Source organism: Myotis nattereri (genome assembly GCF_964212035.1).
Source record: "Myotis nattereri genome assembly, chromosome: 10".
Lineage (NCBI taxonomy): Eukaryota > Metazoa > Chordata > Mammalia > Chiroptera > Vespertilionidae > Myotis > Myotis nattereri.
This window is the reverse complement of record NC_138085.1, coordinates 28,423,069-28,494,793: the sequence shown is the minus strand read 5'-3', so window position 1 is coordinate 28,494,793 and position 71,725 is coordinate 28,423,069. Positions and strand designations below refer to the sequence as shown.

Sequence of the window (71,725 nt, the reverse complement as noted above, 5' to 3'; positions counted from 1 at the left end):
AATGCTCTGAAGATACCAATTAAATCCATTTGATCTACTGTCTTATTTCTGTCCACTCTTTTTTTTTTTTTTAAAGACTAGGTGTGAGGCCGCCCTGTGCAAGGGTGAGGCAGCGCCCTAGTCTCCCCCCCCCCCGCCTTCTCCCTCCCCCCCCAGCCCCCGCCCATCTCCCTCCCCCCCCAGCCTCTGCCCATCTCCCTCCGCCCCCACCCACAGGGGCCCCAGCCCAGGAGGAGGTCAGGGCTCAAGTCTCCCCCCCCCCCGCCTTCTCCCTCCCCCCCCAGCCCCCGCCCGTCTCCCTCCCCCCACAGCCACCGCCCATCTCCCTCTACCCCCACCCTCAGGGGCCCCAGCCCAGGGGAGCCAGGGGAGCATGTCACACGCTAGGGTGAAGGGAACACTTCACTGATTTCACTGTCACCCTTGCGCAGGGGCCACCCTAATCTCCTCTGTATCATTCCGGCTTTAATATATGTGCTGCTGCTGCTGCTGCTGCAGAGTCCAGCACCAGGCCACTCTTTGCTTCTTGATTTTCTGTGCGGAAGATCCAGCCATTGATGCCAGTGGGATGTTCAAATCCCCTACTACATCTGTATTATTGTTGAACTCTCCATTTATGTACATCAGGATTTGATTTACACATTTACTTGCTCTTATGTTGAAGAAATACATGTTTGCAAGGGTTATATCCTCTTGTTGGATTGCTCTCTTTATCATTCTGTGGTGTCCATTCTTATCACTCAATACAGCCTTTGTTTTAAAGTCTTATTTTGTCAGCTATAGGTTTACCTCCCCGGCTTATTTTTCATTTGTATTTGCATGAAATACCTTTTGCCATCCCCTTGCTTTTTGTCTGTATATCTTTCATTCTGAGGTAGGTCTCTTGTTGACTGCATATATATGGTTCTTGATTTCTTATCGATTCAGCTACCATGTCTTTTAATTGCAGCAGTCAAGCCACTTACATTTAAAGTGATTGTTTGTAGATATGTTTTATTCTTTTAACTCTGTTTCCCTTTTATTCCTTCTTGATAGTTCTTATACTACTGGTTTGGTGGTAACACACTTCTTTGCTGTTTCTTGTCTGGGAAGCTCTTTATTTCTCCATCAGTTTTAAATGACAGCCTTGCTGGGTAAAGTAGTCTTGGTTGAAGGTCCTAGCTTGTCATTATTTTGAATAGTTTGTGCCAATCCCTACTGGCCTGGTATGTTTTTGTAGAGAAATAAGCTGACAATCTTATGGGAGCTCCCTTGTAGGTAACTGACCGTCTTTCTTTGGTTGCTTTTAAGATGTCCTGTCTTTAATCTTTGTCATTTTCATGATGATGTGTCCTGGTGTCAAGCCTTTTTGGGTTCATCTTGTTTGGGACTCTGTGCTTCCTGGACGTGTGTCTCTTCCTTCACCAGGTTAGGGAAGTGTTCGGTCATTATTTCTTTTAATATGGTGTAGTCCCTTAACCTTTCTTTTGTCCTTGTACTCCTATAATGTGGATGTTGTTAATGTTTCATGTTGTCCCAAAAGTCCCCTAAACAGTCCTCATTTTTAAAAGTTCTTTTTTTCCTTTTTGCTGCTTTTGTCTTCTGTGACCCTGTCATCCAAATCACTAATTTGATTCTCTCCTTAATCAAATTATTTATTTTCTCTAGTGTGTTCTTTTTTTCAAAGATTTTACTCTTTATTTCTGACTGGATCTTTTATATGGCTTAAATGTTCTTTTTCATGCCTACTATCAGTTTTCAAGTTCTCACTGATTTCATCCATTCTTCACCTAACTTCAATTAACTATCTGGAATATTGCTTGCCTCACTTTGTTTAGCACTTTTTCTGGATGTGTCCCCTGTTCTTAAATTTGGGGCATGTTTCTTTGCATTTTGGCTGCCTCTGTGTGTTTGTTTCTTTGTGTAAGAATCCAGGTCTTGGTAGTGTGGCTTCGTGTAGTAGGAGTCCTGTGGAACCCAGTGGCAATTTCTTCTTGATCATCTGAGTTGAGTGCTCCAGGGATGTCCCGTGTGTGTTGTGAACCTTCCTGTGGCTGTTGATTCTTGATGGCTGTTGGCCCATTCATGTACTGATTCGATGCTCAGGCTAGTTGGCTGTGACCACAGTGTACCCTGCCTACAGTGTAGTGTATGAGCTGCTGACAGGTGTTGACCACGTGGGATGCAATTTATCTAGGCGGGGTCTGGTGCCTGCCTAGATCTCTCTTTGGATATGCAGCTTCTGAGGCTAATTGTATCCTTCTCTGATGTGCTCTGAAGCTGGCTATCGGCTTGTTGGTCCTGGGGCTTCCTGGGAGGGACTCTGGTGCCGAACAATGTCAGATGCTTGATGTGACTCTCCCAGGGCAATCTATTTGCATCTACAAAGCAATTCACAATTTGTGACAGCCTCTGCTGAGGCCCAGTGAGCACAGGAAGGTCCAAGCAGGGCACCAAAGATGGCTTTGACTAGCACTGAGCCTGGGGACAGGTCAGCAAAAGTCCCAGAGCACACCATGTTCTGCCTCCCTGTCTGCCTCCATCTGCCGGGTGCCTGTTTCTCTCAGTTACAGAAAGAGTCTCTGGAAGCACTCAAGTTGCATGAGGTAGGTTCTCAGGGAGTCCCCAGATAGAGGTGAGTGGTGTTCACCAGATGGATGCAGGTTCAAGCTCAGTGTCAGTGTTGGGTCTGAGGCCACTCAGCAAATGTCCCAGGGTATACCACGTCCAGCTGCCACCCGCTGGGTCCTCACACATCTTTGAGCAGTGTACAGAAGACACAGACCTGGCATTGTTTGTAGGAGGAGAATGAAAAATCAAAAGAGGCTGCTTCCCAGGATTGAAGATGTCTGGAATCTGTAGTCTGAGATCAGCCATGTGAGCTTAAGGGCTTTGCAGAGGGTCTGTGGATTCTCAAAGGCCAGAGAGCTGCTTCCTGTTGTAGATGATCCATGGATCCCCTGGGATGCCACAGGGGAGCGAGAGCATGGTGGGATCATGCAGGTGTAATCCAGTCATCATGTAGTGAAAAGTAGAGTCCCCTCATGGGTGGCTGATTTCAGCAGATTCATCCCTCCATTTCTGTCCTAAGAGAACTGGAGCTCTCTCCAGACTTCCGACCACATGCATGCTCACTGGCTTCCTGGGCAGGACTGTCCCTGCCTTATTTCCTCAAGGCTGGGCGAGCCAGGCTGGCTGGAGTGTAGGGAAGGGAGGATAGAGGTCCGTTTGGAGGGTTGAAATGCTGTGAGAACTTTTAAGGTTTAAATTGATTTTCTCTGTGTCTGCTCCCACACTACAACTAAGCAGCCAAAGTGATGCTTAGCTCACTCTCAAGGAAGCACAGTTCTGCCCTGCACCAGTGCCACACATCACCAGAGCAGTGAAGGGGGAGCTACTGGAGGAAGAAGACAGGGCATTCCTCTCCCAGCAGTGTAACACCCTCACAGGCATGATTCTGTCTGGAGAGCTGACCCCTGCTGGAGCGCTTAAGGCTTTTAGGCACAGAGTGTAATGATCTGATTTATATTTTTTAAAGATCACTCTGATTTGCATTTGCATTTTTATTAAAAATTACTTCTTTAATTTTTTTTCAATTAGGAATGACTTTCAATATTAGTTTCAAGTGTACAAAATAGTGGTTAGACATTTATATAACATATAAAAGCATCTCCTGATAAGTCTAGCATGGGATATCTTTGAAAAGGGTGTTAATCCTATTCACGAGGGCTCCACCCTCATAACCTAATCAAACTCAAAAGACCCACCTTTTATTTATTTTTAATCAACCTTATTTGGGTGACATTCATTAATAAAATTGCATAGGTCAGGTGTGCAATTCTATAATGCATCATTTGTATATCGCATTGTGTGCTCACTGGCTTCAGGTCAAGTCTCCTTCCATCACCATTTATCCCCCCTATGCCCTCTTCTCCCTCCCCTACCTGTCACCCACCAACCTTAGCCCCTACTCCCCACACGCCACCCCCACCCGCCACCCCACACCCCAAACCTCCAGCCCCGACCTGCCTCACCACATCCCCAACGCACAGCCCCCATCTGCCACCCCCAACTCCCCTCCCGCCAGCTCTCATCCCCCAACACTACCCCTCACCCCCACCTCCCACTCTTACCCCCAACCCTACTCCCCACCGCCCCCCCCCATCACGCACCCCACACCCCACACCTCCCATCCTCCACCCCCAACTTCCCAGCCCCCACCCCCCACCCCCCTTCCCCTGCTTGTGATTTGACATTTGAAATGATATTTGAGATGTGTCTTGAGAGCACGGGTAGGATTTAGACAGATGAAGAAGGTGAGAATATGCTTCAGGTACAGAGTGGACATTCGGCCTGGAGGCAGGAGAGATGAACACTGGACAGACCAGAGCATATGCCCCTCAGATGCCTGTGAGTGAGGGGTCAGGGCAGGGAAACAGAAGACCCTGCATGGAGGGAAAGGGCAGAGGGATAAGGGGACCAACCACAGAGTGGTCAGAGCAGGAGAGACAGCAGCCCCTCCATGGGAAGGCAGGGCAGCAGGGTCAGGGGACCGGGGGAGGGGCCGATGGACAGGTATGAGAGGGAATGCTGCCAAGGGGCAGGGCTGGGGGCAAGGGCTCCACCATGGGGAACAGGGAACTCTCCATGGAGGGGTCTGTTTCCCCTGTTACCTATCTCTACTCCCATGTCCCCCATTCCCTGGCCCCTCCATGGATGGTGCCCTAACCCCCCTATCTTGCTCGGACTATGTGGGGTCCTTTGTCCTCCCTGCCCTGCTACCTCCCTGGAGGATGCCCTCTCCCCCCTGCCCTGCCATCTATTTCAGGACCTGTGCTAAAATCCTTGCTGTCTCAAAGTAGGCCTCCCTAGCCCCCCAGCCTCTCCTCTCCAAGGAGGCTTCCCTATTCCCTCTCATGCATGCCCTGTCCCTCCATGTAGGATTCTGTCCTCTCCCTGCCCTTCTCCCTCAAACTGGGGCTCCCTTTCTCCACTGCTTGCCCCCTCAAAGTGAGGTTCTCTGTCCCCCTGCCGTGCCCCCTCCATGAAGGAAACCTTCCTCCCTGACCCTCCCCCTCAAAGTGGGGTTCTCTACACCCCTGCCATGCCCCATCCATGGAGGGTACCTTCTCCTCCCTGCCCCTCCCCCTAAAGTTGGGATCCCTGTCCCCCTGCCCTGCTCCCTCAATGGATAGTTCTGTCTCCTCTGTGCCCTGCTCTCTCAAAGTGAGGTTCCCTTTCCTCCTGCCCTACCCTCTGCATGGGGATTACCTGTCCAACTGCCCTGCCCCCTCCCCATAGAGGGTTCCTGGTCTCCCCTCTCCTCCCTGCCCTGCCCCCTATAATTGGGGTTCCCTTCCTTCCTGTCCTCCCCACTGCATGGAGGGTTTCCTGTACCCACTATTCCATCCCTGCAAGTGCAGTTCCTTGTCCCCCAGCTCTAACTCCTTTCTGAAGGTTTCCCTGGCCCCCTGCCCTGCCCCCTCCATGAAGGTTTCCCTGTCTCCTGCCCTCCACCCTCTATGGAGAGTCCCCTCTCCTACCTGCCCTGTCCCCTCCATGGAGTGTGCCCTTGCCCCCCTGCCCTGTCCCATCCATGGAGGGTTTCCTGTTCCTCTGCACTGCCCCCTCCAAGGAGTGTCCCCTCTCCTCCCTGTCTGGCCCGTCCCTGTTGGGTTCCCTGGCAAGCCCCCCCCCCTCGAGTCCTGCCCCCTCCATGGAGGGTTCCCTGCCCCACCTGTTCTGTACCCTCCATGGAGGTTTCCCTGTCACCACTGTCCTGCCCCCTCCCTGGAGGGTCCCCTCTCCTCCGTGCCCAGTCTACTCTAAGGAGTATGCCCTCTCCCCCCAGCCCTGTCCCATCCACGGAGGGTTCCCTTATCCTCTGCTCTGCCCTCTCCATGGAGGGTCCCTTCTCCTCCCTGCCTTGTCCTCTCCAAGGAGAGTCCCCTCTCCTCTCTGCCCAGTCCACTCCATGAAAGTCCCCACTTTCCCTGCCCTCCCTCCTCCATGGAGAGTCCCCTCTCCTCTCTGACCGGCCAATCCTTGGAGGGTCCCATGTTGCCAGTCCCCACTGCCCTGCCCCATCAATGGAGAGTTCCCTGTTCCCCAAACCCCCTGCACTTCCCCCTCCATATAGAGCACCCATTACCACTATCCTTCCCTTCCTTGGAGGGTCCCTGCTCCTCCCTACCCTGTTACCTCCACGGAGGGTCCCATCTCCTCTTTAGCTATAACATCCATGGAGGGTCTCCTCACTCTCTGTCCTCTTCCCTCCATGGAGGGTCCCCTGCTCCACTTCTCTGTCTCCTGCATGAAGGGTCCCCACTTCCCCTGCCCTCCCTTCTTCATGCAGTGTCCCCTCTCCTCCCTGCCCAGCCCATCCTTAGAGGGTTCCCTGTATCCCTTCCCCATAGCCCTGCCCCCTCCATGGAGGGTCCCCTATTCTCCCTTCCCTGTCCCCTATGCTCCCCCCTCCATGGAGGGTACCTTCTCCTCCTTGACCCATCTCCTCCATGGAGGGTCCCATCTCCTCCCTGCCCTTCCTCTCCCTGGAAGGATCCTTCTCCTCCCTGTTCTGTCCCCTTTATTGAGGGTCCCTTCTCCTCCATGGCATGTCCCCTCCATGGAGTGTCCCCTCTCCTCCCTGCCCTGTCCCCTCCATGGAGGGGTCCACCCTCCTCCCTGTCTGGCCCATGACTGTAGGTTTCCCTTTCCCCTTCTCTGCCCTCTCCTCCCTGCCCTGTACCCTCCATGGAGGGATCCTTCTCCTCCCTGACCCATGCCCTCCGTGGAGGGTCCCTACTCCTCCCTACCTGTCCCCTACATGGAGGGTTCCCAAAACCCTACTGTCCCCCTGCATGGAGAGTACCTTCTCCTCCGTGACCCGTCCCCTCCATGGAGGTTCCCATCTCCTCCCTGTCTTGTCCCCTCTATGGAGGGTCCTCTCTCCTCCCTGCCTGTCGCCTTCATGGAGAGTTCCCATCACCCTACAGTCCCCCCTGCATGGAGGGTCCCAATTCCTCCCTGCCCTTATCCATCATGGAGGGTCCCCTGTCCTCCCTGCCCTTCCCCTCCATGGAGGTATCCTTCTCCTCCCTGACCCATCCCCTCTATTGAGGGTCCCCACCCCTCCTTGCCTGTTCCCTCCATGGAGGGACCCCTCTACTGCCTACGTGTCCCTGAAAGGAGGGTCCCCCCTTCTCCTGGCCCATCACCTCCATGGAGTTTCCCCTCGCACCCATGCCTGTCTCCTCCATGGAAGGTTCCCTGTCCCCACTGCCCGGCACCCTCCATGGAAGGTCCCATCTTCTCCCTACCCTTGCCGCCTCCATGGAGGGTCCCATCTCTTCCCTGCACTCTCCCCTCCATGGAGGGTCCCCTCTCCTCCCTACCTGTCCCCTCCATGGAAGGTTCCCCACTGCCCTGCACTCTCCATGGAGGGTCCCATTTCGTCCCTGCCCTTTACCCTCCATGGAGGATCCCCACTCCTCCCTGCCTGACACCTCCATGGAGGGTCCTCTCTCCTCCCTGCCTGTCCCGTCCATGGAGGTTCCCCCTCCTCCCTGCCTGTCCCCTCAATGGAGGGTTCCCATTCCCCATGGCCCTGCACCCTCCATGGAGGGTCGCCTTTTGTCCCTGCCCTGTACCCTCCATGGAGGATTCCCTTTGCTCCTGGCCCTGTCCCCTCCATGGAGGGTCCCCTCTCCTCTCTCCTGTCCCTCCATGGAGGGTTCCTAGTCCCCACTGCCCTGCATCCTCCATGGAAGGTCCCCTCTCCTCCCTACCCTCTCCCCTCCATGGAGGGTCCCCTCTCCTCCCTGCCCTCTCCTGTCCATTGAGGGTCTCCTCTCCTTCTGGCCTGTCCCCTCCATGGAGGGTCCCCTTTCCTCCATGCCCTCTCCCCTCCATGGAGGGTCCCTTCTCCTCCCTTCCTTTCCCCTCCATGTAGGGTCCTCTCTCCTCCCTGCCCTGCCCCCTCCATGGAGGTTTCACTGCCTCCCCTACCCTGCCCCCTCCATGGAAGGACCCCTTCCCCCTGCCCTGCCCCATCCATGCAGGGTCTTCTGTTTCCCTGCCTAGTCCCATCACTCACAGGCTCTGTGAGGCATGTGCTCTGGTCCCCAATGTTCATCTGTCCTGCCTCCAGGCTGTGTCCACTGTCTGCACCTGAAGCACATCTCACCGTCTTCATCTGCCCAAATCCTCCCAGGCTCTCAGGACACATGTCAAATATCATTTCAAATGTCAAATCACCGAGTGATCTTTAAAAAATATAAATCAGATCCCCCTATTCTCGTGCCTAAAAGCCTTCCTGCTGTGACAGCAATTTCAACCCACACTAGGGCCCTCTATGTCCCCGCCCCCGCCCCCCGCTCTCTGCTGTTCCCATCCAGCCTGGCTGTCCTTGCCCTGGGGCACTGCCTCTCCTTTTGGGGTGGCTTCCCCAGGTCTCCATGGGGACAGCTCTGTCTCAACAGCCATGTCTCAGTTTAAACATGTTGGGGAGCCCTTTCCTGAGCCTGCTAGGGAGTCACTCTGCTCTGAAGCCCCCATGTAGCCCTATGGTATATCACCTGGCAGTAGGTCACAATGCTAACAGAGGTCAGAATGGTAAGACAGGTCATAGTGGTAACCTAGCCACCATGCCAGGTCAGCCATGTGGGCCAACCTCTCAAATTTTCTGGTGGTGTTGTTGTTAAAAATCAGTGAATAAACATTTATTGACCCCAACATACCAAAGGCCCTCTACAGAAACCACAGGAGGTGTGGCTCTCCTGGGTCCTGGCCCTCAGTAACCAGGTGTTCTTCAAAGTGAAAACTGGGTGGGAGGGTGGGTCAGAGAAGCCAGGGAGGGACTCCACTTGAGTTGCTGGCTTTGAGGCTGGAGGAAGGGATCAAAGGCCAAGCATTTTGGGAGCCCCAGGAAGCTGGGAGTGGCTTTGGCAGGGAATGGATTCTGTCACCTCCCCATGTGCAGGCCCCGGAGACCTCCTGGGAGGAGGGCAACCCAATGAACCACCTCAGGTTTCTGACCCACAGCACCTGGGACCCCACACTTTGTCCTGTGAACCACTGCGTTTAAGGTCATAGGTCAGGGCACCAATAGAAATCTTTTGTGTCCCTGTGGCTCCCTAGTCATATAAGCTAAGTCAATTTTCTTCATGGCTCTTCCTATCTTCAGAAATAAAGTGTGGCCTTGGTTCTTGTTCACCTGTCTGGCTCTCAGGCCCTCTCAGCACCTGAAAGGTGACCTGTGAAGGCCCCTCCCCCAAGACCCAGGTAGACAGCACACACTTGCTTAATGATTTCCTGAGCAAAGAGCTCTTTTCGATTTCATAAATTTTTTATTTGTAATAAACCTGATTCATTAACATGTACATACATATGATATCTTCATCCTCTTTAGGACATCCCACATAGATTCATGAATTTTTAAAATATCTTAATTTTTTGGTCAAAACCCGCGTCTCAATTTCATGTTCAGAAATGCAGTAGCTGCTTTGTGACCTGCCTCGGGGAGGAGAGGGTTCTGACTGCAGACCAGGTTCACGCCAGGATGTTGCTCCTGTTCCTGGTCCTTCACAGGCCAGTACTTTGGCCTCTGGTGGCCAGTTGACCCATGATGCGCCCTTACACCTCATCTCCTATTCACCAGCCTGGTGTTGCTTCCTGTGTTGGTCACAAGGTGCAATGTACAGATCCTGTAACATAGAACCCACACCTGAAACCTATATGTTTTTGTTGACCAATGTCACCCCAATGGATTTAATATATTAAAATATTTAAAAAAACAAAAAAAAAACAACAACACACACATTAGTTATTTTGCAGCTTGAAACTGGTTCAGGGAGATGAAGTGACTGGTCTGAGGTTCCCCAATATTCCCACTGCCCATGATTCTGAATGCCCAACACTTTCTTGTCTTTCTCCCATTAGACTTCAAAGGTCCTGCCTTTTAAAAATCCAAAGGAGCTGAAAAAACAGTAGGAAGCTTCAAACCTCCTTTGGAAAGCAAACTTTAAGTCAGCAGAGTGGAACATCTTCTCTATGAGTGTTTCTTTGCTTCTTTGTTCATTCATTTGCCAAATGTATGTTTTACAGACATTTCTAGAACTGACCTTTTCAGTACTGGATCTCCCTCTCAGAAGGTGCCTAGGCCTGTGCTAGGACCAAAGAGTTCCCAGTGCTGAATGGGAATTCAGCAATGACTTTTGAAGGTTTCTTTTTAAGAAATATATACAAATTCTGAATTACTTTTATCACTAGATACAAGGAAGGGTTCTCCCCTCACAAGAGCCTTTATGCTATTTTCACAAGACCCCTGCTCAGTATCTGGTGAAAGAAGCTCAGCTTACTTTACAGAAACACAACAGCTGAAACCACAGCACGATTTTTATAATAAGAAATTTCCTGCCAAAACCGGTTTGGCTCAGTGGATAGAGCGTCGGCCTGCGGACTGAAAGGTCCCAGGTTCCATTCCGGTGAAGGGCATATACCTGGGTTGCAGGCACATCCCCAGTAGGAGATGTGCTGGAGGCAGCTGATCGGTGTTTCTCTCTCATCGATGTTTCTAACTCTCTATCTCTCTCCCTTCCTCTCTGTAAAAAAATCAATAAAATATATTTTAAAAAAAAGGAAGAAAGAAATTTCCTTTGCACATTGTAGCGAGGAAGAAAAACCTTTAAGAAGAAATGTCAGATAGAGTTACAGTTTTGTATGAATAAAGATAAGTACGGATCAAAGTTGCAAATATATTCAGTATGTTTAATGTGCAGAAAAAAATATAGCTTATTTATTTATTTCTAAACGGATTTTCTCTTGAGTCCCCCACCAGGGGATAGAGGGGATAAGAGCAAAAGAAAATATTTAGCTCAATTTAATATCTGAGTTCAGCCTCATGAACTGAATCCTGTCTTTAAATGAACCCAGTGCCTTTCCCATTGATGTTATATGGGATGGGAGGCGGAGCTATTCTGTTTTTCTGGCAACAGGGGCAGAGTCTTTGTATCTCCTATTGTAGCTCAGGGAGTAGCTAGCCTCGGTCCTCCTGTGGGGTCCTACTCCAAGTTTCCCTCTGGAGTTCTACTCACCCAGAGAGTGAGGACATGCAGCATCCCTGCTGGGGGCTCCCAGTCTGCCCAGATAATCCCAGGGGAGCAGTCCTCAGCCCTCCACTTCTAACCCCAGTGTCTGTGTCCCCCCTTTCCCCTCTGAGAGTCCTGGCTGCAGAGGAGGGGACAGGAGGCATCTGCAGTTCCCTGTCCTCAATCTCTTCATTTGTTCCCACAGTTACCAGAGCTCAGAAGGCTTTGCTTCTCCTTCCTATCCATACAGACCTTCCCTGATGGAAAATTTGAGAACACTGGAAAACAGGGCACATGAAGACTTTTCAAGAGTATGTAAGTGTTTACAAAGTATTTGAGAAAATTAATTTCTAAATTCTGTTCCTTCTAGGTGCTCTTTTCAAATTTGATCTGCCTGAGGAGTCATCTGTGATTATTTTTTTTTCCATCTCACCTTTCACAGTTTCTCCTCTCATTTTAGTAAAGAAAACTATGCCTTCCCCACCTCCTCCCAGAAATCTTACCATTGCCCCTGGGGGTGACACTCTCCAGCCCTCTGAACTATGAGTGCATGCCAACTAATGGCACTGCATGAAGCAAACTCTATCTGAGAAGGAATTCTTAGGGTAATCTGAAGGCAGCAGGAAAAACAAAAGCAGAGACTTCAGAGGTAGTTGGAACCTTTGTCACCTCCAGCTACACAAATGTTAAACACAGCCTGACACCTGGCCAGACAGTGTAAAATCTCACAGTGCTCAAAATGGTTGATAAAAGGGAAAAATGGATAATTTTTTGTTAAATAAACATCTGCATAATAAGAACTAAAAAAAACCTAGTTGTCTTCCATAATTCAGGCACTTTACATGTATTGTTCTAATCCCACAATGGTCCCCATGTGCCTCCCATTTTAGAAAGCAGAGAACTGAAGTCAGAGAACTGAAGACAGGAGTCCAGAATTGGTGGGGCTCCAAATCCAGCCAAGTCGGCTCCCCCAGAGCAAGCTGCCTCCTGTGTCCAGGGTTTCTTGTCCTCCTGATGGAAAGTCTGACCTTCCGTTCCTAAGACACATGCTCGTGTCTTCATGAATTTCAACCAATTTCCAAAAGCACCAGTGGGAAAAGAATTTTTACGGTTAAGGACAGCAATAGGGACACAGAAGAGACTCTCATTCAGAACAATTCGAGCATAGACAATGTTTACAGATCTGCTTCCGAATAAATGAATGAATGTCACACTGGGCTCAACGTTTAGACAGGTGCAGCTACAGAGAGAATCCAGAGACCACTCAGCTGCTCTGTAGACATGGGAGCATCCTACGAATGACACTTGCCATGACACCTGTCTTGTTGACAAGAATTATGCAGACGGCTTCAGCGGATATACAAAACTTTATATAAATAAAAAAAATCTTTAGCCAGTACCACTTTGGCTCAGTGGATAGAGTGTCAGCCTGCAGACTCAAGGGTCCCAGGTTCGATTCCGGTCAAGGGCATGTACCTTGGTTGTGGGCACATCCCCAGTGGGGGGCGTGCAGGAGGCCGCTGGTCGATGTTTCTCTCTCATGGATGTTTCTAACTCTCTATCCCTCTCCCTTCCTCTCTGTAGAAAATCAATGAAACCTATTTTAAAAGAAATTCTTTAGAAAAAAATCTTTAGTTGTTGTTTTTTTAAAGTGAATTACTGAATCTTCTGAAACATATTTTGGCTTTTGAAAAAGTTCAAAAAATTCCACATTCTTTTTATAGTTTCTTCCTTCGTTGATTTTTTTTTCTCTCCAATACTGGAAAAAGATAAAAAATAAAGGCATGTTGAAAGAAGAACATAAACTTCTCCATAATTTCACATCCCACAGTTAGATAATAGTATGATCTTTTCCCTTTATTTCTTTGTGTGTGTGTTTTTTTTTTCCTTTTTATATAGGTATGTATATGTATGCACAGTATAAAGTTGCCAAATTTGGAATTATATATCGAAATGTGTATGCACATATATTTATAAAAATATATGTACACATACTTTTTGCTTCCTCTTGTTCTTAAAATTATACCATAAACCTTCCTGCATATTCTAAGAGAGTCCTATCTTAATGGCTTTGTAATATTCCAGCGTATGTTTAAATCACAATTCAGATAACCAAAATTCTATCACTGGTCATTACAGTTTTTCCCACTTGTTCAGTGTTACGAATAATAAAAAGAATCAGCACTTTCTAAAACTTTTTCTGTTTTTTGAATTAAAGAAAACTAATTTTAAAATCACTAAAATCCTTTGAGAATAGAAATGTTTTATTTTGCACTTTTCAGTAGAGTAGCCAGTAGCCACATATGGCTATTGAGCTCTTGAGAGGTGGTTAGTGCAACTTAGGAGCGTGATTTCACCTTTGACTTCATTTTAAATTAGCCACATGTGGGTAATGACTACCTTATTGGTCAAAGCAGAACGTGAGAGCGCCGAACCCTAACCACTAGACCTCCAGGGACTGTGGTACATATAATGAACACCATAAACTGATGAACAAAAACAGATCCAGAGACAGAGAAACATCTATCAGACCATCAAACCCCAAAGGGAAGGTAGAGGAGGGTGGGGGTAAGAGGGAGAGATCAACCAAAGGACTTATTTTTGTTTGTTTTTATTGCTTAAAGTAATACAAAGGGTATTACATATGTGTCCATTTTTCCCCCACGCCCTAGACTGTCCCCTAGCCTCCCCTATTTCCCAGTGTCTTATGTCCATTGGTTATGCTTATATGCATGCATACATGTCCTTTGGTTGATCTCTTACACCCCCTACCTCCTTTGCATGCATATAGGCCTAACCACTGGACACAGACAACAGGGGCGGGAGGGCATGAGTGGGGAGGGTAATGTGGGGATAAGGACACATATGCAATAACTTAATCAATAAAGAAATTTTAGAAAAACAAACAAACAAACAACAAAGCAGAACTTGAAACTTGGGAGCTCAGTGCACTGCTTTGAGAATTTGCTTGTATGCAGGAATACACCCATCTTGTGGTCTTTTAGAATATTGCTTCTGAAATATTGGGAACTAAGGTGTATTAGCAAGTGTGAGCAAGTATTTTTTCTTATAACTTCAGAATGTTCATAAACCATAAGAGTCACCTGGTAGATTATATAAATTATCTGGAAGTTTTAAGACTGGCATGGCTAAAAGACAGTCCGCACACAGGGCAAATGAATTGCAGGGGACAGTAAATATTTAGAAAAACACTAAGAATAGACTCACTCTTTTGATTGGGACACACGGAGGATTTTAAACAGAGGGACCTTGTTATCTCCCAAGTCCAACAACATTACTATTTGCAGATAAGGCTTCGTGTGGTTATTCCTAGAATTAGGACAATTGGGACATGATCACTTTTAGGCATCAAGGATATCTTTTTCCAAGAATGGCGAAATGTGAAGAGTTCCTGGAAGTTATTGCATCCTTGAAATAGCCTTAAAACATATTGTATTGGAGATTTATCCCTAAAGCACACCCCTTTGGGGTATGTTAACCAAATATCCAGGATGCTACTTTAGTCTTCCTTTTTTTTTTTTTGGAACTTTGAAAGATCAGATTTAATGCTGGGGTCCAACCCCAGCAGGTCCAGGGGTCCCCAAAGGTGTGTACGGAGTGGGCGAAGAAGGAATGACACATAGGCAGCATTCAGGTGATCATCATAGCCAGGTTCTGTAGCTAGGTTCTCTTGCCATGTTCTCTCTTTAGGTTCTCCAGCCAGGTTCAGTCACCAGGTTCTGTCCAGGTTCTCTAGCCATGTTCTCTCGCTAGGTTCTCCAGCCAGGTTCAGTCGCCAGGTTCTGTCCAGGTTCTCTAGCCATGTTCTCTTGCTAGGTTCTTCAGCCAGGTTCTGTAGCCAGCATCTGCAGCCAAGTTCTGTCTAGGATCTCCAGCCAATTCCTGTAGCCGGGTTCTGTCCAGGATCTTTTGCCATGTTCTCTCACTAGGTTCTGTCTCTAGGTTCTGTCTACTTTAGTCTTTAGGGCTCATTCTAAGTTTAGCAGAAGAAATGGGAAAAGGGCAATAAAATGAGGTCCAATGTGCTTTGTGAAACAAGGCAGAATGGCCAAACCTCAAATCCCCTGCAACAAATGAGGTAAATTATCAAGCATTGGAAAGCTGATCCCATAGCTAGTTACTGGAATTTATTTAGCCATACGTAAGTAATGAGCAGCAACTATCTTGTCATCTGTAATTATTGGGAACAATCAAGTTTTTGTAAGGAAGCTCAGTTTTTGTTTGGTTTCAACGTCTCACATTGGCCTTGGAACAGTTTCCTGTTGCATTAGAACAACTAGTACATCTATTGTGTTTCAATAAAAGCTATTGGCTGTTATTTATTTTTCTTTTAGGATAAGTTAGTCATAAATGACTATGGTGGGCGCGCTGGGGCTGTGGTCTCTTCTCCACATCCCGCAGGGAGGGGGAGACTTGAACCGGTTCGAGCAAGTTAGGAGGCTCTTTGGAGTTTAAAGAATAATGAAAGACAGACATAAACTAGATTAAAAGCTTGGGCTGGGTGTGGTGTCTGCCCTTTGACTCCAGGGACAGACAGAGAGAGTCTGCCCTCTGGAGGGACAGGCACAGAGAGAGCCAGCTCTGAAAGCTGTTTATTATACACTCCAATTACAGGAAGTTACATCACATCTGGGTGGGCCTGAGACATCATGAGATCCATCCCCTTAACACTGGGCCAGAGAGTCAGACTGAGTGACATCCAATCTTTTGACTGGTCCCGCCCTCAGGGCATGGCTCTGACCTTGCCCTGAGTCCCAGCTGATGTCTATTAAGCCAAGTGTATTCTAAGGGCCCTTAACAAATTAGTGATTCTCTGATAAGTCATCAGAACCCAATGATTAACATCAATTTTATTTATTTTTGGGGGGGTATGTGCAGATTTGGTCTGCATTTACACCATTCACATTTCTCTTGTCAACAAATAAAAATAAATACTTCCATAGCCATGTTGCCGTCCTTTTTTATGAAAAGTTATATTTATGGTACAGAAAACATTTAATAGATGTAGAATAAACAGTGTACAATAAACAGTGATCATATCTTGCCCTCTTTCTTTATATTTTCATTTTTTAAGAAATAAGGAAACACTCGGGCTGGGTAGCTCAGTTGGTTGTAGGATCGTCCCATACACCAAAAGTTTCAGGTTTGATTCCCAGTCAGGGCACATACCTAGGTTTCTGGTTCAATCCCCAGTCATGGTACATACAGAAGGTAGCATTCAATGATTCTCTCTCGCACAGATGTTTCTCTCTCTCCCTCTGACCCTCTTTCTCTTTCTCTCACTCTTAAATCAATAAAATTATCAGGTGAGGATTAAAAGAAAAAGAAAAAACACAATACAATAATAAAGAAATAATACAATACAGTAATAGTCTATATCATGTTCAGTCCAATTTCTCTTTATATTTACATTATAAATTTTCTAATCATTTTTCTAATTTAGGTCTTTAATCATTTGTTACCTATACTAGAGGCCTGATACATGAAATTCATGCACGAGTAGGCCTTCCTTCCCCCAGCTGCCAGCACCAGCTTCCCTCTGGGACCCGGGACCGGGCTGCTCCGCAACCCTCCCCCCCCAACCCTCCCAACCCCCTGGCCACCCTTTGCAGCCCTGGCTTTGTCTGGAAGGTCTTCCAGAAGGATGTTTGCTCTAATTAGCTCTTATTATTATGAATATATATCAATCAACCTTATGCAGTATTAGTTCATCTTTCTGGATTTATATACAGGTATATTTTATGTAACATTCTGGAACTTTTGTTTATATTATCATAAATTTCAAAATCTATCTACTTTGAGACAAATAGTTCTTTATTGATTTTAACTTCCCTGTAATATTTATTCATATGAGTATTTCAGAACTCAGGCCTGGGCGTGGAGCTGGAAGTCCACAGCCCTGTGAGGACAGGTGTCGGTCACCCCTCCCCCTTACACGTTCTCAGTGCAGTGCTGGTCCCATACGTCCAGGATGCTCTGGTTCAGCTCTTTCAAGGTGTCTATCTCCCTCCTCAGGCGACGTTTCTCCTCTTGCCAGTCCTCCTTCGCACGGGTGAGTGACTGAAACACAGATCAACAATGTCCTCAACACCACGGGCCCCTGTGACTCCACTGCTGGGAAACTGCTCCCAAAAGGAGAAAAGGGCCACGTGCATGAACATGGCCATTTCGACATGAGCTTCACCAGTCGCAAGGACCAACACAGCCAATGACATGGGGATGGCCGAGTGCACCGGCCAGTCGCGCAGCCCTGCCCTCGTGTGGCCACTGAGCACTGAAAACACAGCCAGTCTGAGCAGAGAGGCGCCATCAGTGCAAAATGTACAAGAGGCTCTGAGGACTTGACAGCCATTTTTAAAAAGAATGTAAAGTATCTCATTAGGAAGCAGCCCAAAGGGTGTGGCTCAGGTGGTGGAGCGGCCCCCCATGCACCAGGAGTTCACAAAAGAGATGCCTGGTCAAGGAACACGCCCAGGATGAGGGGTTGATCCTCAGTAGGGGGCGTGCAGGAGGCAGCCCATCAGAGGTTCTCTCTCCTCATTGAAGTTCCCATCCCTCTCTCCCTCTCCCTTCCTCTCTCTGACATCAGAAAAATAAATGCCAGGCTGGATAGGAATTCGGGGCTGAGGTTGCTCAATTCTCCACCCAGAACATCATCGGGCTGGAGTGGCGGGAAAGCCCAAGCATTGGCTTCAAACAAACTGAGTTCAGACCCAACCTCAGAGGATGAGGATGGGCGCCAGCTCACAAAAGCATTGTGAGAATTCAGTGAGATGACACGGGGAGCACAGAGCAAAGAGCTCAGCCGCGAGGACAGAATGAAAACAGCACTTAGCTGCTCCCATGCACGCCCCCCCCCCCCCCCGGCCCTGCGAAAAGGAAAGGTCAGGCCCTAACCAGTTTAGCACAGTGGAGAGAGCATCGGACTGCGAACTAAAGGTCCCAGGTTCGAATCCGGTCAAGGACACATGCCCAAGTTGTGGGCTGGCACCCCGCGGGGGTGGTGCAGGAGGCAGCGCAACCACGATTCTTTGTCCTCATAGATGTTTCCATCTCTCTCTCCGTCTCCCTTCTTCTCTCAAATCAAGAAAAATAGCTTTAAAAAATACAAAAGCAAAGGTTGGTGAGAGGTCTTTTCTAACACATCCCCTCCAGCCAAGGTGCTTGTCCCCGTTAAATGCCTCTGGCTTCCCCTCGGCCTCTGGGTGACATTCCCACACAGTCTTTGGGCACAGATGCCAATGAGGACCCACTCGGACCTGGCTGAGCCCCAGGCTGTCAGCCCCGGGTTCAGGCCCGGTCCTGAGGCCCACCAGCCCCTGGCCTCACCTCACACTGCATGCTCAGCTTGGTGAGCAAGATTTCCTTCTTCAGTTGCTCCGCCTTCAGGTGTTGGTACTCGGCCTGCCAGATCCACATCTTCTGCTCCACCTCCTCTATGGAGGCCTGCAGCTCCTGCCTGTGGGAGCGTAGCTCCTCCTGCTCTGCCTGAAGCAGCTCAGTCCAGGAAGTGAGCCTGCGGGTGGAGAGCCACATGGCCCAGGGCTCAGGATCACTCCCAGCCTCTGTCCCATGTACACCTCAATCACACCCCCATCCTCTCTGGGCCTCAGGTTTTCCCCTGTGGAAATGAGGGCTGAGCACATTCAGAGGTTCTTAAACTGTGTCCGTTGGGGTTCTATGCGGCCACCCCGGCTGCCACACTCTGGGCTGGGACACAGGACAGGCAGGCTCGGACACAATTCAACAGAGCAGCCTGTGAAAAATCCTTCCCATGGAAGGCTTTGCATGTCTGCCTCCTTGGAAAAAGGGTTCTTCGACTGAAACACTTTTGAAAAACTTGGAATCAGATCATCTTTGCTCTGAAACTCTGCCTTTGCCCAGCTCTTCTCCCCAATTCCAAGTCCCTTTCTGATCCCAACTCCTGACACAAATAAGAGATTCTGGAGCATTATGTAAAGCCACTGACATCATCATCATCATTATCATCGGCATAATTACCCGACTGGCTTTCCAGGAGTAAGGGTTCTACCTGAAATCTCAATGACCAGAGGCTCATGGACTCCATGTGAACACAGATGGGCCCTGTGAGGCCCACACAGTCTCCGTGATTTAATTTAAAGTAATTAGTTATTCAATATTTCTAAAAATGTTCCGTTTCACATCAACATTCAGCTACCAAGATTCTGGGATGGTGGGTGAAAGCATCAAGCAAAGGCCCTGGCAGGGGCAGCTCAGCAGTGATAGCATCAGCCTGTGTCCGGAATGGTCACGGGTTGGATTCCCAGTGGCATGTCCCTGGGCTGTGGGATTGCTCCCTGGCATAGAGGGGTGTGTGCTGTAGGCATCCAATAGATGTGTCTCTCCCATCGCTGTTTCTCTCTCCCCCTCCCTCCCTCTCTTCCTCCCTCCCTCCCTCCCTCCCTACCTCTCTCTCAGAAGGTCAATGGAAAAAGTATCCTGGGATGAGGATTAAATAATAAGAAGAATAAAAAATAGAAACAAAAGGATGGCCTGGCAGCCCGGGTCCGCCCCGCAGCTGACCGCCTTCAGAGGGTGTGTATTCTCCACGAGGGCCTGCCCTGCCGCTCACACTCCCTCCCCACCTGCTGGACCTGACTGGCCCCGCAGGCACCTGACTTTGTAGCCCCAAACATATTAAAACAAGGCTGTGCGAAGGAAGGCTTCACGTGGTCAGGCCACTGGTCTGAGACAAGACCTGGATTTGAGTCCTGACTGGGCCACTACACTCAGGACTGGCCCGAACAAGTTATTGAATCTCTCTGAGCCTCTTTCCTCATCTGTTTGAAAAGAAGGATAAAAACGCAGTCAATTCTCAGGATTCGCGGTATAATGTCCTATGGAGCCCCCGCGAGCACTGAGCAGTGTAGACTGCAACTGTCCCCACCAGTTCCTGTGAGTCTCTGGCCACATTTCTCTCAACCAATCAGGACATAAGGACGCTTTGTGCCATATGCTCCCTGGGACAGCCAACAGCACCAGACCTCGGGCCTGAACGACCCTCATGTGCCACTCGGATATTTTCCCTGAGGCCCAGCGCAGCGTGCACTTGGGACACTAGACAGCACTGCAGCACTCCATCTGGGGGCCGTTTCAAACAGCGAAATCGCCACCAAAAAGCAAGAGAAGAGGACTCCATGGGACTCCGTGGACCACAGAAGGGACGCTCGTGTGGAGTGTGAGAGCTGAAACAGGCAGGAGTCAGAGGACTTGTTCAACCGCAGCTGCAAATGTGCACATCAGGTGATTCCAGGATCTTGCCCTATGGACAGGCCCCTGACAGGCCATGGGGACCAAAGGGGGGTGACAAGTGCATCTCAGCGAGGAGGTGAGTTCGCCAACAGGGAACCCGGGAATGACGGGGAGCAAGCATATGTCCTTCTGGAATGGCTGGTGAGAGAGGATGAACAAAGTCATCCCCATCATCCATGTGGGAGGGGCGGTCACCCACACCTGGACGATGCTCCATCCCAGCCACCAGCTGGAGGCCCTTCCCTCCTGACCATCAGCTGTGACCGTGACAGGGCAGGTGAAAGGGCACCATTTCCAGGGGACTCCCCTGAGCTGAGCGCAGCGGGAGCTGAGGGAGCTGGTGTGACTGAAGGCGGAGATGCTGCTGCAGGGGCGGGCGGTACCTGTTGTTCTCCTGCCGCAGCCTCTCCTCCTCTCCGTGGTTCTCTCTGGCGGCGGCCAGGGCCTTGGCCTCCTGCTCCTTCTTCAGGGCCTCCTGGGCTTCGGGCCCCTGCTTCTCCTGCTGCCCCGGCTCCTCCAGCTCCCTCTCCTCGGCCCCCTGTTGGTTCTGGGGGCCCAGACTAGAAGGATCCTCCTGCCCAGAGGGAAAAGGTGAGGATGCCTCACTGGGTGCCGGCCCCGGGGAGTAACAGACCCCGTATCCCTGCACCCCCACACGCACTGAGGGGCCAAGAGCAGGGCAAGTGCAGACCCCAGAAGAGCAGGGACCCTCAGGACAGGCAGCACCCGCTGTGCTGAGTGCGGTTCTCCCAGCACTGAAGGAACTGCGCTGGCCGGGCCCACATGGTGCTACGGGAGCCCTGCGCCCTCTCCACACTCGGGACCTTTAGGGGCACAGGATGCCCGCTCTCTGGATCAGCTCCTTGGCTGCCCTCTGTGACCACATGTAAAAGCCTATTTTTTTAAAAGGACATAGAGATCAACCAAAGGACTTCTATGCCAGCATATAGGCCTAACCAATGGACACGGACAACACGGGGCTGAGAGCATGAGTTCCCTCCCACCACCAATAGGGGGCAATGTGGGGATATGGACACATATGTAATAACTTAATCGACTGTGGTGGCTGGTAAGCAAGGAGGCATGGAGGAGTGCGCTTGCCTCTGCGGCTTGGACTCTTCGCGGGGATGTGGGTGTCCTCAGGAGCGCCAGGGTCTGGCTGAGATGGCAAAGGCCGAGGGCAAGCGGTGTCCTCAGAAGAGCCAGGGCCCGGCTGAGAAGGCAGCGGCCGAGGGCAAGCGGGCCCCAGCAGAAAAGCACCTGGAGGCGGACGCAGCAGCGGGGTGCTGGGTGGGGAGTGGAAGAATCGCGAGCCCCAGGCCGCCCCCGCACTGCTCGCTGCAGGACCTGCGGATGGAAATGCTGGTGGTTATCTGTGCCTCGCTCCCCGTCACCGACCTGGCCAGCCTGGCCCAGGTCTGCACCAAATTCCGCTGCACCCTGCACATCAACAACATCTGGAGACGGCGCTGCCGGGAGGAGGTTGGCGTTTGTGAAACCTTGCAGAATCTGGAGGCAGTAGGCACGTCTTACCGAGAAGTCTATGCGAAGCTGTTCCACCCAGACAGACACATTTTGGGTTTGTGGGGGCGAGATATTGAGCTCTATAAAACACTGCTGTATGTAGCGGTGGACGGCTTAGGCATTACTGGTTGGACCTACAGGCCTGGTCTTAACACCCATGTGGACGGCCCAATGCAATTCAAGCCCGCGTTCCGAATCCGCCTGACTGAGCGGAAATCAGCCACGGTGGAGTGCATGGAAGGCCGCCACCGCAGGCCCCACAGCCGCCACCTGCAGATTCGGAAGGACAGGCTCACCAGCCAGTGCCAGAAGAGAGACCACCGAAGGGATTCACCCACGCGGCTTAGGGAGGAATTCGGGACTGCGGGCGCTGATATGGAATGTCACAGTGCGGCATCACTGCCGGACCTACCGCCGCCTCTACCTCCCGCCCAGCCACCCGGACCACCTCATCAGGCCAGGCCTCTTCCAAGGCAAATGCGATCGGATCCCTTGGGCCTCATGATTTTCATGCTCAGCTTCCACGGGAAGTGTGCCAGGCTCACGCACAGCACGGGAATCGCATTCCACATATTAGAGATCCACCTTACGCGCAGCATCCAGCTGCGAGGTGGCGAGATCTTCCGCGACTTCCACGAGCTCTCCCGCGTGGTCCGGGAGATGGAGGAGCAGGTGCTCCGGAAGCAGCAGCAGCAACAAGAAGATGGGACCAAGGAAAGCGAGGGCCATGGCTGGCAGAGCCCTGCCCAGCCCAGCGTCAGGGAGTCCGGGGCTGCAGCTGCAGAGGAACAGCCTGTCCCGTTTGTTCTGCCTGTGGGCGTGAGCCCAAGGGACCAGAACTACCCCCGGACCTGCAGGATGTGTTTCTATGGCATGGAAACTGTTCCCGTATGTCCCTCACACTGGCACTACCCTGGAGTCGTCATCCTGTTCGATGAGAACCACTTGGGGTTCATCGATCTGGAGGAGAAATCCTTCATCCTGTTTGGCAGAGTCCAGAACACCTTCCAGAATGTGGAGGCTGCATCCCTGCAGGCCTTCCTGGAGATGCTCAAGAACATTCACCCCCTACCACGTTTACCACCCGAGAGGATATTTGATGTTTAGAGAGAGTGGGGCAGAGAGGGAAAGAAAGAAAGAATCGATGTGAGAGAAACACATCAGTTGGTTGCCTCCTGCCCAAGCCCGGAACAGGGCCAGGCTAGGTAGGGGCCAGCAATTGAGGTCGAAATAAACCTTAAACCAGTGGTTCTCAACCTTCCTAATGCTGCGACCCTTTAATACAGTGTCTCATGTTGCGGTGACCCCCAATTTCATTGTTACAAATTGAACATAATAAAAGCATAGTGATTAATCACACACAAAAATAATAACTTAATCAATAAAAATATTTTAAAAATAAAAGAAAAAGAAAAAGTACATAGCACAGCAGTCAGGATACAGAATATCTGAACAACACTAGCAGCCAACTGACCCTGATATTTACGGAACAACCATCGAATGGGCACAGCCAGCAGCACCGCCCTCCTCCTCCCCTCAGTCCTGTCAACCACCACCAAGATGGCCAGTGTCCCTGGGAGGCAACACCTGCCCCCGCGGCCGGCAGCGGCTGAGAATTGCTGGTCTGAGCTGCAGCTGAGCGAGGGAACTGGTCACCCAGGAATCACTGATCAATGACCAGGACACGGCTGTGATCCCGGAGGCTCCCTCGGGCAGGCGGGGGCGCCAGGGGGACATGCGCTCTGGAGGGCCTACCTGCGTGGCCCTGGAGGGCCTCACGGTGTTGGCGATGTTAGACTGGAGTTCTCCCTCCAGCTCTTCCTTTTGGCTGTTGGCCTTGTCCTGGGTGAGTTGGGTCCCCAACTCTTCCAGCTGCAGAGCCAAAGACCCAGCCCGTGCCACAGTCAGGTCACAGAGTGAACTTGGCTTGAGAGCAAACCCCAAACCTGTCACCCCACGGGACACCTGGCCACCGGCTTGCCCGTCTATTCCAGACACCGCCCACCGTTACCTCTTTCCGCAGCTGCTGGTTCTCCTCCTGCAGCGTCTTTACTGTGCCCCGGAGGGCATGGGTATTCTCCTCCAAATCAGCGATCCGCGTGCAGGCTGAAGAGCAAAGTGGAGTCAGAGCCCAGCTTCCAGGGCCTCCACTTCCCCTCTCTGACTCTGGCCCCGAGAGGACCATCCCCCCAGACGGCCACCCCCCCACCCCGAGGCCAAGGTTTGAGGGCCGGGGATGGTCAGCTGGGTGTCGTACACAAGGTGCTGCCACTGTTGGTTGTGGCCCCTGTGCTGGCTCAGCTGGGGGCCGGTAGGGGAGCCATCCAGACCTTAAGAAGAAGGCAGGTGACCGTGGAGAGGCCAAAGCAGAAGTTCCAGACGGTGGAACTGCTGGAACCACTTTTTACCGAGTTCTAACCTGACTGTCTGTCTAGTCAAGGATTTCAGAGACTCACAGAGACAGCAAAGACATGGCATGGTCCGGGCCAGCCGTCAGAGTGGGGGGGTCTGGGTGGCTCAGCTGGGGAGTGGGAGGCACGGTAATTGACCAGTATGCCTGCGGGGGGTAGCGGATCTGGGGCGCGTGTGTCGAGGACTTGCCACCCGTGGGTGAGGTCCTTCGGGAGGAGAGGTCACTGAGCAGCCCCTGGCCAGGGAGACAGAGAGCAGACTGCACCCATCTGCCAGAGGAGGACATGAACGGAGGAAATCAGCCCAGGCCTCTGTTATAATGCAGGTGAGTGAGCACTGGGGAAGCTCCTGCCATCCAGAGCTTTCAATCCCCCACGGACAGATCTAAGACAGCCTCTGGGGTCAGCGTGCTGTCATCTGGAAGCTCCCGGGACTGTCCACACGGGCGCTGAGAAATCTGAATCTACTTACTTGTAGTTCATGTCCTGACTTTGAGGCTGCCAGGCCCCTCATGTTCCTCTTGGGGAGAATGGCAATGAAACGGTCCCAAATGGCCCCTGAATCACACCCTACTGACTTGGGCTGAGGGTGGGCTGACCCAGGAGATTCAGAGCCAAGGGCTCAGCTCCCTGGGTGAGGGAGAAGCCACAGCCAGGCTGGCTCCCCAGCGCCAGGGGCTGCTGCCTACCTTCTTTCAGCAGCTCCAGCTCCCAGCTCAGGTGGGCGGGCTGGTTCCTCCTCTGGACCTGTTCAGCCTCGAGGGCCATGATGTCCCCCAGCAGCTCCTCAAGGAACTGCTGGGGGATGTGTCCACGATCCTAGTGCAGAAAGAGGGGTGGGGTGAGGATGCGCACCATGGAACCCGCTGGCCTGCCCTGCCCCAGGGCAGCTACCCTCATTCCCCAGGATGAAGGGCCTCCATGCACCTGCTCACTTCCTAGAGCACCGCTGCACACAAGGGACTCCAGCACAGGGTCCTGCTGGGAGACCTACAGCCACTAAAAGACATGCTGACCCCGTGGTAGGTGATGAAGACCCATGAGGCCTCTGTGGTGTCTGAGCAAAGTGACGCACAGCACAGGGCTGTAAAGCAGGTGACAGGAGGACGGGCGGCTCTCAGGCCCCTTAGCTGGTTTACCATGTCTTGGAAAGGCCGTAGGGACTCCCAAATCACAGCTCGGCCCACATCCTAGTTGCCAGCAGAAACCCTTATTGCCAGTCACCCACCTACATCCATCCTTACAGAAAGCAACACAGCAGTCAGGCCCTATCCGTTTGTTTGTTTTGTTTTTTTTTTTTAACAACCTATAGAATAAAAGCCTAATATGCTAAGGGTCCGGTCATCCATTCAACCAATGAAAGCATAATACACGAATGATATGCTAAGGCCACTCAACAGCTTGCTATGACGTGCACTGACCACTGGAGGGCCTACGCTGCAACTGGCAGGTTGGCTTGCTGCTGGGGTCTGGCTGATTGGGGCTGAACTAGACAGGCCAGACATGCCCTGGGGCCCTCCCAGGGTCCCTCCCCACTAGCCAACCTCCTGTGTCCCTCCCCGCCCTCATCATACACCAGTGGAGTCCCACTGCCTCGCCTATGCCCTCTCGCAATCTGGGACTCCTCAGGGGCTGTCAGAGAGCCAGTTTCAGCCGAATTCCCGTAGGCCAGGCCAAGGGACCCCGATTGTGCATGAATTCGTGCACTGGGCCGCTAGTATATATATATATATTTCTTTTAAATATACTTTTATTGATCTCAGAGAGGAAAGGAGAGGGAGAGATAGACACATCAATGATGAGAGAGAATCATTGATCGCCTGCTTCCCACAAGCCACCCCTGGGCTTGGAGCCCACAACCTGCGCATTGGCCCTGCCAGGCAGGCCCTGTCTCTTTTGAGGGCCTTCACTGGTGCCCACTTAAGCCACTGAGCTTAGCATATGACTCTTTGCTGGTAGCAGGTCAATGTGTCGGCAGCAGCCCCCACCCAGTAGCAGAAAATCAGAGAAGGGCACCACATAAACCTAAAGCTGCCCCCATCTGTTGTACACAGGATGTGAGAGTGTCTGACATGCACAGCCTCGTCTGGTTGGACGAGCGCACCTGCTGACAGGCGCGGGACTTCCCTGAGCCCGTTTCCCAAACTAGGAAGGGGTGGGGCTAAGATCTATCCCAGGTGTGAGGGCTGAGCCTCAGCCTCTCAATTCCACGGTCACTCCGCTGATCTGGGAGCTGGAAGTAAATGGCTGCTCCGGTGAGTTTTTGTTCAACACCCAGTTCCTATGTGAACAGGTCACACACAACCTCTTGGAAAATCAACAGCCCTGGGCAGTTTCCCGGAAATGAGGGCTAAGGCACAGCAAATGGTACTATGGGCCCTTGGGTGTCAGGCACATGCTGGGTGTGGGACGCCATGGCTGGTCCCTCGCAGGCCCCCTCAGGGGAGGAGTCCACAGGGCCTATTCCGGTCCCAGGGCCCAGCTCACACGGGGAGCCGGTCAGCTCTTTCCCCTCATCTCTGCTCCTGCCCAGGAGCCCTCCCAGAACCACTGGGCTGAGTCTCCCCCGAGCGCCTTCACAGTTGGGGAACACGCACGCACCCAACGTGTCCCTTGCTCTCGGTGGCAGTTTCCCCAGGCTGGCCCCACACATAGTTCTAACAACTGGGAGTGGACGGTAGCTCCTGCTTTTCCATCTCGTGTTCCCTTTCCTGCACCGGCCAGAACCCAAGGTTCTTGGTAGAAGGGAAGCCGTGGACCTGCCGCCAGTGGACACGGTTCTGGTCAAAGCCTGGCAGCGGGAAGGGTTTGCTCACAGACTCGGGAGTCACCTGGACACCGTCTCTCTGCCCATCCCCGGCCCTGCGCCAGGTGCCCTCTGTCCTTGCACAGTCACTCCTCACAAGAGCCCTGAGGGGGAGGCAGGGACAGTCCCTTCTCACACAGGAAGAGGCTCTGCACTCACCGACTCTACGACCACCGACTCTTCTTACTCCAACACTTCACACCGACTCTTCACACACTGACAATTCACACCAACTCCGCACCACCAACTCCGCACCACCAACTCCGCACCCACCGACTCCACACCCTCCAACTCCACGCCCACCGACTCCACGCCCACCAACTCCGCACCTAACATTCCACTGTCTCCATGGCCCCCCAACCAAACTGCTCTAGGCCCAGCATTCTAAACGGCTCTGCCAGAGGCTCATGCCCCATGCCAACTGCTTTAGGAATACGCAAAAATTAGGACACTCTCCCCATGAAGATTAAGATCTATCTGGCACATAATATATAAAGAAACATAAAGGTTATGTTTAGAGATCCTATACCATTATAAATGGAAATTAACCACTTCATTCTGATATGTCTGTCTATGTTTCAAAAAATTATTTTTTCCCATTAGCCACATTACAGAAATTTGATTCATTCCTTTCAGGGAACTACACAATCATTTTATTTTGTGAAGTCTTACCTACAGAGCCCAGCTCGGAAATTCTCACCATCGACTGTCAATAGTTCATACATAAGACCCCTCAAGTCCACCAGTCAATTGCCTAAAAAACAATTTGACAGACCACTCACTAATGTGTAGTTTATAAGAAAAATGAACAAAGTAAAGCTATATATTTGAGAAATATTTTATATACATATATATTTTTAAAAATACATATTTTATTGATTTTTTACAGAGAGGAAGGGAGAGGGATAGAGAGTTAGAATCATTGATGAGAGAGAAGCATCGATCAGCTGCCTCCTGCACACTCCCCACTGGGGATGTGCCCACAACCAAGGTACATGCTCTTGACCAGAATCAAACCTGGGTCCCTTCAATCCCCAGGTCAGCCCTCTATCCAGTGAGCCAAACTGACTAGGGCTATAATTTATATACTTTTAAAAAATATATCTTTATTGAGTTCCGAGGGGAAAGGAGAGATAGCGAGAGAGAAACATCAATGATGAGAGAGAAGCATTGATCAATTGCCTCCTGCACGCCCCATAATGGGGATCAAGCCCCCAACCAGGGCATATGCCCTGACTGGGTATCTAATGGTGACCTCCTGGTCGTAGTGATACACTCAATTACTGAGCCATGCCGGCTGGACTGGAAAATATTTTAACAAAAGGACTTTGTACATAGCTTTCAGTGCAAGGAGTACTAAATTAGCACATGCAAGAAAGACATTTAGAGAACAAATATACAGGCACCCTCAGAACAGAATTTAAACATTTAGGCTGCCAATCAATTATTTCTAAACTAGTAATGGTTTACTTGGGTTAATTAAAAAACTCATTCTTAATTTAAGACAAATTTAAATTGTTTAAAGTAGATGAAATCTTTGGACTTAGATTGGGGGTGGGGGGAGAGTACTGATTAGCATTTCGATTCATTATCCAGCTCCAATGACTGTTATAAAATTACTGAAAGTGAATCTGGACAAGCAATGGGTCCGGGCTGCTGGACACTCCTTGAGCCAATGAAGCAGAGACAGGGTTGAGATCATTTATTCCATGAATGCAGCAGAAGGAGAGAGCAGCAGGTCACCCACAAACGTCTGCTATACCCCCAGTCCCCCACCCCCAATAAGCCAGCTGCTTATCTTGGGTAGAAGGACAAAGATCCCACGGGAAAGCAGAAATTTCAGGCCTGGGAAAGTAGGAAGGTATAGTGGTTACAGGTTACAGGCTACTCGGGCTGGGTGTTGGCAGAGGCCGGGTGGCTCCGGGACCAGATTACAGGCAACGAGGTTGCTGATCTAGGCCTTTCTCAGAAACGAGGGTGGCCTGCATTCCCTTGTTAGCTCCCATGTCCCAGGGCGGACAACTCTCCACCAGATCAGAACGTGCTTTCCCTCATTAGAACAGAACAATCATGGTTAACAGAGCACCATTAATATTCCTTGTAATCATAGCGAGTCTCCAGCAGTCTATTCCTGCCCCGAACAAAAGAACAAAACTGAAAAAAATCCCACCTAAAGTGGTTACTTTTTCATAACTACCTCAATCAATTCCTCGTACAGAAGCTATTCCATAAAACTAACCGCCTTCATTTGTGGGCAGCATGATGAGATTTCAATTCATGTCCAACGAAATGTGATCTAACCTGGAAACAAATTTATAGATGCAGTGACCTGAAGTGAGAACACAGCGAATAACATATACTTTTAGGAATCTTGAGATAATGAAAATTATTTATCATCATGCAAATCAAGATTTCAAGAACAGTTGAATTGATGAGCTTATGCCAATGAGATATAAACTGGATGATAAAATTTCAAACTCTGCTCCCCATTTCCAGGGCCAACATTTTAGAGAAACGATGCAAAATTTATGAACCTAGTGCTATTTTTAAGGAAAATACATAAGAATGACACAGAAAACAGGATGAGGCCAACTGAAACCACAAAAGAGTGAGCACAAGCCTGGCACAGTGATGAGCACATTGCACACATTGCATCTCATTCACTCAACTCAAAGTCATCAAGGTGTCCCATGAACTCCCATGGACTGAGCTGTATTTTGGACCACGGATATGCACAAAGGTTAGGAGTCACAGAAAGTTTTCTTTCCTAAAAATTGGTCCACGACCTGGCCGGTGTGGATCAGTTTGCTGGAGCATCATTCTCTACACGGAAAGGCTGTGGGTTCAATTCCCGGTCAGGGCACATACCTAGGTTGGGCGTTCAGTCTCCAGTGGGAGTGTGTATGAGAGGCAACCAATTGATGCTTTTCTCTCACATCAATGATTCTCTCTCTCAAATCAATAAGCACATCCTTGCCATAGGATTTAAAGAAAAAGTGGGTTCCATTAGGTCGTAGAAAGTCATTCTCAAATTTTCAGTTATCAATTCTTAGCAACTTCTCCAATAATTTCAAAGAATACCTTGAAGCTAACTAAACCAGCAATACCATTCTTTTCTTTATACAAGCAGGTTTACCAGCACCCGAGGCTTGTCGGCCTGCTTCAGTGGTTGAGTGTCAACCTATGAACCAGAACCAGGCAGTTATGGTTGGCTTCCAGGTTGGGTCCCATGTCCCAGTTGTGGCCTCCATCCCCAATGCGGGGTGTCCAGGAGAGAGCCAATCAATGGTTCTCATCATTGGCGTTTCTCTTTCGCGCTCCGTCTCCAGTTTTCTGTGAAGTCAATAAAAGTATATATAAAATAAGAATTCTCCTCAAAAAAATGAATACAGAAGTAAGGGTAGAGGACGCCCTGACTGGAGAGGGTGGTGGGTCTCTGCTGTGGCCCCACGTAAACATACCTGGGGAGGTTACATAGGCAAGCCCCTCTCCTGCTGGGCTAACGCCTCCGGTCCTGGTGGGCCCTCTTCCAAAGTGGTCAGAAGGTCTATGGTGATTCTTCTGCACAGCCGAGTCCAGCACCACCGGCTAAGTGTGGTGGATGCTGATCTCACAGGGACTCACTGCACACGGGCCCCTCACAGGGTCTCACCGCAGAAACACAGCTGCCATTTGCTCCCTCGCAACTCTTGCTGACCAGGCCGGGCACCCGACTCGCGGCTCCAACTACCTCCCAGCCTTCCACGGTGGGTCCACGTCCACAGGGCACTCACTTCCCCTCTTAGCAATTTCCTCCGTTTCTCCACAGGCTCAGGCTCACAGCCCGGAATCCTCTGCATGCCACAGTTCTTCAGAACCAACATCGTTTCCAGCACACAGCGAACCTTAAAAACATAAAGAAAAGAAAGAGAGAGCCATCCATTTCAAATGGTCATCACTTCAGCTTGGGAAGAAACAAACCAACTCTGCACGTGGCCACCACTGCTGATAAACCCAATGGTCGCAGGCAGACCATCCCCACTCCAGCCTCTGCAGCCTTTTAACATGACCCGGCACCGGACTCCCGCCAGACCTCCACCGGGGCCTGGACCACTACCCACAGAGCTCCCCTTCCCTCTCCGGCTCCCTTCCACCCCCCTCCTCCCACTGGTTCTCCCCCCTCCCTGCACTCCTCCCTCCTGGCCCTGGGCTCTGAGCCACCCCTCCTCTCCACGACATTGGCCATTCCTTCCCCACCCCTGGCCTGTACACTCTTTAACTTTTCAACTGGAAAGAATGTCACACTGAGAGAAAAGTCACAAGCACAATTCAGAGACCTCCCAGAGAGCCCTGTCTGAGATTTCTCCGAGTATTCACTTTTCAGTGAGAGCATTCACACAGCATCACACCCACCCATTCACAGTGTCCACTGCGTATGTTAAGGGCTGTGCGTCCTCAGAGGGCTCAGACCAGAGCACATCCCAGTGAGCATTTCAGATTTCAGGATGGTCCTGTCCTCCCTTTTGAGCCTGTGTCTCCTGCATGTAGTGCTGTCCACTAAAGGCCCAGCTGAGAACATGGGCTGACCCCGCCTTCCCTCCCACCCATTCTCCGCCTGGTCAGTTCCAACTCCCACACCCTCTCCCACACCCACGTCCACTACCACAGAGCTAATCCTCCCACCACCGTCTCTGACCCCTGAAGGGGGTCTTTCTGCCTGACCACCTCCGTCTTCTACGTTGTAGCCAGGGTGACCGTTAGCACGAACCCTTCCCAGTCCATTTTCCCACTCAGAACCCTCCAGGTGCCTCCAGGATCAACGCCCAAGTCCTTGCAATGGCCTCTGCCCTGCTCCCATGTGGACCCCACACGCACCCTCTCCCTGCTCCTCACACATCCCTCGGGGCTCCCCTGCCCTCCCCTATCTCTGATCTGCACAAAAGGAAAAGAGGCAGGAGCTCTGCTCAGCCCTGTGTTCTATAAGGGGAAACTGAGGCTTGGAAGACTCAGGTCACATTGCTGTCCACTGCTGAGCCAGAAGTCCAGGTCGCTGACACCTGAGCCCCCAGCCCCACGGCCTTCCTCAGTGAACATTTGTTGAACAGATGAGTGTGAATTAAATCGATTCTTAACTCAGAAAAGACCCGAGTTTTAGTAAAGGAATAAGGTTTGCTCACACACTCACGATAAAAACATCTTCATCCCAGGAGCACACGATAACAGATGGCTAGGGCATGGCACACAGCATTTCCCCACTTATTTCACCTGCTGCTCAGCATCTGCGCACTTAGGCACTTAGGAGGCAGGTCGAGGGACCCACCGTCCCTGGTCTGGTCCTGGAACGTGCTGCCTGCCCCGCTGGCTTTGCCCTGGTCTCTCTGATCATTGCCAGGGACATAGCATCGTGTTTTCTCAATGAAAATCCCCATTTCTCAGCCTGAACAGGATCAGTTCCTCATCTTTCTCTGTGTAAGTTCCAGTCAGTTTTTCCAACATGTAGGAGATGCGGAGAGACTGTACCAGGTGGAAGTCATACAAAAGGGCAAGGATGGTGAGCCGGCTGCCACCCTCTGTGCCTCCGCTTCCCTTTCAATAGATGTCATGGAACTTCCTCAGCGCGGTCTCCAGAGAGGGAGCTCCGACCTGCAGGAGTGAAGCAGACCCAGCATCATCATGGCACACACCTGACCATTGTGGCAGCGCGCTCCTCTCAGGGACCCTTTTTGTCAGCCAGCTGAGGCGTTTATGCTGAAAGAGTCAGTCCTTTTAAAACCAGCGCAACAACGCACACCTGGTAGGACACTCACGGCCACGGGACATACCCTGTAAGACCGGGTCTGCGTGTGGAGGGTTGGCACAGAGCCACGCGGACTGCTGGCTGCAGCCCAGAGCAACGGCCACAGCACTGGGACCTGCCTGTGAGCCACTCTCTCACCTTCTAAGTCCAGGGGGACCGCCTCAGCCAGCAGCTGTCTAGCTCTTGGAAACAGAGCACCGCACATCTGTCTGCAGCGCTGCACATCCCACAGCCCTCATTCTGGAGCTCAGCTGAGCCTGGAGGAGGAGGTGGGAGCAGCACCAGGTGGGGGCGTGGAGCCCTGTGGAAGGGGCAGTCGGAAGGGAGGCCTGCCAGACGCAGTCCTGTGGGATCTGGGAAGGAAGACCCAGAGACCCAGCAGCCGTGACCTGCCACAAAGCCACTAGATGGAAAAGATCAAACTCTGAGGAACAGGGGCTGGAAGAGGAACCCTGGGGGAGGGGGGTAGAGCAGGTTATGGGGAGCGCCTTCAATTGTGGGTGCTGGTGAGCTTGGCCCGACAGGTCAGAGTGTCGTAAACACGTGTCACTGCTGAAGGAAAACACTAAATGCTAGAAGCCTCCAGGAGGGGCGCAGATGTGCAGGAGGGAACCATGACTTCACAGAGGCCAGCGCCCATAGACAGGGGCTACTCCTAATTGAATAAATAATACATTTAACCTGTAAACTCCCAATTGGAGCCTTTTCACTAAACATCAACCTGGAGAGCAAGCCATGACCACGACATTATGTTCAAATAGAACTTAAAAAAGAGAAATTAGCCAAGCCGGCATGACTCAGGGGTGGAGCGTCGACCTAGGAAGCAGAATGTTGCGGTTCAATTCCTGGTCAGGGCACACGCCCAGTTCAGTCCCCACTGTGGGGCGTGCAGGAGGCAGGTGGTCAATGATTCTCTCTCATCATTGATGTTTCTATCTCTCCCTCTCCCTTTTTCTCCTAAGTCAAAAGAAATTGACTTTTAAAAAGAGAAATTAGAATTCTGCAGATATAAAAAATTATGTATAAAATGGAATGTTTGAATGGTTGAATGTTTTCAACACACTAATGGAATTACTTAACTACATCAAATTTTCTCAAAGTTTGAATTTATTTGAAGTCTTTAAAATAAAGTATTGCAATATCTTGACCCATGCAGCTCCTAGGCCAATGGAAACTAAGGAGAAAAGAAACAAACGGGACTCCATCAAAAGATAAAGCATCAACCAAAAGAACAAGAAAGCCCACTGCATGGGAGAACAAACTTGCCAATGTTATCTCCAATAAGGGTTAATTCTCCAAAATTTACACAGAACTCCTACAACTTAACAAAAGGAAGGTAAACAATCCAATCGAAAAATGGGCAAAGGACCTAAATAGATATTTTCCGAAAGAGGACACACAGATGCTAGCGAGGAGAAGCCTTAAGAGAAGATTGAAGAGTAACCCAGCCTGTAAAAACTTTAGCATAGAATTGGCTATTGGAAGCTGAGAGTCACTTTGGCTCAGTTATGAACCTACTTTGCACTTGATTCAGCAATTGCCTTGTAATTACCCACCTACTAGAGAAATTGTGCCTGGTACGTGTGCCTTGTTGTGTTGTATTATGTGCCCTGAAATCAACGCAGCAAATCCAAGCAACAGCAGCCTCCTGATCACCACGCCATCTGAGGATCAGCAGCTGTATGTGAATCTCCCCCCACCAGCCAGAAGAGCCTCCAAAGCTGTGAACAGCACCCACCAGAGGAGCTGCTGCCAACTGTGAATCATCTGCTACCGCAACCACCCAAGGAGCAACCACAGCCCAAGGAGCGACTGCCACCCAGGGAGCATCCACTGTATGACTCAATGTCTCGATATGGCAGTGAGATCAAACATGGGTAGACAGAGAAACCCCCAAAGGAAAGAAAAGGAGGACTCGCCAGAAAAGCAGCTAAGTGAAACCCAGGCATGCAGCATGACAGAAAAAGATTTCAGACTAAGGGTCCTAGAGTGCATAAACCAGACGGAGGAAAAAATCAACAACATATACAAGAAGCAAGAAGAAACAGAGGAAAAAATCAACAACTTAAGTAAGACCCAAGAAGAAATGAAGAGTGATATAGCTGCAATAAAAAACACCATTGAAAGTATCAACAGTAGACTAGCAGAAGCGGAGGACCGAATTAGTGAATTATAAGACAAGGAAGCAAAACACACCCAAACTGTACTGCACTTGGAGAAATCAATTAAAAGACAGGAGGTGAGCCTAAGGGAGCTTTGGGACAACATGAAACGAAACAACATACGAATAATAGGGGTGCCAGAACAACAGAAAGAGGAACAAGGATTAGAAAACCTATTCGAAGAAATAATATCAGAAAACTTCCCTGAGGTGGGGAAGAAAAAAGTCACACAAGTACAGAGAGTCCCAAACAAGGTGAACCCGAAAAGACCCACACCAAGACACATCATAATGACCATGGCAAATGTTCAGGACAAAGAGAGAATTTTACAGGCTGCAAGAGAGAGACGGAAAGTGACATACAAGGTCTCTCCCATTAGATTATCAAATGATTTCTCAACAGAAACACATCAGGCCAGAAAAGATTGGACGGAAATTTACAAACTTATGCAAAGCAAAGGACTGAATCCAAGAATACTCTATCCAGCAAGGCTATCATTCAAAATTGAAGGGGAAATAAGAAGCTTCACAGGCAAAAAAAGGCTAAGGGAGTTTATCACCACCATGCCAGCAATGCAAGAAATGCTCAAGGGACTGGTGTAAAAAGAAGAAACAAAAAGCTCAGAAAGAAAAGAGCCACACACACAAAAAGAAATGGCTACAAACAAATAGCTTTCAATAATAACTTTAAACCTAAATGGATGAAATGCTCCAACCAAAAGACATTGAGTGGCTGAATGGATAAAAACTATGACCCATACATTTGCTGTCTACAAGAGACCCACCTCATTAGAACGGACTCACACAGACTGAAAGTGAAGGGATGGAAAAATATCTTTCAGGCAAATGGAAAGGAAAAGAAAGCTGGGGTAGCAATACTTATATCAGACAAAATAGACCTCAAAGTGAAGGCCATAACAAGAGATAAGGAAGGCCACTTCATAATACTTAAAGGGATCAATACAACAAGAACATATAACCCTGGTAAACATATATGCACCCAATGCAGGAGCACCCAAATACATAAAAAAACTCCTGAAAGATATCAAAGGAGAGATCGACAACAATACAATCATAATAGGAGACTTTAATACAACACTGACATCACTGGATAAATCCTCTAGACAAACACTCAGCAAAGAAATAGCAATTCTAAATGACTCACCAGATAAGATGGACTTAATTGACATCTTCATAACGCTTCACCCCAAAGCCACGGAATATACATTCGACTCAAGTGCTCATAAGACGCATTCAAAAATAGACCACATATTGCGTCACAAACAAAGTCTCCCCAAATTCAAGAAGATTGAAATCATACCAAGCATCATCTAAGACCACGACAGCATAATATTAGAAATAAACTACAATAAAAACAACCGAAAATACTCAAACACTTGGAAGCTGAATAGCATGTTATTAAATATTGATTGGGTTACCAATGAGATCAAAGAAGAAATTAAAAACATCCTGGAAACTAATGACAATGAAAACACAACAATCCAAAACCTATGGGACGCAATGAAAGCAGGCCTGAGAGGGAAGTTTATAGCTCTACAGGCCTATCTCAAAAAACAGGAAAAAATGGTAGTAAATCATCTATCTCTACAACTCAAAGAATTAGAAAGAGAGCAACAAGAAAACCCCAGAGTGAGCAGAAGGAAGGATATAATAAAGATTAGAGCAGAAATAAATGACATAGAGACCAAAACAAACAAACAAACAAACAAAAAAACACAAACAAACAATACAGAAAATCAATGAAACCAAGAGCTGGTTCTTTGAAAGGATAAACAAGATTGACAAAGCTCTAGCCAGGCTCACCAAGAAACAAAGAGAGAGGATCCAAATAAAGAAAATCAAAAACGATAGAGGCAAAATAACAACAGACCCCACAGAAATACAAATGATTGTTAAAAAACACTATGGACAGCTTAACTCCAACAAACTAGACAACCTGGAGGAAATGGACACATTCCTAGAAAAATACAACATTCCAACACTCAAGCAGGAAGAATCTAAAAATCTCAATAGGCCAATAACTATGGAAGAAACTGAAGCAGTCATCAAAACACTTCCAGCAAACAAAAGCCCAGGACCAGACGGCTTCACAGGGGAGTTTTTACCAAACATTCAAGGAAGAACTAAAACCTATCCTCCTCAGACTACTACAAAAAATTCCAGAGGAAGGAACACTTGCAATCTCATTCTATGAAGCCAGCATCACTCTAATACCAAAACCAGGTAAAGACAACACAATGAAAGAGAATTACAGGCCAATATCCCTCATGAACATAGATGCCAAAATCCTCAACCAAATCTTGGCACATCGGATCCAGCAGTACATCAGAAAGATCATACACCATGACCAAGTAGGATTTATCCCAGGGATGCAAGGATGGTACAATATCCGCATATCAATAAACGTGATACGTCACATAAACAAACTGAAACAAAAAAATCATATGGTCATATCAATTGATGCAGAAAAAGCATTTGACAAAATCCAACACCCATTTTTGATAAAAACTCTCAGCAAGATGGGAGTAGAAGGATCATACCTCAACATAATAAAAGCCATATATGACAGGCCCACAGCCAACATCATACTCAATGGACAAAAACTAACACCATTTCCCCTAAGGACAGGATCAAGACAGGGATGCCCACTCTCACCACTCCTGTTCAACATAGTACTGGAAGTATTAGCCATTGCAATTAGACAAGAAGAAGAAATAAAAGGCATCCAAATTGGAAAAGAGGAAGTAAAACTGTCCTTACTTGCACACGACATGATATTATACATACAAAACCCTAGAGACTCCATCAAAAAACTACTAGACTTAATACACGAATTTGGCAATGTAGCAGGATACAAAATTAACTCCCAAGAAATCTGAGGCATTTCTATACACCAACAGTGAACTTTCAGAAAGAGAAACTAAAAAAACAATCCTTTTTTCATTATATTGCACAAATGAGTGAGCTCACATGATATTTGTCTTTCTCTGACTGGCTTATTTTGCTTAACATAATGCGCCCTAGGTCCATCCGTGCTGTTTCAAATGGTAAAAGTTCCTTCTCTTTTACGGCAGCGTAGTATTCCATTGTATAGACGTACCACGGTTTTCTAATCCACTCAGCTGCTAAGTGCGGCACTTAGGCTGTTTCCAAATCATAGCTCTTGTACATTGTGCTGCTATGAACAGAGGGGTGCATATGTCCTTTCTGATTGGTGTTTCAGATTTCTTGGGATGTAGTCCTAGAAGTGGGATTACTGGGTCCAATGGGAGTTCCATTTTTAATTTTTTGAGGAAAATCCACACTGTCTTCCACAGTGGTTGCACCAGTCTGCATTCCCACAGCAGTGCAAGAGGGTTCCTTTTTGTCCCCATCCTCTCCAGCACTTGTGTTTGTTGATTTGTTGATGATAACCATTCTGACAGGTGTGAGATGGTATGTCCTTGTCGTTTTGATTTGCATCTCTCTGATGATGATTGTCTGATACTTTGCTGCCTATGGATTCATCTGCCTATGGATATATGTCTGATATTTGCTGCCTATGGATTCTTCTATGATTGTTATGGTTTCCCGCCTTACGTTTAAATCCTTTTAAACAGAAAATAGAGCAAGAACAAAAACTATTTTAGAATATAATAGAAGCAATCCTGTTATTTGCAGATTTTTAATATTTCCTACAACTTTTGTGATATACTATGTTAGTATAGTTTTGGAAATATTATTATATTTTTAATCTTTTTTCCTACAAATATTAACATTTATTACATGTAATATTATATTTAAAAGTCTTTCTTGAAATATGAATGTTCATTGCACATAACATCTTTACTAATAAAAGGTTAATATGTTAATTAGACCAGGAGACCTTTTAGATCAGAGGTCCTCAAACATTTTAAACAGGGGGCCAGTTCACTGTCCCTCAGACATTCCACACATGTGCACTGCGGGCACGGGACCAGTTGGCTACTAAGCAGGACAGGCAGTGGCGGCAAACCACCCGGCGGGCCAGATAAATGTTTTCGGCGGGCTGCATTATTTGTGGTCCCAAATGCTTTATGAAACCCTGGCGTTCCTCATCTCAATGGAACTCATTTCCTTGGAACCAGGCAGCTTTCTGGCGGCGCCCCTGAGTAGGAAGTGCGAGGGCCTCTGTGCCAGGCTGAGGCACAGGCGGGAAACTCACCCTTGGGATCCAGCCGCCACCTTGTCACCAGGGAGTCTGGCCCCAGGTGGAGGCTGCATAGTGTGTTTCAGCCACAGGCCCATCTAGGTCTCAGCTGACCGCCAGGCGTGTCAGGCCTGGCCTCCACGCTGCCCAGCGGATGCCCAGGAGGAGAGATGACCCAGCCTGTTGCCCCATGCGAACTGCAGATTTATGCGCACCATTATAAAGCACTAAACATGGGGCAGTCTAGTACATCAGCGGAGTACAGGGCAAATACGGAGAAAGTGTAAGCTGTTTGGAACCAAGTGACCTTCACCGTGTCACATGGTGCAGACACACAGCTGTGTCAGGGAATGAGCCCCTCTCTGTTCTCCAAGCCATTCTAAGTGCAGAGCACAGGAGGGAAAGCGAGATCTCCCTCCCCAAGTGTTCTTCCCATGCGGTGAGCGCAGTGGCTGAGGGAACTGGGGCATCATAGCCTCCTTCTGAGATGCCTCCGCTCGCCATGGACGCCTCTTCCTCCCCCCTTCATGCAGCCCCCGGCCCCGTGTTATCTCCATCCTACTCTCTGTACCCCTCTTTCTCTCATCTTTTCTACCTACACGTTAGATGCAGACACGCTGGTCTGGCACAGCTACCCAGGGCATTGGCCAACGCACCGGGCATTTCTCCCCAGGAAAAGGACTGATGGGGCAGAGGAGGGAGGAGATAGAGGCTGACGGGATAGAGGAGGAAGCAGACAGAGACTGATGTGACATTGGAAGAAGGATGGGACAGAGGCTGCGGGGACAGAGGAGGGAAGTGACAGAGGCTGATGGGACAGAGGAGAGAGGAGACATAGGCTGATGGGACAGAAGAGGAAGGGGAGAGTGGCTGAAGGGAGAGAGGAGGGAAGGGACAGAGGCTTATGGAACAGAGGAGGGAGGGACCAGTGGCTGATGGGACAGAGGAGAAAGGGGACAGAGGCTGATGGGACAGAGGCTGATTTCATAGAGGTGAGAGGGGACAGAGGCTGATGGGAGAGAAAGGTGTGCACAGAGGCTGATGAAACAGAGGCTGATGGGACAGAGGAGAGAGGGGACAGAGGCTGATGGGACAGAGGCTGTTCGACAGAATATGGAGCTAAGAATGGAGGGAGGGGACCGAGGAGGCAGGTGGCAGAGCAGGGAGGGTACAGAGGAGGGACGAGAGAGACGCTGATGGGACAGAGGAGGGAGGAGACAGAGCTGAATGGACAGAGGTTTATGGGACAGAGGAGGGAGGAGATAGAGGCTGACCGGACAGAGGAGGAATGGGACAGAGACTGATGGGACAGAGGAGGAAGGATGGGACAGAGGCTGATGGGACAGAGGGAAGTGACAGAGGCTGATGGGACAGAGGAGGAGTAAGGACCAGAGCCTGATGGGACAGAGGAGGGAGTGGACAGCGGCTGATGGGAAAGAGGATGGAGGAGAAAGAGACTGAATGGACAGAGGCTGATGGGACAGAGGAGGGAGGGAACAGAGGCTGATGGGAAAGAGGGGGGAGGAGAGAGAGGCTGATGGGACATAGGCAGACGGGAAAGAGTTGGAGAGAGAGGACAGAGGCTGATGGGACAGAGGAGGAGGGAGGAGACAAAGGCTGACTGGACAGAGGAGGAGGGGACAGAGGTTGATAGGACAGAGAAGGAGGTAGGGGATAGAGGCTGATGGGAAAGAGGAGTTAGTGGACAGAGGATGATGGGACAGAGGAAGAGAGGGTACAGATCTGATGGGACAGAGGCTGATGGGACAGAAGAGGGAGGTGACAGAGGCTGATGGTACAGAAGACAAGGGAGATTAAAGAGGCTGATGGGACAGAGGAGGAGAGAGGGGACAGAGTATGAAGGGACAGAGGAGGGAGGAGAAAGACTGAATGGAGAAATGCTGATGGGACAGAGGAGGAAGGGGACAGAGGCTGATGGGACTGAGGTTGATGGCACAGAGAAGAGAGGGGACAGAGGCTGATGGTACAGAGAAAGGTGTGTACAGAGCCTGATGAAACAGAGGCTGATGGGACAGGTACAGATGGGACAGAGGAGAGAAGGACAGAGGCTAATGGGACAGTGGAGTGAGGAGACAGAAGCTGATGGGACAGAAGAGGGAGGGGACAGAGGATGATGGGACTGTGGAGGGAGGGAATAGAGGCTGATGGGACAGAGGAGGGAAGAAACAGAGGTTGATGGACAGAGGAGGGGGGAGTCACTGGCTGATGGGACAGAGGAGTGAGGGGGTAGAGGCTGATGGGACAGAGGAGAGAGGAGGCATAGGCTGTTGAGACAGAGGAGGAAGGGGACAGTGGCTGATGGGACAGAAGACAATGGGGAGAGAGGCTGATGGGAGAGAAAGGTGTGCTCAGAGGCTGATGAAACAGAGGCTGATGGGACAGAGGAGGGAGTGGACAGAGGGTGATGGGATAGAGGAGGGAGGAGAAAGAGACTTAATGGACATAGGCTGATGGGAAAGAGGTGGAGAGAGGGGACAGAGACTGATGGGAGATAGGAGGGAGGGGACAGAGGCTGATGGGACAGAGGAGGAGGTAGGGGAGAGAGGCTGATGGGACAGACGACGAAGGGGACAGTGGCTGCTTTTACAGAGGAGGGAGGATACAGAGGCTGATGGGACAGTGGCTGATGGAACAGTGGCTGATGAGACAGAGAAGGGAGTGGACAGATGATGATGGGACAGAGGAAGTGAGGGTACAGAGGTTCATGGGACAGAGGCTGATGGGACACAGAAGGGAGGGGGCAGATACTGATGGGACAGGGAAGGGAGGGGACAGAGGCTGATGGGACAGAGGAGGGAGGGGACAGAGGCTGATTGGACAGATGAGGAGGGAGGGGACAGAGGCAGATGGATCAGAGAAGGAGGTAGGGGATAGAGGCTGATGGGACAGAGGAGGGAGTGGAGAGAGGATGATGGGACAGAGGAGGATGTAGGAGATAGAGGCTGATGAGACAGGGGAGGGAGTGGACAGTGGATGATGGGACAGAGGAAGGGAGGGTACAGAGGCTAATGGGACATAGGCTGATGGGACATAGGAGGGAGGGGACAGAGGCTGATGGACAGAGGAGGAGGTAGGTGATGGAGCAACTGTAGGCAAACTACAGCCTGCGGGCTGGATCCGGCCCTTTTGAAATGAATAACACTATTGAAAAAAAAGACCGTTCCCTTTGATGTAATGATGTTTACTTTGAATTTATATTAGTTCACACAAACACTCCATCCATGCTTTTGATCTGTCCTCCAACCAGTTTAAGAACCCATTGTTTCTATGGAGTAAAAAGGTATGCACAACCCTGGGATAGAGGCTGATGGGACAGAGGAGGGAGGAGACAGAGGCTGATGGGATAGAGGAGGAAGGGGACAGTGGCTGATAGGACAGAGGACAGAGGTGACAGAGGCTAATGGGACAGAGGAGGGAGGGGAGAGTGGCTGATGGGACAGAGGAGAAAGTGGACAGAGGCTGATGGGAAGGGGGAGGCAGGAGGGAACAGAGGCTGATGGGACAGAGGAGGAGGGATGGGACAGCGGCTGATGGAACAGAGGATGGACGGGACAGAGGCTGATAGGACAGAGGATGACAGAGGGAGAGAGGATGAAGAGAGAGATGAGGGAGGACACAGTGGTTCTTGGGACCGAGGAGGGAGGGGAAAGAGGCTGATGGGGCAGAGGAGGGATGGGAGAGAGGTGGGAAGGGACAAAGGAGAGAGGGGGCAGATAAGGGATGGGACAGAGGCTGATGAGATCGAGAAGGGACAGTACAGAGGTGAGAGAGGCTTATGGGACAGAGGAGGGGGGGTACAGTGGCTGATGGGTCAGAGGCTGATGGGAGAGAAAGGTGTGCACAGAGGCTGATGAAACAGAGGCTGATGGGACAGAGGATGAGGGATATTACAGAGGCTGATGGGACAGAGGAGGGAGTGGACAGAGGCTGATGGGTTAGAGGAGGGAGGAGACAGAGGCTGATGGGACAGAGGTGGTAGGAGTCAGAGGCTGATGTGACAGAGGAGGGAGGAGACAGAGGCTGATGGGACTGTGGAGGGAGCAGACAGAGGCTGACGGGTCAGAGGAGGGAGAGAAAAGAGTCTAATGGGACAGTGGAGGGTGGGGACAAAGGCCGATGGGACAGAGGAGGGAGGAGACAGAGGCTTATGGGACAAAGGCTGATGGCACAGAGGAGAGAGGGGACAGTGGCTGATGGACAGAGGAGGGTGGAGACAGAGGTTGATGGGACAGAGGAGGAGGTAGAAGATAGCGACTGATGGGAGAGCGGAGGGAGTGGACAGAGGAGGAGGAAGGGGATAGAGCAGCCTTGGGCAGACTATGGCCTGCGGGCTGGATTAGGCCAGTTTGTAATATATAAATCTATTGAAAAAAAAGACCGTACCCTTTTATGTAATGATGTTTACTTTGAATTTATATTAGTTCACACAAACACTCCATCCATGCTTTTTTTCTGGCCCTCCAGTCCAGTTTAAGAACCCATTGTGGCCCTCAAGTCAAAAAGTTTGCCCAACCCTGGGATCGAGGCTGATGGGACAGAGGAGGGAGGAGACAGAGGCTGATGGTACAGAGGAGGGAGGGGACAGAGAAGGGAGGGGACAGAGTCTGATGAGACCAAGTAGGGACAGAACAGAGGCTGATGGGACAGAGGAGGGAGGGGACAGTGGCTGATGGGACATAGGCTGATGGGACAGAGGAGGGAGGGGACAGTGGCTGATGGGACAGAGTCTGATGGGACAGAAGAGGAGGGAGGCGACAGAGGCTGATGGGACAGAAGAGGGAGGGGACAGAGGCTGATGGGAAAGAGGAGGAGGTTGGGGATAGAGGCTGATAGGACAGTGGATGGAGGGGACAGTGGCTGTGGGGACAGAGGGGAGAGGAGACAGAGGCTGATGGGACAGAGGAGGGAGGGAACAGAGGAGGGAGGGGACAGAGGCTGATGGGACAGAGGAGGAATGGGACAGAGGCTCATGGGACAGAGGAGGGAGGGGTCAGAGGCTGAAGGGTCAGAGGATGGAGGGGACAGAGGTTGATGGGACAGAGGAGGGAGGAGTCAGAGGCTGAAGGGACAGTGGAGGGAGGGGACAGAGGCTGATGGGACAGAGACTGATGAAAGAGAGGCTGATGGGACTGAGGTTGGTGGGACAGAGGATGGAGGAAACAGAGGAGGGAGGGGAAAGAGGAGCTAGGGGACAGAGGAGGGAGGGGACAGAGGAGGGAGGGGACCGAGGCTGATGGGACAGAGGAAGGAGGGGACAGGTCCAGTAGCTCCACTGAACCCTCAGCCACCCAGGCGGTGCTGCCCAAGGAACTTAATGGGGAAAAAGTTGAAACAATTTGCTGGAATCACACAGCTGGTACCTGGAAGCAGTGGACTACGGAAAATACTAGAAGAGAAGATATGTTTTTCGGTTTCTTCTCCTCTCTGTTTCCTCTGCTTCCCTCTGTCCACCTCGACCCCAGTGCTGCTTGCGATGTCAGAGACCGTGGCTGCCGAGTGGAAAATGGTCTTGGAGAGTTGACGTACTGCCCCACGCCCAGTGCTGCTGTTGTTACTGGGATAAAAGACAGCAGATGCTTCTGTCTGTGGCTGGAGGCGCTCAAGTGGGATGTCTTCAAGAGGCTGTTTTGGGGGGTGGGCAGCCCAAGGCCTTCCGTGGTGCCCAGCTGGTGCGACCCATGCGGACCCACCGGCAGGACCAAGGGCGTGCGGATGGCTCCCTGAAAAGCTGCCTGGGACTCAAGTGCAACTCCGCCACACGCCCATCAGGAGGCAGGTCCCTTGTCATTCCCTGAGGTGAAGGACAGCAATGCCAACAGAGACAGCAGCGTGGCGGGCAGACTACCTCAGTCCTCAAACTGTGGTTGTGGTGGGGCTTCGAGCAGCTTAGCCGAAACCCGGTTTCTCTGTCTCTGTCTCTGACCTCTGTGTGTGTGTCCTTCCTCGTCAGTCTCTGCCCCTCCCTCTCTCTCTTTGTGTGTCTTCCTCTGACTCCCTGTGTTGGTCTGTTTCTCTCTCTGTTGCAGCACACACACACACACACACACACTCACTCTCACACACACACACACTCTCACTCACACACACACACTCAGTTGCACACACACACTCAGTCGCACACACGCGCACACTCTCACACACACACTCTCTCACACACTCACTCGCGCACACACACTCACACACACACACACTCACACACTCGCACACACACACTCACTCTCACAGACACACACACACACTCACTCTCTCTCTCACACACACCCACACTCTCTCACACACTCACACACTCGCACACACACACACTCTCTCTCACACACACTCTCACACTCACACACTCTCTCTCACACACAAACTCGTACACACACACTCACTTTCACACACACACAGACACACTCACTCACACACACACACTCACTAGCTCACACACACACTCTCTTGCACACACATGCACACACACTCAACACACACACTCGCTCACACACACAAAAACACACACACTCTCTCACACACACATCTTTCTCACACACACACTCTCTCACACACACACACACTCACTTGCACTCGCACACACACACACACATTCTGAACACACACACACTCTCTCTCACACACACACTCTCTCTCGCACACACACACACTCACTCGCACACACAAACACTCACTCTCACACACACACACACACTCACACACACACACTCACTCTCTCTCTCACACACACACTCACTCACACGCACACACACACACACACACCCTCACTCTCACACACACACTCTCACACACACACACTCACTCTCTCTCACACACACACACACTCACTCACTCACTCCCACGCACACACCCTCCCCGTCGCTGGCTAAGCATCCTGTTTCAGTGTTACCTGTGTGGAGAGGTCTTGGTGCAGAACAATGAGCTTCCCATCCTGGCACCACCGAGTTAGGGTCCACACAGGAGTTACTCTAGGAAGGTCACGCCTGCCTCCCAGACAGTCCTGCTCCCTAGTTTCAATTCCCCTTCCAGCGTTCTTTCCCCTTAGAGATGATTCCTCCTGAATCGGAACAATGCTGCAATGAAACAAACGTCCTTCTATGAAACCCACCAAGAGAGCCGCCCCCCCCCCCGCCCCGTCCTGGAGGCGCATGCAGAGGAAGCCCCAGCTACAGCAGCCTGCCTCCCCTTATGCCTGCAAACTCAGGCTCCAGCGCTCCACACCCCCTCACTCCTGGCTTCCCTTTCTTTGAGTGGCACCACCACACACAGGGTGCCAGGGCCCCTGGAGAGCCCACGGACTGTAACTTGGCTCAGGAGTAAGGATTTGGGGGTGGCGTGGCCAAGAACTGGGTCTGTTCTTGTGTGAGTCCCAGAGACTCACGATACCCCCACCCACCAGAGCCTCCGGAATGTGGAGGTGGGAGGGCAGGGCGGGGCAGCAGTGGAAGGGGGGCCGCGTGCCCACCTCCGAGCCCTGGCGGATGGGCAGGAGGCCCAGGATGTTCGCAGCCTTCCTGGGTGTGTCACACCCCAGGGATGTGATGACTTCGGGGGGTGTTGGGGGGACAGCCACAGACTTTGTCTTCACTTTCTCCTAGTTGCACTGTGAGCCCTGAGATGGGAGAGCTGTGTCCGGCCACGCCTCCCGGCCTCCCAGCCTCCCCCTGCCACAGGCCGGAGCTGGGGGAGTCGGGACACGTGCTGCCCCTCTGGAAGGGGACACTTAAGGCGTGAGCTCTTGGGGCAGCTGGGGTATGCTGGCTCGGTTTTCTAATTTCCGTGTTCTCCGCCTTCATCCAGAACCCGATGCTGCCCAGTGTCTGGACTGTGCTGCGCGGCCACGCACGGGTCTGAGGAGGCGACACAGTGTGTGTAGGAGCTGCACGCGGGCGGCCCGGCCTTCAGGGAGCAGGAACTTACTTGAGACGAGATTTAGAATCCTGTGAGCACTGTAAACGTCACAGGATGCCTGACTCAGAGGCAAGGCCGAAGGAACCCAACCTCAGTCCTCCCGCATGAGCACCTTTGCCTGTGCAAAACTTTTGGATCCTTCTTCCGGTCTAAGGCGGCCGTTCGATTGGCCATTGCTCCTATCAATAAAAGTCGACCCGCACACATTTCCCACTACGATTGGCCTCGGTTCCTTTGCCCCGCCTCCAGGCAGACACTCACTTTCACCGGTTTGGGCAAAATGGCGCCGCTGCCAGTAAGGATGACTGACCTTGATGGTACCAGGCTCTGACCTGAGCCGCCCTGTCCGGCGGAGATAGCTCCATCTTTCGCCAAGCTGGGTCCTCTCCGGAGAGCCCCTTAGCGGACAGGCGCCAATACCAGCCAGCGAGCCGCTCCGGATGCCATCCCGGCACCCGGACCCCAGCGCCTGGCCTGGTGACGCCCTCACAAAGAACGCTGCCCCAAGCCTCGCGAGGCTTTTGGAGCGGACAAGAGGCCCAGCCTCACAGTCGCGCAGTGCGCCTAGTTCCCCCTGCCCTCCTTTTAGAAGAATCCTCACACAGGGATATTTTTCCCATTGAATTTTTTTTAGAGAGAGTGGAAGGGAAGGAGGGAGTGGGATGAGAGAGAGAGAACCTCAGTGAGAGAGACACAGGGATTGGTTGCCTCCCAAATGGAACCCGACCAGGGCAGGGGTTTGAACCTGCAACCCCAGGATGTGTCCTTGACTGGGAAGTGAACCTGACACCCTGCAGGGCACAGGCCACCACTCTAACCACTGAGCCACCGGCCAGGGCACCCTTTTTTTTCTTCCCTAAACGGAGTGTCTGGAAATGAAACGTTAAGTCACAGGATAGAAACAAACAATCTTTGCCTTTTACCTCCCTGTTACTAACAGAAAGCAGGCCTCCCTAGGCTCCCAGCCTCAGGAATCTCAGCATGGCGTCCAGAACTGCCCAGGGAATGACAATGAGTCGATAAAGCGGCCACGTCAGCTGGGATTACAGTGAGATATTGGGGGTGCCGCTGTCCCACCAGCGCAATGCTGTGTCCATGCCTTGAAGAAGTCTCCTTCCAATGGCTTTGCTAAGCAAAAGCGTCACTTGAACTGCAAAGCAATGGGCTTTGTATTTTATCAGGAAGACGAGGGAGTTGGTGTAATCTCTTGGGTGTGGACTTTGAAGGCGATCAGGCCCGGAGCACGAGGATCGAGCAGCCAGCACGCCCGGCCCTTCCTCTTCGGGTCCTTTGGGGTGTTAGGACACTGACCGCTCTGGCACTCGGGGCGCCGCTCACAGAACCTGTAGCCACAGGGGATGCCTGTCAGTGTCCCTTTCATTCCACTGACACCTTCCTGAGGGGCCAAGGACCATGTGGCAATAGAATCCCAAGACTGATTCTCCTGAGGCCCAGAAGGCACCCCGGAAACCGGAACCCTGGGGCTTTCACAGAAGATGTCACGGAAATGGTAAATGTACTTACGAAGGGTATTGACCCCGCTGGTCATCACACACATGCAAATTAAAGCCGGCAAATGTGTGCCTGGAGGTGTGAGCACAGGGGTAATGTAAGTGGACTTAAAAAGTACTAGTGCCCTGGCGGGTGTGGCTCAGTGGTTAGAGCGTTGGCCGGAGCACAGAAGAGTCTCGGTTCCATTCCGGGTCAAGAGCATGTACTCTGGGTTACAGAATTGATCCCCAGCCCTGGTTGGGGCATTTCCGGGAGGCAACCAATTTCTGTGTCTCTCTCACATCAATGTTTCTCTCTCCCTCTTCCCTTACCCTTCCATTCTCTCTAAAATCAATGGACAAAATATCCTCTCACATCGATGTTTTTCTCTCCCTCTTCCCTTACCCTTCCATTCTCTCTAAAATCAATGGAAAAAATATTCTCGGGTGCGGATTAACATAAAAATAAAAAATAGAAATAATAAGGTTAGGATGTTAGAAAATTATTATATATAACTAGAGGCCCAATGCACAAAATTTGTGCAAGAGTAGGCCTTCCTTCCCCCGGCTGCGGGCACTGGCTTCCCTCTGGTACCTGGGACCCAGGCTTCCTTCACAGCCCTGGCTTCATCAGGAAGGTCGCCCGGAAGGTTGTCTGGAAGGACGTCTGGTCTAATGAGCATATTACACTTTTCTTATTACAGATAGTATTCAGATGATATAATATGCATCTGAAACAAAAAAAAATAGTTCAGGAATCCCCTCCTGCTCCGCCCCAACCCCCACACCCAGCCCCGCCTCTCCCCGGCTCCCTCCTCGGCTCTGACCTAAATTAAAAAAAAAAAAAAAAGTTCAGTGTAAAATGAAAAGACATGCTTAGGTCACCCCTGGGGAAGGGGACCTCAGCTAAGAGGCTGTCCCTGAGCATGAGTCCTCCCCTCCCCGCCTCGTGGGCAGCCTCCCGGGAGGAGCACTGTGTTTTCCCCGGGGCTCAGAGTCTTATGGGGGCTCTGACCACTGCTTTCTGGAGGCGGCAGAGAACTCAGAGGGAAGTATCCGGGCCAGCGCTGCCACTCCTTTTGGGGTGCCAGTCCCGAGAAAGACGAGGGAGGCAGATCATTACACCAGGCCGCCCAGGAGGCCGCCAGCCTGTAGGTGCTGCAAGGAAAAGCTTCCTAAGGGGGGCCTGGAGCACAAGCACCGTCATTCACAACAACACTTTGTTTGCAGGGCGTTTAAGAGATTTTCCCAAGACTTCTCATAGAGGAGAGCGCATTTGGTCCTGAGATAAGCTGTTCGGCCTTTTCAAGGATGGGGCTGAGCTCAGACACACTGGGTGCAGAGCAGGCGGGGCTGCGGGCTGCGGTTCCCATAGCATCGCTAGGGCGTGACCTGGGGAGAATTACTCCCATTTTTCTGAACTTTAATTTTCTCACTGCTGAATGGAGACACGGAGAACAGAAAAGGACAATATATTTGGAATGCCTAGCTTGGTGAGGGCCGCGTGGGGAGCCCTGCCGGCAGGGTGTTTGTTATCAGTTATTCTGTCCGGTGGACGCGGCACGTGGTGACGACGCCCTGACTGGAACCCAGCACCTGCTGGTTCAGGCCTTTTCCTCTGTACAGGTTTGGTTGGAGAAAATAACAGCACAGCCCACTGATGCTGCAGAGAACATCTGTGGACGTGGGCACGGCCCCCCTCCGCCCCTCCGCCCCCCCCCCCCCAACCCAGGGCTGGAAGAAGAAGAGGACACGCAGCATCGTGGCACCCTGACCTCAGCTGAGGGCGTGAACCCCAGGGCCACCTAAGCCGGCACCTGCCATTGGCGCCTGTTGATCGAACAGGGTACAACCGCCTCTGGGAAGCGTCGGTTTCCCTGGAAATGTTCTAGTCTCTGGCAGTTTTGTGTGTCACACAGTCCTTTGTTCTGGGCCTGGTGATTAAAAATGGACTCTCACGGGTTCCTGGCTGTGTGACGTTGGAACAGTGACCCCCAGGCTGCGACGTTAACGGCCACTTCCTTTTTCTTATTCTGTGCCTTTTAGTGGGAAGATTTTGAAATCAACTAACCTGGTAACACGATGACCCAGGAAATTTGAAAGACAGAATGGGCCACACAAATCCCCCCATGAGCCTGTCCCAGGGCAACTGGGCTTACAGAGAGGAGCAGGGACTGCTCACGATCAGAGGACCTTTCAATGACTCGCTTCCCGGTAAGAGCTGCAGCTCTCAGCTGGTTTAAAGACACATGAGCTGTCAGCGATGCAGGGACTCAGGTTAATTAAATAACCCATGGACATGCAATCACAATTTTTTTAGATCGGGGAGTTTACCGGAATTTCACGGAGCCTGCACGTGAACACGATATGGTGGGTGTTGTGCCCAGATTTCAAGGTTCCCAAATGGCCCACCAAGGAGCCAGCGAGTTCAATGCAAAAGCAAAGTGTCTTTCATTTCGTACCTGTTCGGCTCCCCAACCACACTCACAGATGCAACGGTAAGCCCCAGTGGCCGAGAGAGAGCGAGGCCTGATGGGATTGTGGGTTTTATAGTAAAAACCTTTTATGCATACTAGAGGCCCCCGTGGGGGTCCCTCCTCTGGCCTGTGGGGCTCGGACATGTCCTGAGGGGTCCCAGATGGTGAGAGGGACAAGGGACCCCACTGGTGCACAAATCGGGGCACCAGGCCTCTAGTTATAGGTCCAATTGTTTTTCTTGAAATCTTGTTGACTGCATGTAACATATTTTAAATCGTTTTTCAAGAAAAAGAGAAAGAAAATGCCAAAGAAATAAAAAATGAAAATAAATAAAATAGAGCTTAGTAGAGCCTTACAAACGAGCAATAGCATTCATGTGTTGGACTTACTGGAGCACCTGCAGTGATTCCGAGGGGACGTGCACACAGCTCTGCAGGCCTGCTGTCTGATGGATCCAGGAGCCGAGAGCAGCTCGGGGGCGGCCCACAGGCTCGGGACAGACTCTGGGCCCCACGAGGACGCCCCTGTCGCCACAGGCCTAGAGCTGAAGGCCGTCCCTGAGCGCATCATGGCTGGTGTCCGTCCTGCCGCAGGGAAGGCTGCAGCACCAAGTGCACAGTGACCACCTGGGCCGCGTTCCGTGGACTCTGGACCGGTAGCGGGAGGTCAGGGTCCGTGGCTCTAACTCCCCATCGGGACCTTCTGTCTGAGCCGAACCCTGTGGCTGAGGTTGCGGGTCCGACACCGCAGGCCTTGGGCCCGGGAAGCCCTGGAGCAGAGCCCTGAGCAGGGCCACACAGGGCAGGGCCGTGGCCAGGTACAGCGCCCTCTGCAGGGAGGAGGGCGGCCTGGCCGGTGAGGGGGCGTCTTCCTCAGACACAAACCCCGACTAGGAAGGCGCCTCCTTCCTGGAGCCACTGGTGCGGGCAGAGCTGGGGTCACTGCCCAGAGGACCTGGGGCCTGAGCAGGGCGCTCCTCAGCTGGCGCCCCAGGGCCCCGCAGCCCCCACTCGCCATCTTCCCTGCAGAAGCCTCCAGGCTGCCCTGGCCATGCGCTGCCAGCAGCCACACAGGTCAGACAGTGCCCACACCTCCAAGCTGCTGGCTCCACAGGCTCCTGGCTGACTTCCGGGAGGGGCGGGACTTCCGCGCAGTGGGCGGTACCTGCAAGGGCCCGTTGTGCGCCACCTCCTGGCGGGAGGCGGCAGCACAGGGAAGTGTCAGCAGCCAGGTGCCTCCTGGGGGAGCTCTGTGCTCTGAGCAGGGGCAGCAGGGGCTGCTCTGGCTCCCACAGCAAAGCCCTGCAGGTCCTGGTGCAGAGGCCTCCGCCTGCCCCGCCATGGAGGGGCCCTGCTGCTCGCAGGCATCACGTAGGCACACGTGGGCGTAGGGACCTGGAGACCATGCCCACAGGGAATGTGCCCGTGGCCTGGGCGCCTATTGGCCAGAATTGACGGGAAATTTCTACTCAGCTTGCTGTTTCCACTCAACCCCGGGCCTCGTGCCTCCGTGTGCCGTGTGGGGCCTCTTCTGGGGTGTGTTCTGTGCCCCAGGTCCATGTGGATGGGACAGAGTGGCCGTGGCCTTGTTGGGAACAGGGCCTTGGCCGGTGGACTCCAGGTCAGAGGGGTCTCAGGGTCTGGGGTGGGTGGGCCTCACTGAGTGACAGGTGTCCTGGTGGAGGTAAATGAGACTCGCTGGCAGAGAGAAGGTCATGTGACTTGGGCGCAGAGATGGGTGGGCCGATGGGGCTCCCAGCCCGGGAACTGAGGACAGCTGGCTCCACCCGGAGCTGGGAGAGGTTTTCCCTGCAGCCCCAGTAGGACCAGCCTTGCCCTCTCCCTGATCCCGGGGCTGAGAGTCTCACAGGCAGCGTGGAGAGCTCCGGTCCCTGCCCACCTGTCCGGTCACTGCCTCCTGGGCTCCTGGAGAGAAGCCACAGTAGAGGAAGGGGCTCCAGGCTGGGGCTGAGGAGCAGGAGGAGGGGTGCCTGGGGCGCTGACTCATCCCTGATGCCCTGGGCACCTCCCATCCTGTGACCTGACCTGTGGACCTGGGTTTATATCTGCCCAGAGGGCCTGAGGACCAGGGCGCAGGGCTGTGCGAGGGAGACTCAAGAGCAGGCGTGACAAAGCTCCTCTTAGGTCTGAGCCCACCTCCTCTAGTGCTGCCTGTACTCAGCACCCTCACTACCCCCACCCAAGTCTCTACAGCGTCTCCCTTCTGTCTTACACCCTGGAGCCATGACTCTTTCTCATGCAATGGTTTCTCTGGTGCTAATTGGGAAGAGGGAGTCAGTTGCCCCCTTTCACAGGAAACAAATGAAGTGAATCCATTTATTCCCAAGGAGTGCTGACAAGGGCTCTGGCACAGAGGGGTTGCTCAGTGAATGAATGCCAGCGCCCTCCCCAGGCACTCAGGGCAGATGGTGGACAGGTAGTTCTGTTTCTCTGCTCCTGGTGAAAGGCCTGGTCGCAAACATAAGACAGTTCAAGAATGACACGGAGGCTGACAGGCGAGTGCTTGGGACAGGGTGCTGGTGTGCACGCATGTGTGCATGAGAGAGAGAGAGGGAGGGAGGGAGAGAGAGAGAGACAGAGAGAGAGAGAGAGAGAGAGAGAGAGAGAGAGAGAGAGAGTTTGGTGTGTGGGTGTGTGTGTGTTTGCAGGACATGCAGTGTTTCCTAGGCTGTCATCCTAGAACTAGCTTAGGGAAAATGCATGAATCTATTTTAATGAAAAGGTAAGTGCAAATGTCCAAGCTCCTTCTGTGCCAGCTCACACTCAAATGGAGAGTGAGCTCCTGTTCGCCACACCGCCTCCTTCATTGACTCCTTCCTGGGTTTTCATCTTTGCCCATATGGTAGGTGGAAGGTCAGCATAGAGAGACCCTGTGAGAAGGGAAGGGATACGGGGGACCCTAGGCTGCAAGGTCACCCAACCCTCTTCTTCAGCTCCCTCCAGCCAGCCACCCAACCACACCCAGCTGTTTTCCCCCCTGAGCCTGGGGAGAACATTCGGGCAGACCCTGGGAGCCGCTCAGTCTCTTCTCCCATCCTTGTGACCATGGTCCTGCAGCTCCTCCTGCGGGTCCTCTTCGGTGCACGCGCTGGCAGAGGGCTCACTCTCACCCTCACAGGCCCCTGCCATTCAGCCCACCCTACCAGGCAGTGGCCCTGGCTGAGCTGCAGCAGCCTGTGCTTCTGGTGAGAGCCCATGGGTGTGTCCAGGGGCTTCAGAGGCCACGTGATACACACAGACATGGCTAACAATTAACTTATATTAACTTGGAATTCAATAAATTATATTAAAAGCAAAGGTGGTAACCCTGGCCGGTGTCGCTCAGGTGGTTGGGTATTGATTGTCCTGTGCTCCCAAAGGTCACCGATTCCATTCCCAGTCAGGGTTCAGGCCCAGGTTGCATGTTCAGTCCCTGGTAGGGGTGTTGGCGGAGGCAACTGGTCAATGTCTCTCTCTCTCTCTTTCTCTCCCTAATCCTCTTTCTAAAATCAATAAAAACATAATAAGAAAGAAAGGTTATAAATACTCAAAACTTGCCCCTTGGCCTTGTTGGCGTGGCTCAGTGGTTGAGCAGAAACCAATGAAACAGGAGGTCACGGTTCAATTCCCAGTCAAGGGCACATGCCTGGATTGCAGGCTTGATCCCCAGTGGGGGGTGTACAGGAGGCAGCCAATATATGATTTTCTCATCATTGATGTTTCTCTTTTCTCTCACTCTCTCTCCCTTCCTTTCTGAAATCAATAAAAATAGATTAAAAAAATAAACCAAAAAACCAAAACTGGTTACTTGGAATTTTTTCCCTTTTACCTATACTCTTGGGGTTATTCAGACCTATCGTACCTGCGTGGAGGTGATATTATAGAGCAGGGTGGACCATACATCTATCCCCACGTTCGTGGTCGGGACACCATGTCAGCAGCCTGAAATCACCTCTGGTGAAAATATTTGCACCCTAGGAATTGGCCAGTGTTACCAAATCGGGACTTGATTTGTTTTCTTCTGTGCCTGTGGTCTCTAGACTTGAGAAAGTGATGCAGAAAATGTTAATAGTGAAGATTAAACCTAAAAGTGTGCCCTGGGTGAATATTATGACACGTAAATTGTCTCTCTGGTTTTTAAAAAGACCTCTGTAGGCCTTGCAGTGCCAACACATTATAAGAATTGAGGGACTGGGCTGGCATTCAGAAAAGCACTACCTGACTGAGTAGTCACTCACATCATGAACAAAAGAGTGAGGATCTCATAGGCACCTCCAGTTTGTCTTACTTGCTAACATAACAGCAAGCATCACCCAACATTCTCATTGGAATGACACTCATCCGTCAGTTGAGGGCAAGCATAGGGTAGCTATAAATTCACCTGTTTGGCAAAAATCAAGAAGAGCTTTCGAAGGAAGTCAATGGGCTGTGTATCTACATCTTTATATACTCGTGTGTGTGTGTGTGTGTGTGTGTGTGTGTGTGTTTATGTGTGTGTGTCTCTGTGTGTGTCTGTGTTTGTGTATGTGTGTGTGGACATATAAACACACTCCCTCCTCATCCTCTGGTTGGTTGATAAACATGTGGCTGGATGCTTCTTTCCCGAGGTGTGTCTGACCTTTTCCCATTTTCTCACTTTCCTGCTCTCCCCAGGGGGAGCCCCTCTGGTGCCACAGGTGACCCCGCCCTCTCTGCAGGCAGACCTCAGCCCTGAGCAGTCACGTGGATGTTTACCACCCCCCAGAGCGAGCAGCTCCCAGCCAGTGCAGAGAGGTGGGGCCCTGGAGCTCAGGAGGGCCTGGTTTGGGTGCTCCCTCAGCAACAGGATCCCGTGGCACCGCCCGGGGGGGACCACCCCCTGGGTTGGGTGGTATGTGAGTGAAAAGTCAGAGTTGGGAGCAACTTTGGGAGTAAAGGATAGGACACGGGGAAGGGAGGGCGATGCCCAGCATGGTCTGGGGGAAGGGGACAGAGGGGATGAGAGGAGGAGCACAGAGGCTTTGGTGGGGGAGGAGCGTGAACGGTGTGCTGAGCATTGTGGGGTGGAGGTGTCTTTGGGACCTCCAAGCTGGGAACAGATCTGGGGGTTCCCAGGAGAGGCCTGGGCTAGTGGTGCTGGGAGCCTTCTGCGAAGATGGCAGTGAAAGCTGTGGGTACGACCAGCTTGTCTGGGGCTGGAGGGGGGTGAGAGCGGGTGGGGTGCACCCCGCGGTGAGTCACATGGAACACATAGTCCGCAGAAGGACGGGTGTAGCTGGTGTGGAGGCTGAGGGAGGGAGGTTCACAAAGGTAGGTCAGCGGGGTGGATGCCAGAGGTGCCAGGGGGCTGAGAAGTTGTGGGAGGCAGGCAGACCAGTTGGCCAGGCCCTGCCAAGACCCAGGGACAGGGGTGTCAGGGGGACCTGGGATGAGAACAGTCAGCTAAGAGGGGTGGGCACATTCCAGATCCATTCCAGACCCAGGTTCAGGGGAGCGATCACCTGTGGGAAGTGGAGAGAGGAGGGGTCCAGACCGCACCCCAGATTTTGGCTTCTGTGATTGACAGCTGGTGGCCTTGGATAAGCAGGGAGCCCAGAGGAGTCAGGGACAGTGGAGAAGCCTGCAGCCCAGGCAGGGGGTCTAAGGCAGCGACCTCAGGCCTGAAGCTCAGGAGCGGTCAGTGCTGGGGAGCAGGTGGCTCAGCCCTGCAGAAGGGCAGGGAGGGGGCTGCCTCCACGATGGAACCTGGGAGTGAGCACACAGGGAACTCCAATGAGTGTTTGTGGAAAGGATGAGGGGGGACCCGGGGACCGGCCAGTGTGCGCCCTGAAGAGCTGTCCCAGAGGGGAGAGAATCAGGGGACAGAGGTTGAGAGCTCCCAGGGGTGACCGGTCAGGTTCAGAGCCTGCAACAGCCAATGGCGGAGGGGAGGCGGCCTGCAGGGGTCCACATGCTCAGTTTGGCTCCCATCTTTGGGGAGGGCAGCTCACAGAGGGGGCGGCTCCCCCAGGGGCAGGGCCTTGGAAAGAAGGGGAAAGGAGGCCACAGGAAGCACCTTACAGAAGAGGCTGGTGAGGGAGGAGGGACACGCAGGCGGCAGCTGGACGGGCCGCCATGAGGTCAGGTCAGGGGGAATCTTCACCTGCCGTCCTCCTCCCTCCTCGGCCTCTTCCTAGTTGAGTGGCCTTGGAATACCCAAGGATCATTTTAAGCTGAGCTCCTGCTCTGATAGAAATCCCAAATCAAAATGGGATTCCACTTAGAGGGACTTAAAATACACCAAGGCCTGGGAAGAGCGGCTGCCTGGGAAACAGGAAACCTGGCTTCCCCTTCTCTGGCTTCCTGGCTGAGGGAGGTCTGCATTCCAGGGGCCCAGGACCCGGGGGCGGAAGTGGGGAGCCTGGAGCCCGGGCATCGCTGCCAGTGACGAGCGGTGAGGAAATCCAGGACTCAATTCTACTCCAAATCATTTTATTACAAACCCATCCTTGTGTTCCAAAATCAATGGATAATCAGTACAGGTCACAGCACTCAGAGACAGAACACTTTTGCACAACCAGTTCTTTGTCAGCACATTAAGGCCAAAGGAAAACCTCTTTATAGAGCCCGGGTCCCCAGGCCAAGCCCATCCCAGGAGAGCACCTTAGGAAACCGGAAACCATGTGTCAGGAAACCGGCCATATACACACTAGAGGTGTGACTCCCAAAGAGAAAGATTGATGCCAACTGATGTCAATATAGGCTGTCCCCCAAAAAGGTAAAGAGAGGTAGGGCTGCTGATGGAAAATGAGTCCCCACTGGATGTTAATATGGGCTGTCCGCCAAAAAGGTAAAGAGATGTAGGGCTGCTGATGGAAAATGAGTCCCCATTGGTTGTTAATATGGGCTGTCCCCCAAAGAGGTAAAGAGAGGTAGGGCTGCTGATGGACAATGAGTCCCCATTGAATGTAAATACAGGCTGTCCCCCAAAACAGGTACAAAGAGGTCAGACAACTGATGGAAAATTCTCTCCATTGAATGTACATGTAGTATCCCCCCAAAATGTAGACACATTAACAGCTGATAACGCACGTAATTTTCACTTCTTTTCAGTTTGAACAGATTTGAAGAAATCAGTGAAGACGGTAAGATTTGAACGAAGACCATGTCTCCACAGGACTTTTTATGGGGACACAGAAAAGATAAAGTTGAGGGGACCCAACACCCAGCAGTCCAGGAATCGAGGGCAGCTATTGAGAGAGAAGCGTACAAACACCGAACCGAAGGAACGATTCTTGATGTGTGCGGCTCCGTGGCTGCGTCAGTTCTGGTCCAGGCGCTGCTGCTGCTGAAGCAATGGAACCGCAAACACCGAGAATCGCTGCGTTCAGTGTTTCTGCGCATCCTCTGTCCACAGCGGCCCTGGATGCCTGGACCGGGGCCCGTTCGGGACGAGACACTTCATCCTGGATGTGTCCCCATCACAAAGCCAGAGGATACATCTTCTTGGTTCCAAGCTGAGTCTGGCTTCACCCATTACGTCAAATCCGCTCACCCTGAAAGGAGGGCAAACTGAGTTCTCAGCTGTTAAAGTGCGTGCACATTTGGTAGACAGCCAGCCTGTGGTACATCCATTTGGGGGACACCTCAAAACACATATATTCCATGAGTGCCTACACGGGTATGGAATGTAGTCAATTGGGTTTCTATCCCGGGGAGTGACTCAGAAACAAAGACTCAAAGTGTCATCCTCGATGGTGGACACTGGGGGCTACAGCCGCGATAGCGACGAGGCTGCACCCGCCTGTCGCACACGCTCCCCTCTGCACACTGTGGCCTCTGCTGGGAGGGGCGGGCACGGCTTCTCTGCGCCAGGTGGGGCAGAGCCCATGATGGTAGAAAAGTGAACCCGGGGGCAGGTCCGGGGCCCAGGAGCCAGCTGGAGAGAGGCACAGCCTGAGGCCACCTGCCTGGACGGCCCCGGGCTCAGGAGTGTGGGGCCCAGGCCTGGCTCGGCAACGCTCTGGGGTAACAGTGAGCCCGACTCCAAGGTCCACCCAGGGCTGCGAGGTCTTGGTCGTCTGGCCGGTCTGGGCTTCCCCGTTCCAAAGTCGCTCCCGGCCCCTCAGGCCGATGGGAGAGGGGGCCCTGGTGGTCAGAAGGGGCGTCAGGAGTTTGAAGGCTCAGGGGGTGCGGGTCCAAAAGACCAGTCGCCCACGGCCACGCTCATCGTCTGAGCTCCACCTGCTGGTCCCACGCAGCTGTGGCGACGCCCGCCTGCTCTCTAAGTTGTTCCCGTGACTGAGGTTCTCAGGGGCCCGTTGGCGTGGGAGCCACGTCCGGTGACTTGCGTGGGCTCTGGCAGGGAGCCCCTCCCTGTGGTCCTGCCCTGGACCCATCGGGCTCTGAGATGCTGACACTGACAGGACAGGGGCCACGGTGGCCACTTGCCCTGAACGTCCGGGGCTGAGGCCTCGTCCTGGCAGCCAGGGCTGCAGTCACTGTGTGGTGCTGGGGCTGGAGCTGCTGCTGCCGCCACCTCCCGTGGCCATGGCGGGGCCGTGGCGGAGGCTGCAGGGGAGCCAGCCTCTCCTCCTTTCGGGGAGCCAGTGAGAAGCGCCTCCTGTCCAGTGGTTGGCACTGGGGACCCTGGCGGTGAAGGAGCTGGGGCAGAGGGTGTGGCTAGCTGTTTCTGCCCCTCGAGTCCTCAGAACCCCCGCCTTCAGGTGACTCCTGTTTGCCGGCCTGTGGCCTGCGGTCCCAAGCAGCTGGGCTGAGGCTAGGCTGACCGCCCTATTTAGGGACAGGCACCAGTGGGCAGCTGTGTGGGAGGTGGGGGGACAAGGGGGAAATGGGGTGGCCTGGCTCTGCCCAGAGAAAGGCTCTGGTGAGGCAGGGCTGCCTCAGGGCGCACTGGGTGGGCCTCGGGCTCAGCAGGTCTCCAGTTGGGCTTCACATACCGCCCCGCCTTCAGCAGCTTCCCTCGCAGGGGCTGACAGTCCTCCTGCGGGCACAGAGCTGGAGGGCATCCTCCCTTTGTTCCTGGCAGGTGCACTTGCCTGGCCCCCGGTGGTCAGGAGATAAAGGTGTTTCTGAGCAGGTACCTTGGCAGGTCATCGGGCACCTGGGAGTGTCCTACAGAGAAGAGAGGAAGGATGGAGAGGACGGAGTGAGGGCAGGAGGGTTCTCGGAGAGCCCTCCCCTCCCAGGGCCGCCCCTCACAGGCCACATGGCCAGGACCAACGTTTCTGCTCCTGCTCAGCCTGTTCACAGCCTAGCGTCACCCCAGCTCCCGCAGCGCCTTTGGTCAGGACGCCAGGCCTGGGTGCTGGGTCAGCAGAGGCATCTGAGTGGTCAAGGCTGCCTCCGTGGAGGGCCACTCCCTTCAGTATCGGGTCCCCAGGGCCTGGGGCAGAGAAGGACAGTGAGAAATGGGGCTGCAACACCCCATGCCAAGGGGGGGCGACCACACCGAGGCCTAGCAGCAGAGGCAGCGGGGCCTACGGAGCCCAGGGACAGAGGTGGGGCTGCGCCTCACGGGCTGTGGTCTGATTGGGAGGCCCTGGCCGCAGACCTGAGTGGAGGCCTCCACTCTACCCATCGCTCACAGGGCGGGCTCTGAGCAGCTGGGAGAACTTGGGGGACCAACTCACGAGGCTGCACCAAATGTTGGCACAAGGCCAACACATAACTCCTGGGCACACCTGCTGTGAGACACTGTGTCCTCAGATCCTTGATTTCAAAGCACCCTGACCCGAGTCTGCCTAGGACCACTCCACACCTGTGGTCTGGGCCCTCATGGTCCAGGAGAGCACCCTTGGGATTTGAGAACCAAGTTGGTTACCACCCGAACAACCCTCTGTTTAAGAAGTCCTCCTCTCCGCATGGTGACTTTGACTGCACCATGAGTTTACCTGGTATTTTGTGCATTCTGCAATCTCTGAATTTTCTACCATGAACGTATACTCTTGTAAAAGCTAAACAGAATCCCAATTAAAAAAAAAAACACGTGAGGGCAAAACCCCGAAAAGACCTGCAACTACCTCATCGTGGGACAGGCGATGGGCTCTCCAATCCCAGTGGCACAGGCGTGCGGTGGAGCTCTGGGAGCACGAGGACAGGCTGTTTGCACAGCGTCGGGCTCCAGGCAGCCCCGGGGCTGTGGGCCCAGAGCCACACCCACTGTGGGGATTGCGGGCCCCTCCTCACTCTCCCAGGACCTGCCCCCCTGCCCCTCAGCCACTCAATGTCACACCCACCATGAAGTCTGAAGCACCCAAATCTTACCGCTTGACATCAGGCCTCCACTGCGTGGCGTCACCTGGAGGAGCAGAGCGGCGGACACAGCCAAGCCAGAGAGACCTCGTGTTTCCAACTGCGCCCACGGGAGACAGGCCGAGGGAGGACCAGGCCGTGACAGCCCAGGAGCTACAGCCGGTGCAAGAGGCCAAGTAGGGGACACATCAAGCCACTAAGTCAGGGCGATGGTGACTCCTGCTTTGGCGTGGCCTTGTTGTCATGGCGACTGAGGTTTCCATTAGGTTCAGGATTTTTCTGCTTCCAAGCGAACTGGTTTTCTTTGGGCTTTTGTGGTTGTTGTTGTTGTTGTTGGAGTTTTTTTGTTCTTTTAAAAGAAACTTAAAAAATTTTCAGAAATAAAGGGTATATGATCAAGACGGGCATAAAGGGAAAGGATTATAAATCTTCGTGGTCGGAAAAAAGGGAGAGGCAAGTTAGGGAGGAGAGGGTGGGTGCATTAAATGCAGCATTTCATGATGTTAGACCAAGCAGAGCTGGCCACTGGAGGCTTGTCTTTGACCACAACATGCTTCATTCTGCTCCAAAAGGCACTCTTGCGTTGTTCCATCGCTAAATTGTCATCCCGGATAACCAAGGGAGGAAGGATCAAAACACAGAAAACAGCAAGTAAATGAACTGAATAATGGACAAATGACGCTACATTCACCAAATGGACTTGGGAAGTCAGAATCCAGTCCAGCCCGGGAGAGACGGCAACATTCCCACCAGCACAACCAGCATCAGGGCCCAGTGGACCCTTTCTGCTCGGACTCCAGTCAAGTGTTGTAGTGGCAGCTGGAGCCAGGGCTCCACGTAGCATGAGAGGAGCATTCTGTACTGCTCAAGGAGTGGATGTCTTAGACTGCTTTTCCATTTCCATGGGTTACATTATTAAGCAAGGGTGTTTATTGATGTAGGGGGCAGCTTTCCTTACTCATCCGCTTTTTTGTCCAATGTGTTTTTATTGATTTTCAGAGAGGGGGAGGGAGAGGGAGATAGAAACATCAATGATGAGAAAGATGGATCGGCTGTCTTCTGCACGCCCATACTAGTGTGCCCTGACCGGGAATCAGAAGGTGATCTCCTGGTTCATGGGATGATGCTCACCCAACTGAGCCACACCAGCTGCGCTTACTCATCCATTTTAATGACAGGCTCCCTGACATCCTGTCTCACACACAACTAACTCCTGCTCCCCTCCAAACACTTAGTGGCATGCTTCTGGCCTGCTGCAGGCAGTGAAACAGTCCACCTGGACTCCTCAGTCATAATACTTCTTTTTAAAAAGTCCTCACGGGAGGATTTTTTTCCATTGGTCTTTAGAGAGAGAGTGGATGGGAGGACTTAGGTGAAGGGAGGGAGAGAGCAAGAGAGGGAAACATCGATGGGAGAAAGATACATCCACTGGTTGCCTCTCTCACAAACCCCAACCGCGGCCAGGATCAACCCTGCAACCGAGGTATGTGCGCTTGACTGGAAATCTAAGTTGCGCCCCTTCGGTCCTTCGATGCTCTAACCACTGAGACAAACGGGCAGGCTCACTAAGAATTCTGGTACCTCTCACAGCTTCTGATGGCAGGATGACTTTGCACATAATGAAAATACCGACCTCTATCTGATACCAAAACACCCTCAAACTCAAGCATTCTTCCAGTGTAGATCGCGCCGCACCCTCTCCTCTTGGTTTAGCCCTCACAGCCTTTAAGTTCTAGTCTTATGAGAGCAGACAATTGGTCTAGTGACTTCCTCAACACGTCAATCCATGAACAGCAGGGATTTCTCCAGTCCTGATGGGGGATTCAAGTGCACAGCTGCACCTCTGCTATTTCTTCCCCCGCAGCGCCACCTGCTGACACAGCTCACACCACAGAGAAGGGACCCACTCCTCAGTGCTGGGGCCCCAAGTTGGTTGAGCATCTTCAGGGACCACAGCAGCTTGAAGGGCAGGCAGTGCTCACAGCGGTTAAGAGCTCGGGCCCCGGAACCTGTCAGACGCGGGTTCGGGTCCCAGCTCCAACACTGATTCTCTGGGCCAGTGCTCACCCTGGTCAAGCATTCCTGAGCTCCCCTCCCAGCTCTGAATGGGGGACAGGAATGGAGCCGACCTCCCACGGCAGCTAGAACTCAAGGAGACGGACAAAGTGGGTCAACTACCGAAAGGCTGCTGAGCCCAGAAAGCCCCCTCGCACGGCTGCCGTTACTAACTGCAGCCCCTGACCTGCTCACTCAGGGATCCAAACCACAGTGGGGATCTGTCAAGCAGTTTTTTCTCAGAAGGTTTTGCTGACTCAATTGGGATGATTATAGCTCATTCATCAACTTAGCCAATCACACAAGTGGACGTGATACATGTCCAAAAGTGTGAGGAGCCAGTAGGAAAACCCGAGGCCACAGAACCCTCTGGAGAAAACCAATGCTAACAAGGCAGTAAGCTTCATGATCATTTACCTGCACGTGAGCGTTTCCCCGACTTCACCTCCTGTGAGACCGGGAACGCAAGCAGCAGCCCCCAGACAGTGTGTCCGCGTGCGCACACTTCATTTCTGCATCTCGAGTGACACAGCAGGACTTGCAGTGGCGACTGCCACCCGGAATGGCTGCTGCACCCGTCACAGCCACAGGGCGCCTTGTCACGGCCCCGGGTCCTGTCAGGTCCTGTCACCCCAGCGCCTGGGAGCCCACGAGTCTCGGGCCTGGCCCCGTCTTCAGAAAGTCCTAGTGTCCTTCATCAAATTGTCAACTTTCTCAGGGGGCATGTTTGGCAGGTTTATCGGCAAATAATCAATAAAATGATATTTCAAAGTGAATGTGAAAACTAAACCACCTTTCAGTCAATGGCTTTGTTTAATTGGTTCTAAGAGGAACCCCCCCACAGCCCACCCCAAACCTTCCATCTCTGAAATCAGGGTGCAGCTTGGAGCATCCCTCCCAGTCACTGTCGGCTGGTGGCAATTCTGACAAAACCCTCACTGCCACCACCGGATCACTTTCTTTCTATGAGCACAAAATCGGGCAGCTGACAGCTGACAGCCTCTTAGATCCCAGGAAACACAGGCAGCACATGTAGCTACAAATCCACTGTGGACCCACCCAATGGCTCACTCCCATCACAGCCTTCAATGAGCAGGTCCAGCGCCCCCTGGTGGGAGGACTCAGGGCCAGGTCAGGTGGGAGAAGAGAACCACCCCTGCTTTTCAGAGCAACAACAAGAGCAGAGCCCGAGCCTGGCTGAAGGCCTGGCAGATGTCCACGACGGGTTACATGGGGGCTCCCCCGACAGAAATGGCTAATCCGAGGCCTGGCAGAGACAAGGAGCCCCAAACACATCCTCTCCTGAGCGTGTCTCCGCGGTAACTGTCTGGAGATCCGCTCTGGATATCCGAGGACCCACCACAGTGTACGTGATGGGGAGGCTCCTCATGCTGAAGGAACTAAATGGATCTGGATGAAACTGCCGCCACAGTGACGTGGGCTTACATGTTCTACTTGGGTGTTCACACACCTGAGGGGGCAGACGGGGGCGTGCGGAGCCCCCTTCAGGCTCCAAGCACACGTGTGCGCACCCAGCTCGCATCTTGTCGGTTCTGCCCTGACCTCGAGGAAGGCCTGAGATCCTCCCCTTCACTGCCCTCCTGCAGCCAGGCCAGCCCCTCCTACCTTTTGGTGGGGGCCCACTGCGGGCGTCTCCCTTCTCCTCCCAGTATGAGCACGATGGGGTGGCCTCCAGGGGCCCAGGACGGCCATCTGCGGGTGACTTGGCTTGTCCTCGTGAGCGGCCTCTCTGGCGTTGGAACAATTTGAGGAAGGCTCTGGCTCGACTCCAGCGCTTTTTCCTATTAGGAATAGAGGGTTAGGACACTACCAACCCCCACTGCCCCTCAAGCCGGGGAAGCGGCCCTTCCCTTGGGTTTCAGCAAAAGGTTCCCCACGAATCTGTATCGCCAGCACCAGGACCATCGCATGTGGCCTCAGGGCGTGGGGCACCATTGGCAGTTCATTCGCACAGACCCAGGGACGGGAGAAGCGTTCCTTGTGGCAGAAACCCGCACTAGCCTCTCGGGAAACAGAACCTCACATGCAGCCTCCACTCTGCGTCACCGGGAGGCACCGGGAGAGGTGCTGTGCTCATCTAGGTGTGCTGGCAACTGTGCATCCCAGGGCCATGTCAGGGAGAGTCAGGGCCTCCTCATTTCCCGCTGGAGCTCCCAATAGGTGAGACAGGGGGGCAGACTTAGCCCCTTCCGGGCACTGAGGAATCTGGGTGAGGGGGCAACAGGGTGGGCCCAGTGGGCCATGTGGATGAAAAAGAGTGGACACTGGCTGGTGTTCCCCAGGGCTTAGAGCAGTGGCCCAAGCACTGAAGGGTCAAGGGTTTGATTCTGGGCACAGGGAGTGTACCTGGGTTGCAGTTTTATCCCTGGGCCCACTGGGGGCGTGTGCTGGATGGCAATCAATCCATGTGCCTCTCATATTGATGTCTCTCATTGATGTCTCTCTCTCTTCCCCCCAACCCTTTGTTCCCCTCTACTCTCTCCAAAAATCAATGAAAAAAAAAAAATCCTCAGGTGAGGATTGAGCAAAATTAAAATAGCCCTAGCGGGTTGGGCTCAGTGGGTAGAGCATCACTCTATGGACTGAAGGGTTCTGGGCTCCATTCTGGTCAAGGGCACATACCCGGGTTACAGACTCAATTCCTGGTGGGGGGTGTGCTGGAAGCAGCCAATTAATGATTCTCTTTCATCACTGATGTTTCTCCCTCTCACCCTCAGCCTTCTTCTCTGAATTCAGTTAAAATATACTAATATATATACATTTACATATATATATAAATATATATATATATAGTAAAATAAAAACGAATCAATGAAAACAGTGAACTTAAAGGGTCATACAGTGCAGCTAACCGGAAATGGAGGCATTCTAATGTCACAAGAAGAACCGCAGCTGGTTCTAATCCTGGCTCTGCCACAGAGCGACACTGTGCTGACTCAACTCGAGTACTTTCCTCATCGAGGCCTCAATGTCCCAACAACACAAGGGACAGGAGGAGGGTGGGAAATTATGTGGTTTTGTGATGTCAACAGAGAGCCCTTGCAGGATTCATGGTGATTTGCCCTCAAGGCTGGGCTGGGGCAGGACAATCTGAAGGCCCAGCTCCTGGGGCTCAGGACTGGACGCAGGGGAAGGCCTGCTGGACGGAAGCCCGCAGCCTCGGGGACCGAGCTGCCCACCACCGGGGCTGCTGCTCTGCCGAAGGGAACGTGTTTGAGAACCACCCTGGCGTCCAGAGACTCCAGAGGAATGTAGGGAAGACCAAGAGGTTCCTGTGACTGAAGACCATGGGTGCTGGCCCAGGTGTCCGGCCCACGCTTCCTTCCCAAAACAGAAACATGGCTTTCTAGGTCCTGAAACCTGGAGACACAGCCTGACAGTCCTGCTTCAGTGGCTCTAATCCAGACTCTCTGCCCCTTCAACTGGACATGGCAGCTGGCATTCGCCACCCTCAGAGGATAACCCCAAGGAAGGCCGGAAAGAAACTCTCAATTCTTTCAGAGCTGGGAGGGAGGTGCGCACAGGGGACCTGCCCTAGAGGGGAAGGTGCGGGCCCCACACACTGGTCACTGCTCCACATGGCTTTCCCCACTCGTGAAAGAGCAGCTTCCTGTTCTGAGTTGAAGTTCCTGCTGCTGAAATCAACTCACTTCCTAGGAGCAGGACACTGAGCCTCCTTTGGAGCCCCAATTCTGTCGTCTTCCCCCTCTCCTGTAGGCATAGTCTGCCGGGTGTCGCTGGAAACAGAGGAGAAAGAAAGAACAGTCTGGTTTTATATAAAACGTGTCAAGGGACTCATCGGCCCTGGCTGGGACTGGCCCAAAAGGGCCGGCATTTTCCGGGGACTCGGACATCATGGTGCTCATGACCGTCAAGCTCGCCGAGGGGGGAAGATGGGGAGGGGAGCTTGTGGCGTGGGTCCGGGAACCCTAACACGTGAGGAGACCTGCTGTAGCACCAAGGAGCAGGCTGGACCACATCTCAGGAGAGCAAGCCCCGAACCATGTGCAACTCAGGATGGCAAACCCGTGGGCCTTGACGGCAGAGACCCTGGTTTCCTTGCTTGAACATGAGTCCCCTGGATTGAGGCAGCAGCTCAGGCTCTTTTGGCCATGAGCCTGCCGAGGTCCCACCTGAGACGCGGGCTTTTCTGAGACTTCACCGTGAAGTGAGCAGCTGTGAAAAGCAATGACTCGCAAACCGCTGGGCCCAGGACCACCGACCCTGACCTGCTCCCAGCGGCCTTGGCTCGGCATCTGTTCTTCTAGTCTGTGTTCCTCTCTTCCCTCAGCCGTGCTGCTGGGCCTTATGCTAGAGCGCTTTCCTGTCTGGCTCTGACCGACCCCCACCACTAGGCGCACAAATTCACACAAGACAGGCCCCCAACCCGCCCCGGGCTGGGAAGACTCCACTAGAAGCAGCTCAGGAAGCCTGCCCACTCCCTGGCCTCCTGCACACACTGTCTAATGCAAGACCTTCATCAGATCATCCCCCTGGGTACCAGGCCCCGATGCTTCTAGTTGGCACCTACCCAACCTCTGCTGGTCATTGGAACCCGCTGCACTGTAGAGAGCCAACTCAGGCCATGGTCATTTCCACCCCAAACTACAGTGTGGCTTTCCCTGTAAACCATCCTGGGTAGGTGGCGAGCCAGCTGTAGACGAGCAGAAGAACCCGGGAGAAAAGTGAAGCAGCACCGTGACCCCGCGGGGCTGGGTCAGTGCCCCTGTGGCCACTGTGACCGTGTCCCTCTGTCCCTCCTGGCCAGCCACTCCCCATCACAAGGAAGGACAGTCCCACAGCTCAGCACTGAGGGGTGAAGAGCACCCTGGGCCCACCAGATGCATCTCCGGTCACTTGACTTCCAACCCCAAGGTTTCCAGCACCAAGCCTCTTCCTCCTGCCTCCTCTCTGGCAGCTCCCTCGGCCCTTAGACCAGCCTCCCGTAAACACTCACTCCCAGGGAATCTGACTCCTTAGCAAGGCATGGAGGCCTTCCCCATCTGAGTGCCCCCTGCTCCAGCCTTCCCTCCTGCCACTGCCTGCACCTTCCCTGCACCCCGACCACCCGTGCTCCACCTTCACGTCCCACCAACTCCCGCCCCCCCCCCCCGGCTAGCCCTGTGCCCATCCGGGTCAGCTGCAGAACCCCAACTTTCACACCACGCTTCCTTCTCCGCCTCCTTGGAGCTCCTCAACATCTGTCTGCTGGGCACACAGCTCTGCTCACACGCCATCACCCCTGCCTGTGTGTGGCCACCAGGTCACTGGTTCTGTGCACCTCGCAGGGCCCCCTGCCACAGCCAGGTCCGTGTCACGTCAGCAGAGGGAGGACAACCCTCTCTCCAGCCCCTCAAGCGGAAATCAGACAGAGAACGGGCTCAACCCGCGACCTGGATGGCTTCCCTAGGTACCTCTCTTTGCCTCTGTCATCATTTTTAAACTGAGCTTAATTCCAAAAGCAGATTAAGAAGCGGCTGGCAGTGGGCCATGTCGTTGAAGCCAGCAAAATCCAACCACCGCTCCTTGCAGAATTCTAGAGCCATTCCGGGGAGAGGAGAGCAGGCTGCACTGGGAAGATGGTCTGTTCCCTTGCCCTGGGGACACCAGTTCGCCGGCGGGCTCTCTGCCCAGAACGTGGAGGCCTGGGCGTGGAGCTGGAAGCCCGCAGCCCTGTGCGGACAGGTGTCGGTCACCCCTCCCCCTTACACGTTCTCAGTGCAGTGCTGGTCCCATGCGTCCAGGAGGCTCTGGTTCAGCTCTTTCAAGGTGTCTATCTCCTTCCTCAGGCGACACTTCTCCTCTTGCCAGTCCTCCTTCGCAAGGGTGAGCAACTGAAACACAGATCAACAATGTCCTCAACACCACGGGCCCCTGTGACTCCACTGCTGGGAAACTGCTCCCAAAAGGAGAAAAGGGCCACGTGCATGAACATGGCCATTTCGGCATGAGCTTCACCAGTCGCAAGGACCAACACAGCCAATGACATGGGGATGGCCGAGTGCACCAGCCAGTCGCGCAGCCCTGCCCACGTGTGGCCACTGAGCACGAAAACACAGCCAGTCTGAGCAGAGAGGCGCCATCAGTGCAAAATGTACAAGAGGCTCTGAGGACTTGACAGCCATTTTTAAAAAGAATGTAAAGTATCTCATTAGGAAGCAGCCCAAAGGGTGTGGCTCAGGTGGTGGAGCGGCCCCCCATGCACCAGGAGTTCCCAAAAGAGATGCCTGGTCAAGGAACACGCCCAGGATGAGGGGTTGATCCCCAGTAGGGGGCGTGCAGGAGGCAGCCCATCAGAGGTTCTCTCTCCTCATTGAAGTTCCCATCCCTCTCTCCCTCTCCCTTCCTCTCTCTGACATCAGAAAAATAAATGCCGGGCTGGATAGGAATTCGGGGCTGAGGTTGCTCAACTCTCCACCCAGAACATCATCGGGCTGGAGTGGCGGGAAAGCCCAAGCTTTGGCTTCAAACAAACTGAGTTCAGACCCAACCTCAGAGGATGAGGATGGGCGCCAGCTCACAAAAGCATTGTGAGAATTCAGTGAGATGACACGGGGAGCACAGAGCAAAGAGCTCAGCCGCGAGGACAGAATGAAAACAGCACTTAGCTGCTTCCATGCACGCCCCCCACCCCCCCGGCCCTGCGAAAAGGAAAGGTCAGGCCCTAACCAGTTTAGCACAGTGGAGAGAGCATCGGACTGCGAACTAAAGGTCCCAGGTTCGAATCCGGTCAAGGACACATGCCCCAGTTGTGGGCTGGCACCCCGCGGGGGTGGTGCAGGAGGCAGCGGAACCACGATTCTTTGTCCTCATAGATGTTTCCATCTCTCTCTCCGTCTCCCTTGTTCTCTCAAATCAAGAAAAATAGATTTAAAAAATACAAAAGCAAAGGTTGGTGAGAGGTCTTTTCTAACACATCCCCTCCAGCCAAGGTGCTTGTCCCCGTTAAATGCCTCTGGCTTCCTCTCGGCCTCTGGGTGACATTCCCACACAGTCTTTGGGCACAGATGCCAATGAGGACCCACTCGGACCTGGCTGAGCCCCAGGCTGTCAGCCCCAGGCTCAGGCCCGGTCCTGAGGCCCACCAGCCCCCGGCCTCACCTCACACTGCATGCTCAGCTTGTAGAGCAAGATTTCCTTGGGCAATTGCTCCGCCTTCAGGTCTTGGTACTCGGGCTGCCAGTTGGCCTGCCAGATCCGCATCTTCTGCTGCACCTGCTCCAGGGTGGCCTGCAGCTCCTGGCAGTGGGAGCGTAGCTCCTCCTGCTCCGCCTGAAGCAGCTCAGTCCAGGAAGTGAGCCTGTGGGTGGAGAGCCACACGGCCCAGGGCTCAGGAGCACTCCCAGCCTCTGTCCCATGTACACCTCAATCACACCCCCATCCTCTCTGGGCCTCAGGTTTTCCCCTGTGGAAATGAGGGCTGAGCACATTCAGAGGTTCTTAAACTGTGTCCGTTGGGGTTCTATGCGGCCACCCCGGCTGCCACACTCTGGGCTGGGACACAGGACAGGCAGGCTCGGACACAATTCAAGAGAGCAGCCTGTGAAAAATCCTTCCCATGGAAGGCTTTGCATGTCTGCCTCCTTGGAAAAAGGGTTCTTCGACTGAAACACTTTTGAAAAACTTGGAATCAGATCATCTTTGCTCTGAAACTCTGCCTTTGCCCAGCTCTTCTCCCCAATTCCAAGTCCCTTTCTGATCCCAACTCCTGACACAAATAAGAGATTCTGGAGCATTATGTAAAGCCGCTGACATCATCATCATCATTATCATCGGCATAATTACCCGACTGGCTTTCCAGGAGTAAGGGTTCTACCTGAAATCTCAACGACCAGAGGCTCATGGACTCCATGTGAACACAGATGGGCCCTGTGAGGCCCACACAGTCTCCGTGATTTAATTTAAAGTAATTAGTTATTCAATATTTCTAAAAATGTTCCGTTTCACATCAACATTCAGCGACCGAGATTCTGGGAGGGTGGGTTAGAAAGCATCAAGCAAAGGCCCTGGCAGGGGCAGCTCAGCAGTGATAGCATCAGCCTGTGTCCGGAATGGTCACGGGTTGGATTCCCAGTGGCATGTCCCTGGGCTGTGGGATTGCTCCCTGGCATAGAGGGGTGTGTGCTGTAGGCATCCAATAGATGTGTCTCTCCCATCGCTGTTTCTCTCTCCCCCTCCCTCCCTCCTTCTCTCCCTCCCTCCCTTCCTCCCTCCCTCTCTCTCAGAAGGGCAATGGAAAAAGTATCCTGGGATGAGGATTAAATAATAAGAAGAATAAAAAAGTAGAAACAAAAGGATGGCC

General features: G+C 52.4%; 1 protein-coding gene across 1 annotated transcript; it reads left to right on the top strand.

Annotated features, from left to right (window-relative positions):
• Positions 1-21,443: 21,443 nt before the first annotated feature.
• LOC308526413 (F-box only protein 31-like) lies at positions 21,444-22,991 on the top strand (the record flags this gene model as incomplete). The annotated part of the gene is given in 4 exon segments (XM_081101530.1): positions 21,444-21,500; positions 21,567-22,241; positions 22,243-22,362; positions 22,368-22,991. Coding segments are annotated over 4 exon segments (1,476 nt in total).
• Positions 22,992-71,725: the final 48,734 nt, after the last annotated feature.